The sequence below is a fragment of the Myotis nattereri genome, assembly GCF_964212035.1.
Source record: "Myotis nattereri genome assembly, chromosome: 10".
Lineage (NCBI taxonomy): Eukaryota > Metazoa > Chordata > Mammalia > Chiroptera > Vespertilionidae > Myotis > Myotis nattereri.
The window spans coordinates 10,154,459-10,226,337 of record NC_138085.1 but is presented as its reverse complement, the minus strand read 5'-3'; the positions used below and the strand labels follow the sequence as shown (position 1 = coordinate 10,226,337).

The 71,879-nt window shown below is 52.2% G+C and overlaps 1 protein-coding gene across 1 annotated transcript; it reads right to left on the bottom strand.

Moving 5' to 3' along the window:
• Window positions 1-14,771: 14,771 nt before the first annotated feature.
• Window positions 14,772-64,221, bottom strand: LOC308526380 (uncharacterized protein; the record flags this gene model as incomplete). Its single annotated transcript, XM_081101509.1, has 8 exons — window positions 14,772-15,029; window positions 18,114-18,289; window positions 20,224-20,310; window positions 22,278-22,402; window positions 23,669-23,867; window positions 26,025-26,215; window positions 51,656-51,737; window positions 64,085-64,221. 8 exons carry the CDS (start codon window positions 64,219-64,221, stop codon window positions 14,935-14,937), a joined length of 1,092 nt encoding a protein of 363 aa, XP_080957635.1. The 3' UTR covers window positions 14,772-14,934.
• Window positions 64,222-71,879: the final 7,658 nt, after the last annotated feature.

The window sequence follows — 71,879 nt, the reverse complement described above, 5'->3', positions numbered from 1 at the left end:
CACCCTCCATGGAGGGTCGCCTTTCGTCCCTGCCCTGTACCTTCCATGGAGGATTCCCTTTGCTCCTGGCCCTGTCCCCTCCATGGAGGGTCCCCTCTCCTCCCTGCCTGTCCCTCCATGGAGGGTTCCTAGTCCCCACTGCCCTGCATCCTCCATAGAAGGTCGCTTCTCCCTATCATGTCCCCTCCATGGCGGGTCCCCTCTCCTCCCTACCCTCTCCCTTCCATGGAGGGTCTTATCTCCTCCCTTCCTTTCCCCTCCATGGAGGGTCCCCTCTCCTCCCTTCCTTTCCCCTCAATGGAGGGTTCTCTTTCCCCCCTTCCTTTCCCATCCATGGAGGGTCCCCTCTCCTCCCTGCCCTCTCCCCTCCATTGAGGGTCTCCTCTCCTCCCTGCCTGTCCCCTCCATGGAGGGTCCCCTTTCCTCCATGCCCTCTCCCCTCCATGGAGGGTCCCTTCTCCTCCCTTCCTTTCCCCTCCATGGAGGGTCCTCTCTCCTCCCTTTCCTGCCCCCTCCATGGAGGTTTCACTGCCTCCCCTACCCTGCCCCCTCCATGGAAGGACCCGTTCCCCCTGCCCTGCCCCATCCATGCAGGGTCTTCTGTTTCCCTGCCTGGTCCCATCACTCACAGGCTCTGCGAGGCATGTGCTCTGGTCCCCAGTGTTCATCTGTCCTGCCTCCAGGCCTTGTCCACTGTCTGCACCTGAAGCACATCTCACCGTCTTCATCTGCCCAAATCCTCCCGGGCTCTCAGGACACATGTCAAATATCATTTCAAATGTCAAATCACCGAGTGATCTTTAAAAAATATAAATCAGATCCCCCTATTCTCGTGCCTAAAAGCCTTCCTGCTGTGACAGCAATTTCAACCCACACTAGGGCCCTCTATGTCTCCCCCCCCCCCGCCCCCGCTCTCTGCTGTTCCCATCCAGCCTGGCTGTCCTTGCCCTGGGGCACTGCCTCTCCTTTTGGGGTGGCTTCCCCAGGTCTCCATGGGGACAGCTCTGTCTCAACAGCCATGTCTCAGTTTAAACATGTTGGGGAGCCCTTTCCTGAGCCTGCTAGGGAGTCACTCTGCTCTGAAGCCCCCATGTAGCCCTATGGTATATCACCTGGCAGTAGGTCACAATACTAACAGAGGTCAGAATGCTAAGACAGGTCATAGAGGTAACCTAGCCACCATGCCAGGTCAGCCATGTGGGCCAACCTCTCAAGTTTTCTGGTGGTGTTGTTGTTAAAAATCAGTGAATAAACATTTATTGACCCCAACATACCAAAGGCCGTCTACAGAAACCACAGGAGGTGTGGCTCTCCTGGGTCCTGGCCCTCAGTAGCCAGGTGTTCTTCAAAGTGAAAACTGGGTGGGAGGGTGGGTCAGAGAAGCCAGGGAGGGACTCCACTTGAGTTGCTGGCTTTGAGGCTGGAGGAAGGGATCAAAGGCCAAGATTTTTGGGAGCCCCAGGAAGCTGGGAGTGGCTTTGGCAGGGACACAGAAGGGAACTGTGCCATAAGGAATGGATTCTGCCACCTCCCCATGAGCAGGCCCCCGAGGCCTCCTGGGAGGAGGGCAACCCAATGAACCACCTCAGGTTTCTGACCCACAGCACCTGGGACCCCACACTTTGTCCTGTGAACCACTGCGTTTAAGGTCATAGGTCAGGGCACCAATAGAAATCTTTTGTGTCCCTGTGGCTCCCTAGTCATATAAGCTAAGTCTGTTTTCTTCATGACTCTTCCTATCTTCTGAAATAAAGTGTGGCCTTGGTTCTTGTTCACCTGTCTGTCTCTCAGGCCCTCTCAGCACCTGAAAGGTGACCTGTGAAGGCCCCGCCCCCAAGACCCAGGTAGACAGCACACACTTGCTGAATGATTTCCTGAGCAAAGAGCTCTTTTTTGATTTCCTTTATTTTATATTTGTAATAAACCTGATTCATTAACATGTACATACATATGATATCTTAATCCTTTTTAGGACATCCCACATAGATTCATGAATTTTCAAAATATCTTAATTTTTTGGTCAAAACCCGTGTCTCAATTTCTTGTTCAGAAATGCAGTAGCTGCTTTATGACCTGCCTTGGGGAGGAGAGGGCTCTGACTGAAGACCAGGTTCACGCCAGGATGTGGCTCCTGTTCCTGGTCCTTCGCAGGCCAGCCCTTTGGCCTCTGGTGGCCAGTTTACCCATGATGCACCTTTACACCTCATCTTCTGTTCACCAGCCTGGTGTTGCTTCCTGAGTTGGGCACAAGGTGCAATATACAGATCCTGTCACATAGAACTCACACCTACAACCTGTATGTTCTTGTTGACCAATGTCACACTAGTGGATTTCATAGATAAAAATATTCTTTAAAAAATCACATATTAGTTATTTTGCAGATTGAAACTGGTTCAGGGAGATGAAGTGACTGGTCTGAGGTTCCCCAATATTCCCACTGCTCATGATTCTGAATGCCCAGCACTTTCTTCTCTTTCTCCCATTAGAGTTCAAAGGCCCTGCCTTTTAGAAATCTAAAGAAGCTGAAAAAACAGTAGGAAGCTTCAAACCTCCTTTAGAAAGCAAACTTTAAGTCGGCAGAGTGGAACATCTTCTCTGTCAGTGTTTCTTTGCTTCTTTCTTCATTCATTTGCCAAATGTATGTTTTACAGACATTTCTAGAACTGACCTTTTCAGTACTGGATCTCCCTCTCAGAAGGTGCCTAGGCCTGTGCTAGGACCAAAGAGCCCCCAGTGCTGAGTGGGAATTCAGCAATGACTTTTGAAGGTTTCTTTTTAAGAAATATATACAAATTCTGATTTTACTTTAATCACTAGATACAGTGGAGCCTTGACTTACTAGTTTAGTTCATTCTGAGACCAAGCTCGTTAAGGAGCTCGTTAAGGTGCTCCTTAACTGAAATTACTCTGTCAACTCAATGCAAAAAATCAGCCAAGAGACAGCTGGTATCTCAAAAAACTCCTTAGTGGGGACACTTGTAAGTCAAGGCCCCAGTGTACTAGGAAGGGTTCTCTCCTCACAAGAGCCTTTATGCTATTTTCATAAGACACTTGCTCAGTGTCTGGTGAAAGGAAGCTCAGCTTATTTCACAGAAACACAACAGCTAAAACCACAGCACGATTTTCATAATAAGAAATTTCCTTTGCACATTGTAGCGAGGAAGACACACCTTTAAGAAGAAATGTCAGATAGAGTTACAGTTTTGCATGAATAAAGATAAGTCGGGCTCAAAGTTGCAAATATATTCAGTATGTTAAATGTGCAGAAGAAATATAGCTTATTTACTTGTTTCTAAATGAATTTGCTCTTGAGTCCCCCACCAAAGGATAGAGAGGAGAGGAGCAAAAGAAAATATTTAGCCCAGTTTAATATCTGAGTTCAGCCTCATGAAGGGAATCCTGTCTTTAAATGAACCCAGTGCCTTTCCCATTGGTGTTATATGGGATGGGAGGCGGAGCTATTTTGTTTTTCTGGCAACAGGGGCAGAGTCTTTGTATCTCCTATTGTCTCTCAGGGAGTAGCTAGCCTGGGTCCCTGCCTGGGGTCCTACTCCAGGTTTCCTTCTGGAGTTCTACTCAGCCAGAGAGTGAGGACATGCATCATCCCTCCTGGGGGCTCCCAGTCTGCCCAGATAATCCCAGGGGAGCAGTCCTCAGCCCTCCAATTCTAACCCCAGTGTCTGTGTGTCCCCCTCTCCCCTCTGAGAGTCCTGGCTGCAGAGGAGGGGACAGGAGGCATCTGCAGTTCCCTGTCCTCAATCTCTTCATTTGTTCCCACAGTTACCTGAGCTCAGAAGGCTTTGCTTCTCCTTCCTATCCATACAGACCTTCCCTGATGGAAAATTTGAGAACATTGGAAATCAGGGCAGGTAAATGCTTTTCAAGCACATGCAAGTGTATACAAAGTATTTGAGAAAATTAATTTCGAAATTCCACATTTCTTTTAGGTGCTGTTTTCACATTTGGTCTGCCTGAGGAGTCATCTGTGATTATTTTTTTTTTTTCCATCTCACCTTTCACAGTCTCTTCTCTCATTTTAGTAAAGAAAACCATGCCTTCCCCACCTCCTCCCAGAAATCTTACCTTTGCCCCTGGGTGTGACACTCTCAAGCCCTCTGAACTATGAGTGCGTGCCAACTAATCGCACTGCATGAAGCAAACCCTATCTGAGAAGGAATTCTTAGGGTGATCTGAAGGCCGCAGGAAAAACAAAAGCAGAGACTTCAGAGGTAGTTGGAGCCTCGGTCACCTCCAGCTACACAAATGTTAAACACAGCCTGACACCTGGCCAGACAGTGTAAAATCTCACAGTGCTCAAAATGGTTGATAAAAGGGAAAAATGGATTATTTTTTTGTTAAATAAACATCAGCATAATAAGAACTAAACAAACCTAGTTTTCTTCCATAATTCAGGCACTTTACATGTATTGTTCTAATCCCAAAATGGTCCCCATGTGCCTCCCATTTTAGAAAGCAGAGAACTGAAGTCAGAGGACTGAAGACAGGAGGCCAGAATTGGTGGGGCTCCAAATCCAGCCAAGTCGGCTTCCCCAGAGCAAGCTGCCTCCTGTGTCCAAGGTTTCCTCATCCTACTGATGGAGAGTTTGAGCTTCCGTCCATAACACACATACTGGTGTCTTCATGAATTTCAACCAATTTCCAAAAGTACCAGTGGGTAAAGAATTTTTACGGTTAAGGACTAGCAATAGGGACACAGAGGAGACTCTCATTCAGAACAATTGGAGCATAGAAAATGTTTACAGATCTGCTTCCGAATAAATGAATGAATGTCACACTGGGCTCAACGTTTAGACAGGTGCAGCTACAGAGAGAATCCAGAGACCACTCCGCTGCTCTGTAGACATGGGAGCATCCTACGAATGACACTTGCCTTGACACCTGCCTTGGTGACAAGAATTATGCAGACGGCTTGAGCGGATATACAAAACATTTTATACATCGAAAAAATCTTTAGTTGTGTTTTTTTTAAGTGAATTACTGAATCTTCTGAAACTTATTTTGGCTTTTGCAAAAGTTCAAAAAATTCCACATTCTTTTTATAGTTTCTTCTTTTATTCATTTTTCCCCCGATATTGGAAAAAGATAAAAAATAAAGCCATGTTCAAAGAACATAAAATCCGCCATAATTTCACATCCCACAGTTAACAGATAATAGTATGATCTTTTTCCTTTGTTTCTTTTACATATATATATATATATATATATATATATATATATATCTTATAAAATTGCAAAATTTGGAATTATATATTCAAATGTGTATATACATATATTTATGAAAATATAAGTACACATACTTTTTGCTTCCTCTTGTTCTTAAAATTATGCCATAAACCTTCCTGCACATTCTAAGAAAGGACTATTTTAATGGCTTTGTAATATTCCAGCATATGTTTAAATCACAATTCAGAGAACCCAAATTCTATCGCTGGACATTTAAGTTTTTTCCACTTGTTCAGCATTATGAATAATAGGAAGAATCAGCACTTTCTAAAACTTTCTCCATTTTTTAAATGAAAGGAAATTAATTTTAAAATCACTAGAAAATCTGTGAGAATAGAAATGTTTTATTTTGCATTGCTCAGCAGTGTAGCCAGCAGCCACATATGGCTATTGAGTTCTTGATAGGTGGTTAGTGCCACTTAGGAGTGTGATTTCTCCTTTTACTTCATTTTAAATTAGCCTCATGTGGGTAATGACTACCTTATTGGTCAAAGCAGAACTTGAGAGCACCGAATCCTAAGCACTAGACCACCACAGACTGTGGTACATATAATGAACAACATAAACTGATGAACAAAAACAGATCCAGAGACAGAGAAACATCTATCAGACCACCAACCTCAGAGGGAATGTAGGGGAGGGTGGGGGTAAGAGGGAGAGATCAACCAAAGGACTTATTTGCATGCATATAGGCCTAACCAATGGACACAGACAACAGGGAGGTGAGGGCATGAGTGGGAAGGATGGGGAGGGTAATGTGGGGATAAGAACACATTTGTAATAACTTAATCAATAAATAAATCTCAGAAAAACAAACAAACAAACAGAAACCAACAAAGCAGAACTTGACACTTGAGAGCTCAATGCACTGCTTTGAGAATTTGCTTGTATGCAGGAATACCCCCATCTTGTGGTCTTTTAGAATATTGCTTCTGAAATATTGGGAACTTAGGTGTATTAGCAAGTATGAGCAAGTATTTTTTCTTATAACTTCAGAAGGTTCATAAACCATAAGAGTCATCTGGTAGATTATGTAAAGTATCTGGAAGTTTAAAGACTGGCATGGCTAAAAGCACACAGGGCAAATGAATTGCAGAGGACAGTAAATATTTAGAAAAACACTAAGAATAGAGTCACTCTTTTGATTGGGACACAGGGAGGACTTTAAACAGAGGGACCTTGTTATCTTCCAAGTCCAACAATATTACTATTTGCAGATAAGGCTTCATATGGTTATTCCTAGAATTAGTATAATTGGGAAATGATCACATTTAGGCATCAAGGATATCTTTTACCAAGAATGGCGAAATGTGAAGAGTTCCTGGAAGTTGGTTCATCCTTGAAATACCCTTGAAACAGATTTCATTGGAGATTTATCCCTAAAGCACACCCCTTTGGGGCATTTTACCAAATATCCAGGATGCTACTTTAATATCCAGGTTTCAGAGCAGACCGTGACTTCCTAGTTCATTAGTTGATGCTCAATCACTGAGCAAGACTAGCTAGGCATATTTTGTTGATTTTAAAGTGTGCAATATGCGACATTTAAAATCATTTGAAATCCAAATACAGTGCTAATAATAACGCACACGGCCTTCATCTACTCTGTGTAGGACAAGGGTCCGCAAACTTCCTGTGTCAAGGGTTTGGTAGTAAATGGTTTGGGCTCTGTAGACAATACCATCTTGGTCATAACTACTCAACTCTGCCATTGTAACATGCAAGTAGCCAATGACAATGTGTAAATGATTGTGCATGACTGCTCCCAGTAAAACGGTAATTATGGACACCAAACAGTAATTATGGACACCAAAATGTTAATTTCATATTATGTTTATGTATCAAAAATATTCTTTTCATTGTTTTCTAACATTTAAAAAGTGAATAAAAATGATTCTTATCTCATGTGACATATATAAACAGGCAATAGTCCAGATTTCACCCGCTGACTATAACTTCCTGACACCTGGTACACAGACAATATAATGACATACCCTCCTTTATAACATCTACAAAAAAATTATTTCCTTCTTTAATATAAAATATTTAATAAAATAAGTCAAAAATTAAAAGCTCAGATATTGTACATGATGATGACCAAACCAGTGACCTAATGGAAAATTCTGGCTCTGTACAGTGACTTGGTCAGAATGCAGAAGTGTCCTGTGTTGAAGTTATTCTGCAGGGACAGACTGTCAGTAGGCAATGCTGGGTGGAGGAACTAACCCACACTACTGAGCACAGCAGGATGGCAGCAAGGAGCCCAGGGTGGCCTCCTGGTGCTGACCAGAGGCGCCACCAGGTGGCGCTGCAGCGGCAAACCATCCTGGCAGGCCAGCCTGGCAGATGTGGCCACAGGTGCCCACATGGGTGAGGGGGACAAGCCTGGGGTACCGCGAGTCACAGGAACCGCTGGGCTTCCTGGCTCCTGCTACTGCCTCATCCGGGTCCGCCAGGGTCCCGCGGGCGGAGGAGCCGTTGGAGGCCGAGCCCAGCTGGTGTGGAGCCGCCCCCGCTGCCAGACCAAGTGCATCTGCCTGGAGTCCAGGCCACCATCCTGCAGGCGCTCCTCTCCCGCATGTGGGCTGGATCCACTTGCTCATCTGAGGGAGGAGCTGGAGCGGAAACTGGTGAGGGGCAGCAATGGGCCAGACCACCTTCCTCAATGTCACCAAGGTGAGTGCCCTCCTGCGCACCTGCCCAGCGACTCCCGCCTAAAAGCCTTGTCGACCCCCCTTCCCACCCCCCCGCAACTGTGTGCGGGTTCCAGCCTATCTGGCACCTCCCAGGTGCTGGGACTTGGAGTGTCCCATGTGGTAGTGGCTGTTGTGGGCGGGAAGGGCTCATTCCAAGGGTGAACTTGGGATTGTCAGGTATTTAAAACGCTTGGAAGATTGGGGTTTCCCTGGGCCTTGCTCTGTCGGGGCCACCAAGGTGTCACTTTCCTGAAGGGTGGGACTCGGAGAGCCCCAGGGTCCTGGGAGAAAGCAGGAGAGTGGAGAGGCTCCATCAGGTCGCCACCTGGGACCAAGAGCCCCCGTGAGAGACCAAGAGCCCCCTGTGGGCTCCTTCCCTGAGCTGGGCTGGTCCCCTGTCCTTCTGGGGCAGGTTGCATGTGCTCCCTGGACCTGGAGGAGTGGTGGCTGCTGAGCTGAAAGGAGGCAGCTGGGGACAGAGTTCCAGCCAGACCCCAGCAGGGCCCCCTGTCTATTAAGCCAGGCAGTGTGGGGTCCTGCTTCTCCAGGGCTTGTGTCTCAAGCCAGGGGACAAGACAGATCTGTAGTCCCCAGAAAGTTAACTACCTGGTCAAATAGGGTTTGTGTGTGTGTGTGTGTGTGTGTGTGTGTGTGGGTGGGTGTGTGGTGGGGGGGGTGGGGGGGTGAGAAGCAGAGGAGCCAGCCTCTCCTTTGGGGGAGCCAGTGAGAAGCGCCTCCAGTCCAGTGGTTGGCACTGGGGACCCAGGCCGTGAAGGAGCTAGGGCAGATGGTGTGGCTGTCTGTTTCTCTGACTGCCTCCCCCCCCCCCACCGAGTCCTCAGAACCCCCGCCTTCAGGTGACTCCTGTTTGCTGGCCTGTGGCCTGTGGGTCCCAAGCAGCTGGGCTGAGGCCATGATGGCCCCTGTGTTCACGGACGTGCACCAGAAGGCAGCTGTGTGGGAGGGGGGGGGCGGTATTCGGTGGCCTGGCTCTGCCCAGAGACAGGCTCTGGGGAGGCAGGGCTGCTGCAGGGCGCACTGGGTGGGCCTCGGGCTCAGCATGTCTCAAGTTGGGCTTCGCATACCGCCCTGCCTTCAGCAGCTTCCCCCGCAGGGGCTGACAGAGCTGGAGGGCATCCTCCCTTTGCTCCTGGAGGGTGTAGCTGGTGTGGAGGCTGAGGGAGGGAGGTTCACAAAGGTAGGTCAGCGGGGTGGATGCCAGAGGTGCCAGGGGGCTGAGAAGTTGTGGGAGGCAGGCAGACCAGTTGGCCAGGCCCTGCCAAGACCCAGGGACAGGGGTGTCGGGGGGACCTGGGATGAGAACAGTCAGCTAAGAGGGGTGGGCACATTCCAGATCCATTCCAGACCCAGGTTCAGGGGAGCGATCACCTGTGGGAAGTAGAGAGAGAGGAGGGGTCCAGCCCGCACCCCAGGTTTTGGCTTCTGTGATTGACAGCTGGTGGCCTTGGATAAGCAGGGAGCCCAGAGGAGTCAGGGACAGTGGAGAAGCCTGCAGCCCAGGCAGGGGGTCTAAGGCAGCGACCTCAGGCCTGAAGCTCAGGAGCGGTCAGTGCTGGGGAGCAGGTGGCTCAGCCCTGCAGAGGGGCAGGGAGGGGGCTGCCTCCACGGTGGAACCCGGGAGCGAGCACACAGGGAACTCCAATGAGTGTTTGTGGAAAGGATGAGGGGGGACCCAGGGACCGGCCAGTGTGCGCCCTGAAGAGCTGTCCCAGAGGGGAGAGAATCAGGGGACAGAGGCTGAGAGCACCCAGGGGTGACCGGTCAGGTTCAGACCCTGCAACAGCCAATGGCAGAGGGGAGGCGGCCTGCAGGGGTCCACACGCTCAGTTTGGCTCCCATCTTTGGGGAGGGCAGCTCGCAGAGGGGGCGGCTCCCCCAGGGGCAGGGCCTTGGAAAGAAGGGGAAAGGAGGCCACAGGAAGCACCTTACAGAAGAGGCTGGTGTGGGAGGATGGACACGCAGGCGGCAGCTGGACGGGCCGCCATGAGGTCAGGTCTGGGGGGATCTTCACCTGCCATCCTCCTCCCTCCTCGGCCTCTTCCTAGTTGAGTGGCCTTGGAAAACCCAAGGATCATTTTAAGCTGAGCTCCTGCTGTGATAGAAATCCCAAATCAAAATGGGATTCCACTTAGAGGGACTTAAAATACACCAAGGCCTGGGAAGAGCGGCTGCCTGGGAAACAGGAAACCTGGCTTCCCCTTCTCTGGCCTCCTGGCCGAGGGAGGTCTGCATTCCAGGGGCCCAGGACCCGGGGGTGGACGCGGGGAGCCCGGAGCCCGGGCATCGCTGCCAGTGACGAGCGGTGAGGAAATCCAGGACTCAATTCTACTCCAACTCATTTTATTACAAACCCATCCTTGTGTTCCACAATCAATGGCTAATCAGTACAGGTCACAGCACTCGGAGACAGAACACTTTTACACTCCCAGTTCTTTGTCAGCATATTGAAGCCAAAGGAAAACCTCTTTATAGAGCCCGGGTCCCCAGGCCAAGCCCATCCCAGGAGAGCACCTTAGGAAACCGGAAACCATGTGTCAGGAAACCGGCCATATACATACTAGAGGTGTGACTCCCAAAGAGAAAGATTGATGCCAACTGATGTCAATATAGGCTGTCCCCCAAAAAGGTAAAAAGAGGTAGGGCTGCTGATGGAAAATGAGTCCCAATTGGAGGTAAATAGGGGCTCTCCCCCAAAAAGTTAGAGGTTGGGCTGCTGATGGACAATGAGTCCCCACTGGATGTAAATACGGGCTGTCCCCCAAAAAAGTAAAGTGTGTTGGCCTGCTGATGGAAAATGAGTCCCCATTGGTTGTAAATATGGGCTGTCCCCCAAAAAGGTAAAGAGAGGTTGGGCTGCTGATGGACAATGAGTCCCCATTGAATGTAAATACAGGCTGTCCCCCAAAACAGGTACAAAGAGGTCAGACAACTGATGGAAAATTCTCTCTATTGAAGGTACATGTAGTATCCCCCCAAAATGTAGACACATTAACAGCTGATAACGCACTTAATTTTCACTTCTTTTCAGTTTGAACAGATTTGAAGAAATCAGTGAAGACGGTAGGATTTGAACGAAGACCATGTCTCCGCAGGACTTTTTATGGGGACACAGAACAGATAAAGTTGAGGGGACCCAACACTCAGCAGTCGAGGAATCAAGGGCAGCTATTGAGAGAGATGCGTACAGACACCGAACCGAAGGAACGATTCTTGATGTGTGCGGCTCCGTGGCTGCGTCAGTTCTGGTCCAGGCGCTGCTGCTGCTGAAGCAATGGAACCGCAAACACCGAGAATCGCTGCGTTCGGTGTTTCTGCGCATCCTCTGTCCACAGCGGCCCTGGATGCCTGGACTGGGGCCCGTTCGGGACCAGACACTTCATCCTGGATGTGTCCCCATCACAAAGTCCAGAGGACACATCTTCTTGGTTCCAAGCTGAGTCTGGCTTCACCCATTACATCAAATCCGCTCACCCTGAAAGGAGGGAAAACTGGGTTCTCAGCTGTTAAAGTGCGTGTACATTTGGTGGACAGCCAGCCTGTGGTACATCCATTTGGGGGACACCTCAAAACACATATATTCCATGAGTGCCTACACGGGTATGGAATGTAGTAAATTGGGTTTCTATCCCGGGGAGTGACTCAGAAACAAAGACTCAAAGTGTCATCCTCGATGGTGGACACCGGGGGCTACAGCCGCGTTAGCGACCAGGCTGCACCCGCCTCTCGCACACGCTCCCCTCTGCACACTGTGGCCTCTGCTGGGAGGGGGCGGGCAGGGCTTCTCTGCGCCAGGCGGAGCAGAGCCCATGATGGTAGAAAAGTGAACCTGGGGGCAGGTCCGGGGCCCAGGAGCAGGTCCGGGGCCCAGGAGCCAGCTGGAGAGAGGCACAGGCTGAGGCCACCTGCCTGGACGGCCCCGGGCTCAGGAGTGTGGGGCCCAGGCCTGGCTCGGCAATGCTCTGGGGTAATAGTGAGCCCGACTCCAAGGTTCACCCAGGGCTGCGAGGTCTTGGTCTTCTGGCCGGTCTGGGCTTCCCTGTTCCAAAGTCACTCCCGGCCCCTCAGGCCGATGGGAGAGGGGGCCCTGGTGGTCAGAAGGGGTGTCAGGAGTTTGAAGGCTCAGGAGCTGCGGGTCCAAAAGACCAGTCGCCCATGGCCACGCTCATCATCTGAGCTCCACCTGCTGGTCCCACGCAGCTGTGGCGACGCCCGCCTGCTCTCTAAGTTGTTCCCTTGACTGACATTCTCAGGGTTCCGTTGGTGTGGGAGCCACATTGGGTGACTTGCGTGGGCTCTTGGCAGGGAGCCCCTCTCTGTGGTCCTGCCCTGGACCCGTCGGGCTCTGAGAAGCTGACACTGCCAGGACAGGGGCCACGGTGGCCACTTGCCCTGAACGTCCGGGGCTGAGGCCTCGTCCTGGCAGCCGGGGCTGCAGTCACTGTGTGGTGCTGGGGCTGGAGCTGCTGCGGCCGCCACCTCCCGTGGCCATGGCGGGGCCGTGGCGGAGGCTGCAGGGGAGCCAGCCTCTCTTCCTTTGGGGGAGCCAGTGAGAAGCGCCTCCTGTCCAGTGGTTGGCACTGGGGACCCTGGCGGTGAAGGAGCTGGGGCAGAGGATGTGGCTGGCTGTATCTGCCCCTCGAGTCCTCAGAACCCCCGCCTTCAGGTGACTCCTGTTTGCCGGCCTGTGGCCTGCGGTCCCAAGCAGCTGGGCTGAGGCTAGGCTGACCGCCCTATTTAGGGACAGGCACCAGCGGGCAGCTGTGTGGGAGGTGGGGGGGCAAGGGGGGAATGGGGTGGCCTGGCTCTGCCCAGAGAAAGGCTCTGGGGAGGCAGGGCTGCCTCAGGGCGCACTGGGTGGGCCTCCGGCTCAGCAGGTCTCCAGTTGGGCTTCACATACCGCCCGGCCTTCAGCAGCTTCCCCCGCAGGGGCTGACAGTCCTTCTGCGGGCACAGAGCTGGAGGGCATCCTCCCTTTGCTACTGGCAGGTGCGCCTGCCTGTCCCCCGGTGGTCAGGAGATGAAGGTGTTTCTGAGCAGGTACCTTGGCAGGTCATCGGGCACCTGGGAGTGTCCTACAGAGAAGAGAGGAAGGATGGAGAGGACTGAGTGAGGGCAGGAGGGTTCTCGGAGAGCCCTCCCCTCCCAGGGCCGCCCCTCACAGGCCACATGGCCAGGACCAAAGTTTCCGCTCCTGCTCAGCCTGTTCACAGCCTAGCGTCACCCCAGCTCCCGCAGCGCCTTTGGTCGGGACGCCAGGCCTGGGTGCTGGGTCAGCAGAGGCATCTGAGTGGTCAAGGCTGCCTCCGTGGAGGGCCCCTCCCTTAAGTATCGGGTCCCCAGGGCCTGGGGCAGAGAAGGACAGTGAGAAATGGGGCTGCAACACCCCATGCCAAGGGGGGGCGACCACACCGAGGCCTAGCAGCAGAGGCAGCGGGGCCCACGGAGCCCAGGGACAGAGGTGGGGCTGCGCCTCACGGGCTGTGGTCTGATTGGGAGGCCCTGGCCGCAGACCTGAGTGGAGGCCTCCAGTCTACCCATCGCTCACAGGGCGGGCTCTGAGCAGCTGGGAGAACTTGGGGGACCAACTCACGAGGCTGCACCAAATGTTGGCACAAGGCCAAAACATAACTCCTGGGCACACCTGCTGTGAGACACTGTGTCCTCAGATCCCTGATTTCAAAGCACCCTGACCCAAGTCTGCCTAGGACCACTCCACTCCACACCTGTGGTCCGGGCCCTCATGGTCCCGGAGGGCACCCTTAGGATTTGAGAACCAAGTTGGTTACCACCCGAACAACCCTCTGTTTAAGAAGTCCTCCTCTCGCCTGACTGGTTTGGCTCAGTGGATAGGACGTCGGCCTGCAGACTGAAAGGTCCCGGGTTCGATTCCAGTCAAGGGCATGTACTTTGGTTGCGGACACATCCCCAGTGGGGGGTGTGCAGGAGGCAGCTGATCGATGTTTCTCTCTCATCGATGTTTCTAACTCTCTATTCCTCTCCCTTCCTCTCTGTAAAAAATCAATAAAATATATTAAAAAAAAAAAAAAGAAGAAGTCCTCCTCTCTGCATGGTGACTTTGACTGCACCATGAGTTTACCTGGTATTTTGTGCTTTCTGCAATCTCTGAATTTTCTACCATGAACGTATACTCTTGTCAATGCTAAACAGAATCCCAATTTAAAAAAAAAAAACACATGAGGGCAAAACCCCGAAAAGACCTGCAACTACCTCATCGTGGGACAGGCAATGGGCTCTCCAATCCCAGTGGCACAGGTGTGCGGTGGAGCTCCAGGAACACGAGGACAGGCTGTTTGCACAGCGTCGGGCTCCAGGCAGCCGGGGGCTGTGGGCCCAGAGCCACACCCACTGTGGGGATTGCGGGCACCTCCTCACTCTCCCAGGACCTGCCCCCCTGCCCCTCAGCCACTCAATGTCACACCCACCATGAAGTCTGAAGCACCCAAATCTTACCACTTGACATCAGGCCTCCACTGCGTGGCGTCACCTGGAGGAGCAGAGCGGCGGACACAGCCAAGCCAGAGAGACCTCGGGTTTCCAACTGCGCCCACGAGAGACAGGCCGAGGGAGGACCAGGCCGTGCCAGCCCAGGAGTTACAGCCGGTGCAAGAGGCCAAGTAGGGGACACATCAAGCCACTAAGTCAGGGTGATGGTGACTCCTGCTTTGGCGTGGCCTTGTTGTCATGGCAACTGAGGTTTCCATTAGGGTCAGGATTTTTCTGCTTCCAAGCGAACTGGTTTTCTTTGGGCTTTTGTTGTTGTTGTTGTTGTTGGAGTTTTTTTGTTCTTTTAAAAGAAACTTAAAAAATTTTCAGAAATAAAGGGTATATGTTCAAGACAGGGATAAAGGGAAAGGATTATAAATCTTCGTGGTCGGAAAAAAGGGAGAGGCAAGTTAGGGAGGAGAGGGTGGGTGCATTAAATGCAGCATTTCATGACGTTAGACCAAGTTGGTTACCACCCGAACAACCCTCTGGCCACTGGAGGCTTGTCTTTGACCGCAACATGCTTCTTTATCCTCCAAAAGGCACTCTTGCGTTGTTCCGTCGCTAAATCGTCATCCCGGATAACCAAGGGAGGAAGGATCAAAACACAGAAAACAGCAAGTAAATGAACTGAATAATGGACAAATGACGCTACATTGGCCAAATGTACTTGGGAAGTCAGAATCCAGTCCAGCCCGGGAGAGACGGCAACATTCCCCCCAGCACAACCAGCATCAGGGCCCGGTGGACCCTTTCTGCTCGGACTCCAGTCAAGTGTTGGAGTGGCAGCTGGAGCCAGGGCTCCACGTAGCACGAGAGGAGCATTCTGTACTGCTCAAGGAGTGGATGTCTTAGACTGCTTTTCCATTTCCATGGGTTACATTATTAAGCAAGGGTGTTTATTGATGTAGGGGGCAGCTTTCCTTACTCATCCGCTTTTTTGTCCAATGTGTTTTTATTGATTTTCAGAGAGGGGGAGGGAGAGGGAGATAGAAACATCAATGATGAGAAAGATGGATCGGCTGTGTTCTGCATGCCCATACTAGTGTGCCCTGACCGGGAATCAGAAGGTGATCTCCTGGTTCATGGGACGATGCTCATCCAACTGAGCCACACCAGCTGCGCTTACTCATCCATTTTAATGACAGGCTCCCTGACATCCTGTCTCACACACAACTAACTCCTGCTCCCCTGCAAACACTTAGTGGCATGCTTCTGGCCTGCTGCATGCAGTGAAACAGTCCACCTGGACTCCTCAGTCATAATACTTCTTTTTAAAAAGTCCTCACGGGAGGATTTCTTTCCATTGGTCTTTAGAGAGAGAGTGGATGGGAGGACGTAGGTGAAGGGAGGGAGAGAGCAGGAGAGGGAAACATCGATGGGAGAGAGATACATCCACTGGTTGCCTCTCTCACAAACCCCAACCGCGGCCAGGATCAACCTTGCAACCGAGGTATGTGCACTTGACTGGAAATCTAAGTTGCGCCCCTTCGGTCCTTCGATGCTCTAACCACTGAGACAAACAGGCAGGCTCACTAAGAATTCTGGTACCTCTCACAGCCTCTGATGGCAGGATGACTTTGCACATAATGAAAATACCTACCTCTATCTGATACCAAAACACCCTCAAACTCAAGCATTCTTCCACTGTAGATGGCGCCGCATCCTCTCCTCTTGGTTTAGCCCTCACAGCCTTTAAGTTCTAGTCTTATGAGAGCAGACAATTGGTCTAGTGACTTCCTCAACACGTCAATCCATGGACAGAAGGGATTTCTCCAGTCCTGATGGAGGATTCAAGTGCACAGCTGCACCTCTGCTATTTCTTCCCCCGCAGCGCCACCTGCTGACACAGCTCACACCACAGAGAAGGGACCCACTCCTCAGTGCTGGGGCCCCAAGTTGGTTGAGCATCTTCAGGGACCAAAGCAGCTTGAAGGGCAGGCAGTGCTCACAGCGGTTAAGAGTTCGGGCCCCGGAACCTGTCAGATGCGGGTTCGGGTCCCAGCTCCAACACTGATTCTCTGGGCCAGTGCTGACCCTGGTCAAGCATTCCTGAGCTCCCCTCCCAGCTCTGAACGGGGGACAGGAATGGAGCCGACCTCCCACGGCAGCTAGACCTCAAGACGACGGACAAAGTGGGTCAACTACCGAAAGGCTGCTGAGCCCAGAAAGCCCCCTCGCACGGCTGCCGTTACTAACTGCAGCCCCTGACCTGCTCACTCAGGGATCCAAACCACAGTGGGGATCTGTCAAGCAGTTTTTTCTCAGAAGATTTTGCTGACTCAATTGGGCTGATTATAGCTCACTCATCAACTTAGCCAATCACACAAGTGGACGTGATACATGTCCAAAAGTGTGAGGAGCCAGTAGGAAAACCCCAGGCCAAAGAACCCTCTGGAGAAAACCCATGCTAACAAGGCAGTAAGCTTCATGATCATTTACCTGCACGTGAGCGTTTCCCCGACTTCACCTCCTGTGAGACCGGGAACGCAAGCAGCAGCCCCCAGACAGTGTGTCTGCGTGCGCACACTTCATTTCTGCATCTCGAGTGACACAGCAGGACTTGCAGTGGCGACTGCCACCCGGAATGGCTGCTGCACCCGTCACAGCCACAGGGCGCCTTGTCACAGCCCCGGGTCCTGTCAGGTCCTGTCACCCCAGCCCCTGGGAGCCCACGAGTCTCGGGCCTGGCCCCGTCTTCAGAAAGTCCTAGTGTCCTTCATTAAATTGTTAACTTTCTCAGGGGGCATGTTTGGCAGGTTTATCGGCAAATAATCAATAAAATTATATTTCAAAGTGAATGTGAAAACTAAACCACCTTTCAGTCAATGGCTTTGTTTAATTGGTTCTAAGAGGAATCCCCCCACCCCCCCTCAACCTTCCATCTCTGAAATCAGGGTGCAGCTTGGAGCATCCCTCCCAGTCACTGTCAGCTGGTGGCGATTCTGACAAAACCCTCACTGCCACCACCCGATCACTTTCTTTCTATGAGCACAAAATCGGGCAGCTGACAGCTGACAGCCTCTTAGATCCAAGGAAACCCCAGCAGCTCATGCGGCTACAAATCCACTGTGGACCCACCCAATGGCTCACTCCCATCACAGCCCTCAATGAGCAGGTCCAGCGCCCCCTGGTGGGAGGACTCAGGGCCAGGTCAGGTGGGAGAAGAGAACCACCCCTGCTTTTCAGAGCAACAGCAAGAGCAGAGCCCGAGCCTGGCTGAAAGCCTGGCAGATGTCCACGACGGGTTACATGGGGGCTCCCCCGACAGAAATGGCTAATCCGAGGCCTGGCAGAGACAAGGAGCCCCAAACACATCCTCTCCTGAGCGTGTCTCCGCGGTAACTGTCTGGAGATCTGCTCTGGATATCCGAGGACCCACCACAGTGTACGTGATGGGGAGGCTCCTCATGCTGAAGGAACTAAATGGTTCTGGATGAAACTGCCGCCACAGTGACATGGGCTTACATGTTCTACCTGGGTGTTCACACACCTGAGGGGGCAGACGGGGGCGTGTGGAGCCCCCTTCAGGCTCCAAGCACACGTGTGCGCACCCAGCTCGCATCTCTTCGGTTCTGCCCTGACCTCGAGGAAGGCCTGAGATTCTCCCCTTCACTGCCCTCCTGCAGCCAGGCCAGCCCCTCCTACCTTTTGCTGGGGGCCCACTGCGGGCGTCTCCCTTCTCCTCCCAGTATGAGCACGATGGGGTGGCCTCCTGGGGCCCAGGACGGCCATCTGCGGGTGACTTGGCTTGTCCTCGAGAGCGGTCTCTCTGGCGTTGGAACAATTTGAGGAAGGCTCTGGCTCGACTCCAGCGCTTTTTCCTATTAGGAGTAGAGGGTTAGGACACTGCCAACCCCCACTGCCCCTCCAGCCGGGGAAGCGGCCCTTCCCTTGGGGTTCAGCACCAGGTTCCCCACGAATCTGCATCGCCAGCACCAGGATCATCGCATGTAGCCTCAGGGCGTGGGGCATCATTGGCAGTTCATTCGCACAGACCCAGGGACGGGAGAAGCGTTCCTTGTGGCAGAAACCCGCACTAGCCTCTCAGGAAACATAACCTCACATGCAGCCTCCACTCTGCGTCACCGGGAGGCACCGGGAGAGGTGCTGTGCTCATCTAGGTGTGCTGGCAATTGTGCACCCCAGGGCCATGTCAGGGAGAGTCAGGGCCTCCTCATTTCCCGCTGGAGCTCCCAATAGGTGAGACAGGCGGGCAGACTTAGCCCCTTCCGGGCACTGAGGAATCTGGGTGAGGGGGGAACAGGGTGGGCCCAGTGGGCCATGTGGATGAAAAAGAGTGGACACTGGCTGGTGTTCCCCAGGGGTTAGAGCAGTGGCCCAAGCACTGAAGGGTCAGGGTTTGATTCTGGGTCAAGGGAGTGTACCTGGGTTGCAGTTTTATCCCTGGGCCCACTGGGGGCGTGTGCTGGATGGCAACCAATCAATGTGTCTCTCATATTGATGTCTCTCTCATTGATGTCTCTCTCTCTTCCACCCAACCCTTTGTTCCCCTCTACTCTCTCCAGAAATCAATGAAAAAAAAATCCTCAGGTGAGGATTGAGCAAAATTAGAATAGCCCTAGCCGGCTGGGCTCAGTGGGTAGAGCATCACTCTATGGACTGAAGGGTTCTGGGCTCCATTCTGGTCAAGGGCACATACCCGGGTTACAGACTCAATTCCCGGTGGGGGGTGTGCTGGAAGCAGCCAATTAATGATTCTCTTTCATCACTGATGTTTCTCTCTCTCACCCTCAGCCTTCTTCTCTGAATTCAGTTAAAATATACTAATATATATACATATATATATATATGTGTGTGTGTGTATATATATATATATATATATATATATATATGTGTGTATATATATATATATATATATATATATATATATATATAGTAAAATAAAAACGAATCAATGAAAACAGTGAACTTAAAGGGTCATACAGTGCAGCTAACCAGAAATGGAGGCATTCTAATGTCACAAGAAGAACCGCAGCTGGTTCTAATCCTGGCTCTGCCACAGAGCGACACTGTGCTGACTCAACTCGAGTACTTTCCTCATCGAGGCCTCAATATCCCCGCCAACACAAGGGACAGGAGGAGGGTGGGAAATTATGTGGTTTTGTGATGTCAACCGAGAGCCCTTGCAGGATTCATGGTGATTTGCCCTCAAGGCTGGGCTGGGGCAGGACAATCTGAAGGCCTAGCTCCTGGGGCTCAGGCCCAGACACAGGGGAAGGCCTGCTGGACGGAAGCCCGCAGCCTCGGGGACCGAGCCGCCCACCACCGGGGCTGCTGCTCTGCAGAAGGGAACATGTTTGAGAACCACCCTGGCGTCCAGAGACTCCAGAGGAATGTAGGGAAGACCAAGAGGTTCCTGTGACTGAAGACCATGGGTGCTGGCCCAGGTGTCCGGCCCACGCTTCCTTCCCAAAACAGAAACATGGCTTTCTAGGTCCTGAAACCTGGAGACACAGCCTGATAGTCCTGCTCCAGTGGCTCTAATCCAGACGCTCTGCCCCTTCAACCGGACATGGCAGCTGGCATTCGCCACCCTCAGAGGATAACCCCGAGGAAGGCCGGAAAGAAACTCTCAGTTCTTTCAGAGCTGGGAGGGAGGTGCGCTCAGGGGACCTGCCCTAGAGGGGAAGGTGCGGGCTCCACACACTGGGCACTGCTCCACATGGCATTCCCCACTCGTGAAAGAGCAGCTTCCTGTTCTGAGTTGAAGTTCCTGCTGCTGAAATCAACTCACTTCCTAGGAGCAGGACACTGAGCCTCCTTTGGAGCCCCAATTCTCTCATCTTCCGCCTCTCCTGTAGGCATAGTCTGCCGGGTGTCCCTGGAAACAGAGGAGAAAGAAAGAACAGTCTGGTTTTATATAAAACGTGTCAATGGACTCATCGGCCCTAGCTGGGACCTGGCCCAGAAGGGCCGGCATTTTCCGGGGACTCGGACATCACGGTGCTCATGACCGTCAAGCTCGCCGAGGGGGGAAGATGGGGAGGGGAGCTTGTGGCTTGGGTCCGGGAACCCTAACACGTGAGGAGACCTGCTGTAGCACCAAGGAGCAGGCTGGACCACATCTCAGGAGAGCAAGCCCCGAACCATGTGCAACTCAGGATGGCAAACCCATGGGCCTTGTCGGCAGAGACCCTGGCTTCCTTGCTTGAACATGAGTCCCCTGGATCGAGGCAGCAGCTCAGGCTCCTTTGGCCATGAGGCTGCCGAGGTCCCACCTGAGACGCGGGCTTTTCTGAGACTTCACCTTGAAGTGAGCAGCTGTGAAAAGTGATGAATCGCAAACCGCTGGGCCCAGGACCACCGACCCTGACCTGCTCCCAGCGGCCTTGGCTCGGCATCTGTTCTTGTAGTCTGTGTTCCTCTCTTCCCTCAGCCGTGCTGCTGGGCCTTATGCTAGAGCACTTTCCTTTCTGGCTCTGACCGACCCCCACCACTAGGCGCACAAATTCACACAAGACAGGCCCCCAACCCGCCCCGGGCTGGGACGACTCCACTCGGGGCAGCTCAGGAAGCCTGCCCACTCCCTGGCCTCCTGCACACACTGTCTAATGCAAAACCTTCATCAGATCATCCCCCTGGGTACCAGGCCCCGATGCTTCTAGTTGGCACCTACCCAACCTCTGCTGGTCATTGGGACCCGCTGCGCTGTAGAGAGCCAACTCAGGCCACGGTCATTTCCACCCCAAACTACAGTGTGGCTTTCCCTGTAAACCATCCTGGGTAGGTGGCGAGCCAGGGGTAGACGAGCAGAAGAACCCGGGAGAAAAGTGAAGCAGCACCGTGACCCCGCGGGGCTGGGTCAGTGCCCCTGTGGCCACTGTGACCGTGTCCCTCTGTCCCTCCTGGCCCGCCACTCCCCATCACAAGGAAGGACAGTCCCACAGCTCAGCACTGAGGGGTGAAAAGCACCCTGGACCCACCAGATGCATCTTGAGTCACTTGACTTCCAACCCCAAGGTTTCCAGCACCAAGCCTCTTCCTCCTGCCTCCTCTCTGGCAGCTCCCTCGGCCCTTAGACCAGCCTCCCGTAAACACTCACTCCCAGGGAATCTGACTCCTTAGCAAGGCATGGAGGCCTTCCCCATCTGAGTGCCCCCTGCTCCAGCCTTCCCTCCTCCCACTGCCTGCACCTTCCCTGCACCCCGACCACCCGTGCTCCACCTTCACGTCCCCCCAAATCCCGCCCCCCGGCTAGCCCTGTCTCCATCCGGGTCAGCTGCAGAACCCCAACTCCCACACCACGCTTCCTTCTCCGCCTCCTTGGAGCTCCTCAATATCTGTCTGCTGGGCACACAGCTCTGCTCACACGCCATCACCCCTGCCTGTGTGTGGCCACCAGGTCACTGGTTCTGTGCACCTCGCAGGGCCCCCTGCCACAGCCAGGTCCGTGTCTTGTCAGCAGAGGGAGGACAACCCTCTCTCCAGCCCCTCAAGCGGAAATCAGACAGAGAACGGGCTCAATCCGCGACCTGGATGGCTTCCCTAGGTACCTCTCTTTGCCTCTGTCATCATTTTTAAACTGAGCTTAATTCCAAAAGCAGATTAAGAAGGGGCTGGCAGTGGGCCATGTCGTTGAAGCCAGCAAAATCCAACCACCGCTCCTTACAGAATTCTAGAGCCATTCCGGGGAGAGGAGAGCAGGCTGCACTGGGAAGATGGTCTGTTCCCTTGCCCTGGGGACACCAGTTCGCCGGCGGGCTCTCTGCCCAGAACGTGGAGGCCTGGGCGTGGAGCTGGAAGCCCGCAGCCCTGTGCGGACAGGTGTCGGTCACCCCTCCCCCTTACACGTTCTCAGTGCAGTGCTGGTCCCATGCGTCCAGGAGGCTCTGGTTCAGCTCTTTCAAGGTGTCTATCTCCCTCCTCAGGCGACACTTCTCCTCTTGCCAGTCCTTCTCCGCAAGGGTGAGCGACTGAAACACAGATCAACAATGTCCTCAACACCACGGGCCCCTGTGACTCCACTGCTGGGAAACTGCTCCCAAAAGGAGAAAAGGGCCACGTGCATGAACATGGCCATTTCGGCATGAGCTTCACCAGTCGCAAGGACCAACACAGCCAATGACATGGGGATGGCCGAGTGCACCGGCCAGTCGCGCAGCCCTGCCCACGTGTGGCCACTGAGCACGGAAAACACAGCCAGTCTGAGCAGAGAGGCGCCATCAGTGCAAAATGTACGAGAGGCTCTGAGGACTTGACAGCCATTTTTAAAAGGAATGTAAAGTATCTCATTAGGAAGCAGCCCAAAGGGTGTGGCTCAGGTGGTGGAGTGGCCCCCCACACACCAGGAGTTCACAAAAGAGATGCCTGGTCAAGGAACACGCCCAGGATGAGGGATTGATCCTCAGTAGGGGGCGTGCAGGAGGCAGCCCATCAGAGGTTCTCTCTCCTCATTGAAGTTCCCATCCCTCTCTCCCTCTCCCTTCCTCTCTCTGACATCAGAAAAATAAATGCCGGGCTGGATAGGAATTCGGGGCTGAGGTTGCTCAACTCTCCACCCAGAACATCATCGGGCTGGAGTGGCGGGAAAGCCCAAGCTTTGGCTTCAAACAAACTGAGTTCAGACCCAACCTCAGAGGATGAGGATGGGCGCCAGCTCACAAAAGCATTGTGAGAATTCAGTGAGATGACACGGGGAGCACAGAGCAAAGAGCTCAGCCGCGAGGACAGAATGAAAACAGCACTTAGCTGCTTCCATGCACGCCCCCCACCCCCCCGGCCCTGCGAAAAGGAAAGGTCAGGCCCTAACCAGTTTAGCACAGTGGAGAGAGCAGCGGACTGGGAACTAAAGGTCCCAGGTTCGAATCCGGTCAAGGACACATGCCCAAGTTGTGGCTGGCACCCCGCGGGGGTGGTGCAGGAGGCAGCGGAACCACGATTCTTTGTCCTCATAGATGTTTCCATCTCTCTCTCCGTCTCCCTTGTTCTCTCAAATCAAGAAAAATAGCTTTAAAAATACAAAAGCAGAGGTTGGTGAGAGGTCTTTTCTAACACATCCCCTCCAGCCAAGGTGCTTGTCCCCGTTAAATGCCTCTGGCTTCCTCTCGGCCTCTGGGTGACATTCCCACACAGTCTTTGGGCACAGATGCCAATGAGGACCCACTCGGACCTGGCTGAGCCCCAGGCTGTCAGCCCCGGGCTCAGGCCCGGTCCTGAGGCCCACCAGCCCCCGGCCTCACCTCACACTGCATGCTCAGCTTGTAGAGCAAGATTTCCTTGGGCAGTTGCTCCGCCTTCAGGTCTTGGTACTCGGGCTGCCAGTTGGCCTGCCAGATCCGCATCTTCTGCTGCACCTGCTCCAGGGTGGCCTGCAGCTCCTGGCAGTGGGAGCGTAGCTCCTCCTGCTCCGCCTGAAGCAGCTCAGTCCAGGAAGTGAGCCTGCGGGTGGAGAGCCACACGGCCCAGGGCTCAGGAGCACTCCCAGCCTCTGTCCCATGTACACCTCAATCACACCCCCATCCTCTCTGGGCCTCAGGTTTTCCCCTGTGGAAATGAGGGCTGAGCACATTCAGAGGTTCTTAAACTGTGTCCGTTGGGGTTCTATGCGGCCACCCCGGCTGCCACACTCTGGGCTGGGACACAGGACAGGCAGGCTCGGACACAATTCAACAGAGCAGCCTGTGAAAAATCCTTCCCAGGGAAGGCTTTGCATGTCTGCCTCCTTGGAAAAAGGGTTCTTCGACTGAAACACTTTTGAAAAACTTGGAATCAGATCATCTTTGCTCTGAAACTCTGCCTTTGCCCAGCTCTTCTCCCGAATTTCAAGTCCCTTTCTGATCCCAACTCCTGACACAAATAAGAGATTCAGGAGCATTATGTAAAGCCACTGACATCATCATCATCATTATCATCGGCATAATTACCCGACTGGCTTTCCAGGAGTAAGGGTTCTACCTGAAATCTCAATGACCAGAGGCTCATGGACTCCATGTGAACACAGATGGGCCCTGTGAGGCCCACACAGTCTCCGTGATTTAATTTAAAGTAATTAGTTATTCAATATTTCTAAAAATGTTCCATTTCACATCAACATTCAGCTACCGAGATTCTGGGAGGGTGGGGAGAAAGCATCAAGAAAAGGCCCTGGCAGGGGCAGCTCAGCAGTGATAGCATCAGCCTGTGTCCGGAATGGTCACGGGTTGGATTCCCAGTGGCATGTCCCTGGGCTGTGGGATTGCTCCCCGGCATAGAGGGGTGTGTGCTGTAGGCATCCAATAGATGTGTCTCTCCCATCGCTTTTTCTCTCTCCCTCCCTCCCTCCCTCCCTCCCTCCCTCCCTCCCTACCTCCCTCTCTCTCAGAAGGGCAATGGAAAAAGTATCCTGGGATGAGGATTAAATAATAAGAAGAATAAAAAAGTAGAAACAAAACGATGGCCTGGCAGCCCGGGTCCGCCCCGCAGCTGACCGCCTTCAGAGGGTGTGTATTCTCCACGAGGGCCTGCCCTGCCGCTGACACTCCCTCCCCACCTGCTGGACCTGCCTGGCCCTGCAGGCACCTGACTTTGTAGCCCCAAACATATTAAAACAAGGCTGTGCGAAGGAAGGCTTCACGTGGTCAGGCCACTGGGCTGAGACAAGACCTGGATTTGAGTCCTGACTGGGCCACTACACTCAGGACTGGCCCGAACAAGTTATTGAATCTCTCTGAGCCTCTTTCCTCATCTGTTTGAAAAGAAGGATAAAAACGCAGTCAATTCTCAGGATTCGCGGTATAATGTCCTAGGGAGCCCCCGCGAGCACTGAGCAGTGTAGACTGCAACTGTCCCCACCAGTTCCTGTGAGTCTCTGGCCACATTTCTGTCAACCAATCAAGACATAAGGACGCTTTGTGCCATATGCTCACTGGGACAGCCAACAGCACCAGACCTCGGGCCTGAACGACCCTCATGTGCCACTCGGATATTTTCCCTGAGGCCCAGCGCAGCGTGCACTTGGGACACTAGACAGCACTGCAGCACTCCACCTGGGGGCCGTTTCAAACAGCGAAATCGCCACCAAAAAGCAAGAGAAGAGGACTCCATGGCACTCCATGGACCACAGAAAGGACGCTCGTGTGGAGTATGAGAGCTGAAACAGGCAGGAGTCAGAGGCCTTGTTCAACCGCAGCTGCAAATGTGCACATCAGGCGATCCCAGGATCTCGCCCTATGGACAGGCCCCTGACAGGACATGGGGACCGATGGGGGGTGACAAGTGTATCTCAACGAGGAGGTGAGTTCGCCAACAGGGAACGCGGGAATGACGGGGAGCAAGCATATGTCCTTCTGGAATGGCTGGTGAGAGAGGATGAAGATGCCCGTGCCCGACACAGTCATCCCCATCATCCATGTGGGAGGGGCGGTCACCCACACCTGGACGATGCTCCATCCCAGCCACCAGCTGGAGGCCCTTCCCTCCTGACCATCAGCTGTGACCGTGACAGGGCAGGTGAAAGGGCACCATTTCCAGGGGACTCCCCTGAGCTGAGCGCAGCGGGAGCTGAGGGAGCTGGTGTGACTGAAGGCGGCAGATGCTGCTGCAGGGGCGGGCGGGTACCTGTCGTTCTCCTGCCGCAGCCTCTCCTCCTCTCCGTGGTTCTCTCTGGCGGCGGCCAGGGCCTTGGCCTCCTGCTCCTGCTTCAGGGCCTCCTGGGCTTCGGGCCCCTGCTTCTCCTGCTGCCCCGGCTCCTCCAGCTCCCTCTCCTCGGCCCCCTGTTGGTTCTGGGGGCCCAGAATGGAAGGATCCTCCTGCCGAGGGAAAAGGTGAGGATGCCTCACTGGGTGCAGGCCCCGGGGAGTAACAGACCTCGTATCCCTGCACCCCCACACGCAGTGAGGGGCCAAGAGCAGGGCAAGTGCAGACCCCAAAAGAGCAGGGACCCTCGGGGCAGGCAGCACCCGCCGTGCTGAGTGCGGCTCTCCCAGCACTGAAGGAACTGCGCTGGCCGGGCCCACATGGCGCTACGGGAGCCCTGCGCCCTCTCCACACTCGGGACGTTTAGGGGCACAGGATGCCCGCTCTCTGGATCAGCTCCTTGGCTGCCCTCTGTGACCACATGTAAAAGCCTATTTTTTTAAAAGGACATAGAGATCAACCAAAGGACTTTTATGCCAGCATATAGGCCTAACCAATGGACACGGACAACACGGGGCTGAGAGCATGAGTTCCCTCCCCCCACCAATAGGGGGCAATGTGGGGATATGGACACATATGTAATAACTTAATCGACTGTGGTGGCTGGTAAGCAAGGAGGCATGGAGGAGTGCGCTTGCCTCTGGGGCTTGGACTCTTCGCGGGGATGTGGGTGTCCTCAGGAGCGCTAGGGCCCGGCTGAGATGGCAAAGGCCCAGGGTAAGCGGTGTCCTCAGAAGAGCCAGGGCCCGGCTGAGAAGGCAGCGGCCGAGGGCAAGCGGGCCCCAGCAGAAAAGCACCTGGAGGCGGACGCCGCAGCGGGGTGCTGGGTGGGGAGTGGAAGAATCGCAATCCCCAGGCTGCCCCTGCACTGCTCGCTGCAGGACCTGCGGGTGGAGATGCTGGTGGTTATCTGTGCCTCGCTCCCCGTCACCGACCTGGCCAGCCTGGCCCAGGTCTGCACCAAATTCCGCCGCAATCTGCACATCGACAACATCTGGAGACGGAGCTGCAGGGAGGAGTTTGGCGTTTGTGAAACCTTGCAGAATCTGGAGGCAGTAGGCACGTCTTACCGAGAAGTCTATGCGAAGCTGTTCCACCCAGACAGACACATTTTGGGTTTGTGGGGGCGAGATATTGAGCTCTATAAAACACTGCTGTATGTAGCGGTGGACGGCTTAGGCATTACTGGTTGGACGTACAGGCCTGGTCTTAACACCCATGTGGACGGCCCACTGCAATTCAAGCCCGCGTTCCGAATCCGCCTGACTGAGCGGAAATCAGCCATGGTGGAGTGCATGGAAGGCCGCCACCCCAGGCCCCACAGCCGCCACCTGCAGATTCGGAAGGACAGGCTCACCAGCCAGTGCCAGAAGAGAGACTACCGAAGGGATTCACCCACGCGACTTAGGGAGGAATTCGGGACGGCGGGCGCTGATATGGAATGTCACAGTGCGGCATCACTGCCGGACCTACCACCGCCTCTACCTCCCGCCCAGCCACCCGGACCACCTCATCAGGCCAGGCCTCTTCCAAGGCAAATGCGATCGGATCGCTTGGGCCTCACGATTTTCATGCTCAGCTTCCACGGGAAGTGTGCCAGGCTCACGCACAGCACAGGAATCGCATTCCACATGTTAGAGATCCACCTTACGCGCTGCATCCAGCTGCGAGATGGCGAGATCTTCTGCGACTTCCACGAGCTCTCCCGCGTGGTCCGGGAGATGGAGGAGCAGGTGCTCCAGGAGCAGCAGCAGCAACAAGAAGACGGGACCGAGGAAAGCGAGGGCCATGGCTGGCAGAGCCCCGTCCAGCCCAGCATAGGGGAGTCCGGGGCTGCAGCTGCAGAGGAGCAGCCTGTCCCGTTTGTTCTGCCTGTGGGCGTGAGCCCAAGGGACCAGAACTACCCCTGGACCTGCAGGATGTGTTTCTATGGCATGGAAACTGTTCCCGTATGTCCCTCACACTGGCACTACCCTAGAGTCGTCATCCTGTTCGATGAGAACCACTTGGGGTTCATCGATCTGGAGGAGAAATCCTTCATCCTGTTTGGCAGAGTCCAGAACACCTTCCAGAATGTGGAGGCAGCATCCCTGCAGGCCTTCCTGGGGATGCTCAAGAACATTCACCCCCGACCACGTTTACCACCCGAGAGGATATCTGATGTTTAGAGAGAGTGGGGGAGAGAGGGAAAGAAAGAAAGAATCGATGTGAGAGAAACACATCAGTTGGTTGCCTCCTGCCCAAGCCCGGAACAGGGCCAGGCTAGGTAGGGGCCAGCAATCGAGGTTGAAATAAACCTTAAACCAGTGGTTCTCAACCTTCTTAATGCTGCGACCCTTTAATACAGTGCCTCATGTTTCGGTGACCCCCAATTTCTTTGTTACAAATTGAACATAATAAAAGCATAGTGATTAATCACACACAAAAAAATAATAACTTAATCAATAAAAATATTTTAAAAATAAAAGAAAAAGAAAAAGTACATAGCACAGCAGTCAGGATACAGAATATCTGAACAACACTAGCAGCCAACTGACCCTGATATTTACGGAACAACCATCGAATGGGCACAGCCAGCAGCACCGCCCTCCTCCTCCCCTCAGTCCTGTCAACCACCACCAAGATGGCCAGTGTCCCAGGGAGGCAACACCTGCCCCCGCGGACAGCAGTGGCTGAGAATTGCTGGTCTGAGCTGCAGCTGAGCAAGGGAATATGGTCACCCAGGAATCACTGATCAATGACCAGGACACGGCTGTGATCCGGAGGCTCCCTCGGGCAGGCGGGGGCGCCAGGGGGACATGCGCTCTGGAGGGCCTACCTGCGTGGCCCTGGAGGGCCTCACGGTGTTGGCGATGTTAGACTGGAGTTCTCCCTCCAGCTCTTCCTTTTGGCTGTTGGCCTTGTCCTGGGTGAGTTGGGTCCCCAACTCTTCCAGCTGCAGAGCCAAAGACCCAGCCCGTGCCACAGTCAGGTCACAGAGTGAACTTGGCTTGAGAGCAAACCCCAAACCTGTCACCCCACGGGACACCTGGCCACTGGCTTGCCCGTCTATTCCGGACACCGCCCACTTTACCTCTTTCCGGAGCTGCTGGTTCTCCTCCTGCCTCGTCTTTACTGTGCCCCGGAGGGCATGGGTATTCTCCTCCAAATCAGTGATCCGCGTGCAGGCTGAAGAGCAAAGTGGAGTCAGAGCCCAGCTTCCAGGGCCTCCACTTCCCCTCTCTGACTCTGGCCCCGAGAGGACCATCCCCCCAGACGGCCACCCCCCCACCCCGAGGCCAAGGTGTGAGGGCCGGGGATGGTCAGCTGGGTGTCGTACACAAGGTGCTGCCGCTGTTGTTTGTGGCCCCTGTGCTGGCTCAGCTGGGGGCCGGTAGGGGAGCCATCCAGACCTTAAGAAGAAGGCAGGTGACCATGGAGAGGCCAAAGCAGAAGTTCCAGAAGGTGGAACTGCTGGAACCACTTTTTACCGAGTTCTAACCTGACTGTCTATTCAAGGATTTCAGAGACTCACAGAGACGGCAAAGACATGGCATGGTCCGGGCCAGCCGTCAGAGTGGGGGGGGGGGGGTCTGGGTGGCTCAGCTGGGGAGTGGGAGGCACGGTAATTGACCAGTATGCCTGCGGGGGGTAGCAGATCTGGGGCGCGTGTGTCGAGGACTTGCCACCCGTGGGTGAGGTCCTTCGGGAGGAGAGGTCATTGAGCAGTCTCTGCCCAGGGAGACAGAGTGCAGACTGCACCCATCTGCCCGAGGAGGACATGAATGGAGGAAACCAGCCCAGGCCTCTGTTATAATGCAGGTGAGTGAGCACTGGGGAAGCTCCTGCCATCCAGAGCTTTCAATCCCCCACGGACAGATCTAAGACAGCCTCTGGGGTCAGCGTGCTGTCATCTGGAAGCTCCCGGGACTGTCCACACGGGCGCTGAGAAATCTGAATCTACTTACTTGTAGTTCATGTCCTGACTTTGAGGCTGCCAGGCCCCTCATGTTCCCCTTGGGGAGAATGGCAATGAAACGGTCCCAAATGGCCCCTGAATCACACCGTACTGACTTGGGCTGAGGGTGGGCTGACCCAGGAGATTCAGAGCCAAGGGCTCAGCTCCCTGGGTGAGGGAGAAGCCACAGCCAGGCTGGCTCTCCGGCGCCAGGGGCTGCTGCCTACCTTCTATCAGCTGCTCCAGGTCCCAGCTCAGGTGGGCGGGCTGGTTCCTCCTCTGGACCTGTTCAGCCTCGAGGGCCATGATGTCCCCCAGCAGCTCCTCAAGGAACTGCTGGGGGATGTGTCCACGATCCTAGTGCAGGAAGAGGGGTGGGTTGAGGATGCGCACCATGGAACCCGCTGGCCTGCCCCGCCCCAGGGCAGCTACCCTCATTCCCCAGGATGAAGGGCCTCCATGCACCTGCTCACTTCCTAGAGCACAGCTGCACAGAAGGGACTCCAGCACAGGGTCCTGCTGGGAGACCTACAGCCACTAAAAGACATGCTGACCCAGTGGTAGGTGATGAAGACCCATGAGGCCTCTGTGGTGTCTGAGCAAAGTGACACACAGCACAGGGCTGTAAAGCAGGTGACAGGAGGACGGGCGGCTCTCAGGCCCCTTAGCTGGTTTACCATGTCTTGGAAAGGCCGTTGGGACTCCCAAATCACAGCTCGACCCACATCCTAGTTGCCAGCAGAGACCCTTATTGCCAGTCACCCACCTACATCCATCCTTACAGAAAGCAACACAGCAGTCAGGCCCTATCCGTTTTTTTTGTTTTGTTTTGTTTTTTTAACATCCTATAGAATAAAAGGCTAATATGCTAAGTGTCCGGTCATCCATTCAACCAATGAAAGCATAATACATGAATGCTATGCTAAGGCCACTCAACAGCTTGCTATGACGTTCACTGACCACTGGGGGGCAGACGCTGCAACTGGCAGGTTGGCTTGCTGCTGGGGTCTGGCTGATTGGGGCTGAACTAGAAAGGCCTGACATGCCCTGGGGCCCTCCCAGGGTCCCTCCCCACTAGCCAACCTCCTGTGTCCCTCCCCGCCCTCATCATATACCAGTGGAGTCCCACTGCCTCGCCTATGCCCTCTCGCAATCTGGGACTCCTCAGGGGCTGTCAGAGAGCCAGTTTCAGCCGAATTCCGGTAGGCCAGGCCAAGGGATCCCAATTGGTAGAAGGGAAGCCGTGGACCTGCCGCCAGCGGACACGGTTCTGGTCAAAGCCTGGCAGCGGGAAGGGTTTGCTCACATACTCAGGAGTCACCTGGACACCGTCTCTCTGCCCATCCCCGGCCCTGCGCCAGGTGCCCTCTGTCCTTGCACAGTCACTCCTCACAAGAGCCCTGAGGGGGAGGCAGGGACAGTCCCTTCTCACACAGGAATAGGCTCTGCACTCACCGACTCTTTGACCACCGACTCTTCTTACTCCAACTCTTCACACCAACTCTTCACACACTGACAATTCGCACCGACTCCGCACCACCAACTCCGCACCACCAACTCCGCACCCACCAACTCCTCACCCTCCAACTCCACGCCCACCGACTCCACGCCCACCGACCTCGCACCTAACATTCCACTGTCTCCATGGCTCCCCAACCAAACTGCTCTAGGCCAAGCATTCTAAACGGCTCTGCCAGAGGCTCATGCCCCATGCCAACTGCTTTAGGAATACGCCAAAATTAGGACACTCTCCCCATCAAGATTAAGATCTATCTGGCACATAAAATATAAAGAAACATAAAGGTTATGTTTATAGATCCTATACCATTATCAATGGAAATTAACCACTTCATTCTGATATGTCTGTCTATGTTTCAAAAAATTATTTTTTCCCATCAGCCACATTACAGAAATTTGATTCGTTCCTTTCAGGGAACTACACAGTCATTTTATTTTGTGAAGTCTTACCTACAGAGCCCAGCTTGGAAATTCTCACCATCGACTGTCAATAGTTCATACGAAAGACCCCTCAAGTCCACCAGTCAATTGCCTAAAAAACAATTTGACAGACCACTCACTAATGTGTAGTTTATAAGGAAAATGAACAAAGTAAAGCTATATATTTGAGAAATATTTTATATACATATATATTTTTAAAAATATATATTTTATTGATTTTTTACAGAGAGGAAGGGAGAGGGATAGAGAGTTAGAATCATTGATGAGAGACAAGCATTGATCAGCTGCCTCCTGCACACTCCCCACTGGGGATGTGCCCACAACCAAGGTACATGCTCTTGACCAGAATCAAACCTGGGTCCCTTCAATCCCCAGGTCAGCCCTCTATCCAGTGAGCCAAACTGGCTAGGGCTATACTTTATATATTTTTAAAAAATATATCTTTATTGAGTTCCGAGGGGAAAGGAGAGATAGCGAGAGAGAAACATCAATGATGAGAGAGAAGCATTGATCAATTGCCTCCTGCACGCCCCATAATGGGGATCAAGCCCCCAACCAGGGCATATGCCCTGACTGGGTATCTAATGGTGACCTCCTGGTCGTAGTGATACACTCAATCACTGAGCCATGCCGGCCGGACTGGAAAATATTTTAACAAAAGGACTTTGTACATAGCTTTCAGTGCAAGGAGTACTAAATTAGCACATGCAAGAAAGACATTTAGAGAACAAATATACAGGCACCCTCAGAACAGAATTTAAACATTTAGGCTGCCAATCAATTATTTCTAAACTAGTAATGGTTTACTTGGGTGAATTAAAAAACTCATTCTTAATTTAAGACAAATTTAAATTGTTTAAAGTAGATGAAATCTTTGGACTTAGATTGGGGGTGGGGGGAGAGTACTGATTAGCATTTCGATTCATTATCCAGCTCCAATGACTGTTATAAAATTACTGAAAGTGAATCTGGACAAGCAATGGGTCCGAGCTGCTGGTCACTCCTTGAGCCAATGAAGCAGAGACAGGGTTGAGATCATTTATTCCATGAATGCAGCAGAAGGAGAGAGCATTAGGTCACCCACAGACGTCTGCTATACCCCCAGTCCCCCACCCCCAATAAGCCAGCTGCTTATCTTGGGTAGAAGGACAAAGATCCCACGGGAAAGCAGACATTTCAGGCCTGGGAAAGTAGGAAGGTATAGTGGTTACAGGTTACAGGCAACTCGGGCTGGGTGTTGGCAGAGGCCGGGTGGCTCCGGGACCATATTACAGGCAACGAGGTTGCTGATCTAGGCCTTTCTCAGAAAGGAGGGTGGCCTGCATTCCTTTGTTAGCTCCCATGTCCCAGGGCGGACAACTCTCCACCAGATCAGAACGTGCTTTCCCTCATTAGAACAGAACAATCATGGTTAACAGAGCACCATTCATATTCCTTGTAATCATAGCGAGTCCCCAGCAGTCTATTCCTGCCCCGAACAAAATAACAAAACTGAAAAAAATCCCACCTAAAGGGGTTACTTTTTCATAACTATCTCAATCAATTCCTCGTACAGAAGCTATTCCATAAATCTAACCGCCTTCATTTGTGGGCAGCATGATGAGATTTCAATTAGTGTCCAATGAAATGTGATCCAACCTGGAAACAAATTTATAGATTCAGTGACCTGAAGTGAGAACACAGCAGATAACATATACTTTAAGGAACCTTGCGATAATGAAAATTATTTATCATTATGCAAATCAAGATTTCAAGAACAGTTGAATTGATGAGCTTATGCCAAAGGGATATAAACTGGATGATTAAAAATTTCAAACTCTCTGCTCCCCGTTTTCAGGGCCAACATTTTAGAGAAACGATGCAAAATTTATGAACCTAGTGCTATTTTTAAGGAAAATACATAAGAATGACACAGAAAACAGGATGAGGCCGACTGAAACCACAAAAGAGTGAGCACAAGCCTGGCACAGTGATGAGCACATTGCACACATTGCATCTCATTCACTCAACTCAAAGTCATCAAGGTGTTCCATGAACTCCCATGGACTGAGCTGTATTTTGGACCACAGATATGCACAAAGGTTAGGAGTCACAGAAAGTTTTCTTTCCTAAAAATTGGTCCACGACCTGGCCGGTGTGGATCAGTTTGCTGGAGCCTCATTCTCTACATGGAAAGGCTGTGGGTTCAATTCCCGGTCAGGGCTCATACCTAGGTTGGGCGTTCAGTCTCCAGTGGGAGTGTGTATGAGAGGCAACCAATTGATGCTTTTCTCTCACATCAATGATTCTCTCTCTCAAATCAATAAGCACATCCTTGCCATAGGATTTAAAGAAAAAGTGGGTTCCATTAGGCAGTGGAAAGTCATTCTCAAATTTTCAGTTATCAATTCTTAGCAACTTCTCCAATAGTTTCAAAGAATACCTTGAAGCTAACTAAACCAGCAATACCATTCTTTTCTTTATACAAGCAGGTTTACCGGCACCCGAGCCTTGTCGGCCTGGTTCAGTGGTTGAGTGTCAACCTATGAACCAGAACCAGGCAGTTATGGTTGGCTTCCAGGTTGGGGCCCATGTCCCAGTTGTGGCCTCCATCCCCAATGCGGGGTGTCCAGGAGAGAGCCAATCAATGGTTCTCATCATTGGCGTTTCTCTTTCGTGCTCCGTCTCCAGTTTTCTGTGAAGTCAATAAAAGTATATATAAAATAAGTATTCTCCTCAGAAAAATGAATAAAGAAGTAAGGGTAGAGGACGCCCTGACTGGAGATGGCAGTGGGTCTCTGTTGTGGCCCCACGTAAACATACCTGGGGAGGTTACATAGACAAGCCCCTCTCCTGCTGGGCTAACGCCTCCGGTCCTGGTGGGCCCTCTTCCAAAGTGATCAGAAGGTCTATGGTGATTCTGCTGCACAGCCGAGTCCAGCACCACCGGCTAAGTGTGGGGGATGCTGATCTCACAGGGACACGCTGCACACGGGCCCCTCACAGGGTCTCACCGCAGAAACACAGCTGCCATTCGCTCCCTCACAACTCTTGCTGACCAGGCCGGGCACCCGACTCGCGGCTCCAACTACCTCCCAGCCTTCCACAGTGGGTCCACGTCCACAGGGAACTCACTTCCCCTCTCAGCAATTTCCTCAGTTTCTCCACAGGCTCAGGCTCACAGCCCGGAATCCTCTGCACGCCACTGTTCTTCAGAACCAACATCGTTTCTAGCACACAGCGAACCTTAAAAACATAAAGAAAAGAAAGATGCCGAAACCGGTTTGGCTCAGTGGATAGAGCGTCGGCCTGCGGACTGAAGGGTCCCAGGTTCGATTCCGGTCAAGGGCATGTACCTGGGTTGCAGGCGTATCCGCAGTGGGAGATGTGCAGGAGGCAGCTGATCGATGTTTCTCTCTCATCGATGTTTCTAACTCTCTATCTCTCTCCCTTTCTCTCTGTAAAAAATCAATAAAATATATTAAAAAAAAAAAAAAAGAAAAGAAAAGAAAGAGAGAGCCATCCATTTCAAATGGTCATCACTTCAACTTGGGAAGAAACAAACCAACTCTGCACGTGGCCACCACTGCTGATAAACCCTATGGTCGCAGGCAGACCATACCCACTCCAGCCTCTGCAGCCTTTTAACATGACCCGGCACCGGACTCCTGCCAGACCTCCACCGGGGCCTGGACCACTACCCACAGAGCTCCCCTTCCCTCTCCTGCTCCCCTCAACCCCCCTCCTCCCACTGGTTCTCCCCCCTCCCTGCACTCCTCCCTCCTGGCCCTGGGCTCTGAGCCACCCCTCCTCTCCACGACATTGGCCATTCCTTCCCCACCCCTGGCCTGTACACTCTTTAACTTTTCAACTGGAAAGAATGTCACACTGAGAGAAAAGTCGCAAGCACAATTCAGAGACCTCCCAGAGAGCCCTGTCTGAGATTTCTCCAAGTATTCACTTTTCAGTGAGAGCACACAGCATCACACCCACCCATGCACAGTGTCCACTGCGTATGTTAAGGGCTGTGCGTCCTCAGAGGGCTCAGACCACAGCACATCCCAGTGAGCATTTCCGGTTTCAGGATGGTCCCGTCCTCCCTTCTGAGCCTGTGTCTCCTGCATGTAGTGCTGTCCACTAAAGGCCCAGCTGAGAACATGCGCTGACCCCGCCTTCCCTCCCACCCATTCTCCGCCTGGTCAGTTCCAACTCCCACACCCTCTCCCACACCCACGTCCACTACCACAGAGCTAATCCTCCCACCACCATCTCTGACCCCTGAAGGGGGTCTTCCTGCCTGACCACCTTTGTCTTCTACGTTGTAGCCAGGGTGACCGTTAGCACGAACCCTTCCCAGTCCATTTTCCCACTCAGAACCCTCCAGGTGCCTCCAGGATCAACGCCCAAGTCCTTGCAACGGCCTCTGCCCTGCTCCCCTGTGGCACCCTCCCCTGCTCCTCGCACATCCCTCAGGGCTCCCCTGAACTCCCCTATCTCTTATCTGCACAAAAGGAAAAGAGGCAGGAGCTCTGCTCAGCCCTGTGTTCTACAAGGGGAAACTGAGGCTTGGAAGACTCAGGTTACATTGCTGTCCACTGCTGAGCCAGAAGTCCAGGTCGCTGACACCTGAGCCCCGAGCCACACGGCCTTCCTCAGTGAACATTTGTTGAACAGATGAGTGTGAATTAAATCGATTCTTAACTCACAAAAGACCCGAGTTTTAGTAAAGGAATAAGGTTTGCTCACACACTCATGATAAAAACATCTTCATCCTAGGAACAAACGATAACAGATGGCTAGGGCATGGCACACAGCATTTCCCCACTTATTTCACCTGCTGCTCAGCATCTGCACACTTAGGCACTTAGGAGGCAGGTCGAGGGACCCACCGTCCCTGGTCTGGTCCTGGAACGTGCTGCCTGCCCCGCTGGCTTTGCCCTGGTCTCTCTGATCATTGCCAGGGACATAGCATCGTGTTTTCTCAATGAAAATCCCCATTTCTCAGCCTGAACAGGATAAGTTCCTTATCTTTCTCTGTGAAAGTTCCAGTCAGTTTTTCCAACATGTAGGAGATGCGGAGAGACTGTAGCAGGTGGAAGTCATACAAAAGGGCAAGGATGGTGAGCCGGCTGCCACCCTCTGTGCCTCCGCTTCCCTTTCTATAGACGTCATGGAACTTCCTCAGCGCGGCCTCCTGAGAGGGAGCTCCGACCTGCAGGAGTGAAGCAGACCCAGCGTCATCGCACACACCTGACCATTGTGGCAGCGTGCTCCTCTCAGGGACCCTTCTTGTCAGCCAGCTGAGGCGTTTATGCTGAAAGAGTCAGTCCTTTTAAAACCAGCGCAACAACGCACACCTGGTAGGACACTCACGGCCACGGGACATACCCTGTAAGACCAGGTCTGCGTGTGCAGGGTTGGCACAGAGCCACGCGGACTGCTGGCTGCAGCCCAGAGCAACGGCCACAGCACTGGGACCTTCCTGTGAGCCACCCTCTCACCTTCTAAGTCCAGGGGGACCGCCTCAGCCAGCAGCTGTCTAGCTCTTGGAAACAGAGCACCGCACATCTGTCTGCAGCGCTGCACATCCCACAGCCCTCATTCTGGAGCGCAGCTGAGCCTGGAGGAGGAGGTGGGAGCAGCACCAGGTGGGGGCGTGGAGCCCTGTGGAAGGGGCAGTCGGAAGGGAGGCCTGCCAGATGCAGTCCTGTGGGATCTGGGAAGGAAGACCCAGAGACCCAGCAGCCGTGACCGGCCACAAAGCCACTAGATGGAAAAGATCAAACTCTGAGGAACAGGGGCTGGAAGAGGAACCCTGGGGGAGGGGGGTAGAGCAGGTTATGGGGAGCGCCTTCAATTGTGGGTGCTGGTGAGCTTGGCCCGACAGGTCAGAGTGTCGTAAACACGTGTCACTGCTGAAGGAAAACACTAAATGCTAGAAGCCTCCAGGAGGGGCGCAGATGTGCAGGAGGGAACCATGACTTCACAGAGGCCAGCGCCCATAGACAGGGGCTACTCCTAATTGAATAAATAATACATTTAACCTGTAAACTCCCAATTGGAGCCTTTTCACTAAACATCAACCTGGAGAGCAAGCCATGACCACGACATTATGTTCAAATAGAACTTAAAAAAGAGAAATTAGCCAAGCCGGCATGACTCAGGGGTGGAGCGTCGACCTAGGAAGCAGAATGTTGCGGTTCAATTCCTGGTCAGGGCACACGCCCAGTTCAATCCCCACTGTGGGGCGTGCAGGAGGCAGGTGGTCAATGATTCTCTCTCATCATTGATGTTTCTATCTCTCCCTCTCCCTTTTTCTCCTAAGTCAACAGAAATTGACTTTTAAAAAGAGAAATTAGAATTCTGCAGATATAAAAATTATGTATACAATGGAATGTTTGAATGGTTGAATGTTTTCAACACACTAATGGAATTACTTAACTACATCAAATTTTCTCAAAGTTTGAATTTATTTGAAGTCTTTAAAATAAAGTATAGCAATATCTTGACCCATGCAGCTCCTAGGCCAATGGAAACTAAGGAGAAAAGAAACAAACGGGACTCCATCAAAAGATAAAGCACATCAACCAAAAGAACAAGAAAGCCCACTGCATGGGAGAACACACTTGCCAATGTTATCTCCAATAAGGGTTAATTCTCCAAAATTTACAGAGAACTCCTACAACTTAACAAAAGGAAGGTAAACAATCCAATCGAAAAATGGGCAAAGGACCTAAATAGATATTTTCCGAAAGAGGACACACAGATGCTAGCGAGGAGAAGCCTTAAGAGAAGATTGAAGAGTAACCCAGCCTGTAAAAACTTTAGCATAGAATTGGCTATTGGAAGCTGAGAGTCACTTTGGCTCAGTTATCAACCTACTTTGCACTGGATTCAGCAATTGCCTTGTAATTACCCACCTACTAGAGAAATTGTGCCTGGTACATGTGCCTTGTTGTGTTGTATTATGTGCCCTGAAATCAACGCAGCAAACCCAAGCAACAGCAGCCTCCTGATCACCACACCCTCTGAGGATCAGCAGCTGTATGTGAATCTCCCCCCACCAGCCAGAAGAGCCTCCAAAGCTGTGAACAGCACCCACCAGAGGAGCTGCTGCCAACTGTGAAACAGCTGCTACCGCAACCGCCCAAGGAGCAACCACAGCCCAAGGAGCGACTGCCACCCAGGGAGCATCCACTGTATGACTCAATGTCTCGATATGGCAGTGAGATCAAACATGGGTAGACAGAGAAACCCCCAAAGGAAAGAAAAGGAGGACTCGCCAGAAAAGCAGCTAAGTGAAACCCAGGCATGCAGCATGACAGAAAAAGATTTCAGACTAAGGGTCCTAGAGTGCATAAACCAGACGGAGGAAAAAATCAACAACATATACAAGAAGCAAGAAGAAACAGATGAAAAAATCAACAACTTAAGTAAGACCCAAGAAGAAATGAAGAGTGATATAGCTGCAATAAAAAAACACCATTGAAAGTATCAACAGTAGACTAGCAGAAGCGGAGGACCGAATTAGTGAATTAGAAGACAAGGAAGCAAAACACACCCAAACTATACTGCACTTGGAGAAATCAATTAAAAGACAGGAGGTGAGCCTAAGGGAGCTTTGGGGCAACATGAAACGAAACAACATACGAAAAATAGGGGTGCCAGAACAACAGAAAGAGGAACAAGGATTAGAAAACCTATTCGAAGAAATCATATCAGAAATCTTCCCTGAGGTGGGGAAGAAAAAAGTCACACAAGCACAGAGAGTCCCAAACAAGGTGAAGCCGAAAAGACCCACACCAAGACACATCATAATTACCATGGCAAATGTTCAGGACAAAGAGAGAATCTTACAGGCTGCAAGAGAGAGACGGAAAGTGACATACAAGGTCTCTCCCATTAGATTATCAAATGATTTCTCAACAGAAACACAGCAGGCCAGAAAAGAATGGACGGAATTTTACAAACTTATTCAAAGCAAAGGACTGAATCCAAGAATACTCTATCCAGCAAGGCTACCATTCAAAATTGAAGGGGAAATAAGAAGCTTCACAGGCAAAAAAAGGCTAAGGGAGTTTATCACCACCAAGCCAGCAATGCAAGAAATGCTCAAGGGACTGTTGTAAAAAGAAGAAACAAAAAGCTCAGAAAGAAAAGAGCCACACACAAAAAAAGAAATGGCTACAAACAAATAGCTCTCAATAATAACTTTAAACCTAAATGGATGAAATGCTCCAACCAAAAGACATCGAGTGGCTGAATGGATAAAAACTATGACCCATACATTTGCTGTCTACCAGAGACCCACCTCATTAGAACGGACTCACACAGACTGAAAGTGAAGGGATGGAAAAATATCTTTCAAGCAATAGGAAAGGAAAAGAAAGCTGGGGTAGCAATACTTATATCAGACAAAATAGACCTCAAAGTGAAGGCCATAACAAGAGATAAGGAAGGCCACTGCATAATACTTAAAGGGATCAATACAACAAGAAGATATAACCCTGGTAAAGATATATGCACCCAATGCAGGAGCACCCAAATACATAAAAAAAACTCCTGGAAGATATCAAAGGAGAGATCGACAACAATACAATCATAATAGGGGACTTTAATACAACACTGACATCACTGGATAAATCCTCTAGACAAACACTCAGCAAAGAAATAGCAATTCTAAATGACTCACCAGATCAGATGGACTTAATTGACATCTTCAGAACGCTTCACCCCAAAGCCACGGAATATACATTCGACTCAAGTGCTCATAAGACGCATTCAAAAATAGACCACATATTGTGTCACAAAGTCTCCCCAAATTCAAGAAGATTGAAATCATACCAAGCATCATCTAAGACCACGACAGCATAATATTAGAAATAAACTACAATAAAAACAACCGAAAATACTCAAACACTTGGAAGCTGAATAGCATGTTATTAAATATTGATTGGGTTACCAATGAGATCAAAGAAGAAATTAAAAACATCCTGGAAACTAATGACAATGAAAACACAACAATCCAAAACCTATGGGACGCAATGAAAGCAGGCCTGAGAGGGAAGTTTATAGCTCTACAGGCCTATCTCAAAAAACAAGAAAAAATGGTAGTAAATCATCTATCTCTACAACTCAAAGAATTAGAAAGAGAGCAACAAGAAAACCCCAGAGTGAGCAGAAGGAAGGAGATAATAAAGATTAGAGCAGAAATAAATGACATAGAGACCAAAACAAACAAACAAACAAACAAAAAAACACAAACAATACAGAAAATCAATGAAACCAAGAGCTGGTTCTTTGAAAGGATAAACAAGATTGACAAACCTCTAGACAGGCTCACCAAGAAACAAATAGAGAGGACCCAAATAAAGAAAATCAGAAACGATAGAGGCAAAATAACAACAGACCCCACAGAAATACAAATGATTGTTAAAAAACACTATGGACAGCTTAACTCCAACAAACTAGACAACCTGGAGGAAATGGACACATTCCTAGAAAAATACAACATTCCAACACTCAATCAGGAAGAATCTAAAAATCTCAATAGGCCAATAACTATGAAAGAAATTGAAGCAGTCATCAAAACACTTCCAGCAAACAAAAGCCTAGGACCAGACGGCTTCACAGGGGAGTTTTGCCAAACATTCAAGGAAGAACTAAAACCTATCCTCCTCAGACTACTACAAAAAATTCAAGAGGAAGGAACACTTGCAATCTCATTCTATGAAGCCAGCATCACTCTAATACCAAAACCAGGTAAAGACAACACAATGAAAGAGAATTACAGGCCAATATCCCTCATGAACATAGATGCCAAAATCCTCAACCAAATATTGGCACATCGGATCCAGCAGTACATCAGAAAGATCATACACCATGACCAAGTAGGATTTATCCCAGGGATGCAAGGATGGTACAATATCCGCAAATCAATAAACGTGATACGTCACATAAACAAACTGAAACAAAAAAATCATATGGTCATATCAATTGATGCAGAAAAAGCATTTGACAAAATCCAACACCCATTTTTGATAAAAACTCTCAGCAAGATGGGAGTAGAAGGATCATACCTCAACATAATAAAAGCCATATATGACAGGCCCACAGCCAACATCATACTCAATGGACAAAAACTAACACCATTTCCCCTAAGGACAGGATCAAGACAGGGATGCCCACTCTCACCACTCCTGTTCAACATAGTACTGGAAGTATTAGCCATTGCAATTAGACAAGAAGAAGAAATAAAAGGCATCCAAATTGGAAAAGAGGAAGTAAAAATGTCCTTACTTGCACACGACATGATATTATACATACAAAACCCTAGAGACTCCATCAAAAAACTACTAGACTTAATACACGAATTTTGCAATGTAGCAGGATACAAAATTAACCCCCAAGAAATCTGAGGCATTTCTATACACCAACAGTGATCTTTCAGAAAGAGAAACTAAAAAAAAAAACAATCCCATTTACCATCGCACCAAAAAAATTGAGCTACCTAGGAATAAACTTAACTAAAGAGGTAAAAGACCTCTACTCAGAAAACTTCAGGACGTTGAAAAAAGAGATAGAGGAAGACATAAACAGATGGAAGAACATACCATGTTCATGGATTGGTAGAATCAACATCATTAAAATGTCCATACCACCCAAAGCAATCTATAAATTCAACGCACTTCCCATTAGAATACCAACGACATACTTCACAGATCTAGAACGAACTCTCCACAAATTCATCTGGAATAAAAAAAGACCCCAAATAGCTGCAGCAATCCTGAGAAAGAACAAAGTAGGTGGGATATCAATACCAGATATCAAGTTGTATTACAAAGCCACTGTTCTCAAAACTGCCTGGTACTGGCACAAAAACAGGCATATAGATCAATGGAATAGAACAGAGAGCCCAGAAATCGGCCCGAACCAATATGCTCAATTAATATTTGCCAAAGGCGGCAAAAACATACAACGGAGTCAAGATAGTCTCTTCAATAAATGGTGTTGGGAAAATTGGACAGATATATGCAAGAAAATGAAACTAGACCACCAACTTACACCAAACACAAAAATAAACTCAAAATGGATAAAGGACTTAAATGTACGATGGGAAACCATAAAAATTCTAGAAGAATCCAAAGGCAATAAAATCTCAGACATATGCCGAAGCAATTTCTTCACTGATACAGCTCCTAGGGCACTTGAAACTAAAGAGAAAATGAACAAATGGGACTCATATCAAAATAAAAAGCTTCTGCACAGCAAAAGAAACCATCAACAAAACAACGAGAAAACCCACTGCATGGGAAAACATATTTGCCAATGTCATATCTGATAAGGGCCTAATCTCCAAAATTTATAGGGAACTCATACAACTTAACAAAAGGAAGATAAACAATCCAATCAAAAAATGGGCCTTTGCCCATCTAAATAGACACCTTTCAAAAGAGGACATTCAGAAAGCCAAGAGACATATGAAAACATGCTCAAAGTCACTAATCATCTGAGAGATGCAAATCAAAACAACAATGAGGTACCATCTCACACCTGTCAGACTCGCTATCATCCACAATTCAACAAACGACAAGTGCTGGAGAGGATGTGGAGAAAAAGGAACACTTGTGCACTGCTGGTGTGAATGCAGACTGGTGCAGCCACTATGGAAGACAGTATGCAGTTTCCTCAAAAAACTAAAAATGGAACTTCCACTTGACCCTGTGATCCCTCTTCTAGGAATATATCCCAAGAAACCAGAAACACCAATCAGAAAGGATATATGTACCCCTCTGTTCATAGCATCACAATTCATCATAGCTAAGATCTGGAAACAGCCTAAGTGCCCATCAGTAGATGAATGGATTAGAAAACTGTGGTACATCTACACGATGGAATACTATGCTGCTGTAAAAAAGAAGGAACTCTTACCATTTGCAGCGGCATGGATGGAACTGGAGAGCATTATGCTAAGTGAAATAAGCCAGTCAATGAAGGAAAAGTACCACATGATCTCACTCATTCATGGATAATAGAGACCATTATAATCTTTTGAACAATAATAGATACAGAGGCAGAGCTGCCTCAAACAGATTGTCAAACTGCAGCGGGAAGGCCGGAAAGGGTTGGGGGGCAGGAGGGAATGGGGTAAGAGATCAACCGAAGGACTTGTATGCACGCATATAAGCATAACCAATGGACATAAGACACTGGGGGGTAAGGGAGGGCGGGGGATTGTCAAGGGCGGGTTGAAAAAAAAGGACACATATGTTATACCATTTCTAATACTTTAAGCAATAAAACTTAAAAAAATAAAAAAAAAACCTGTTAAAAAAAAAAGAAAGAAAGAGGACACATAGAAGGCCAAGAGACATATGAAAACATAGTCAAAGTCACTAAACATCCAAGAGATGGCTTCACAGCGGAGTTTTACCGAACATTCAAAGAAGAACTAACACCTACTAGTATACTCCTCAGACTGTTTCAGAAAATCCACCAATAATGAACTCACACAGAGAGAAACTAATACAACAATCCCATTTACCCCTGCCCCCCAAAAATTAAGATACCTAGGAATAAACTTAACTCATGAGGTAAATCACCTGTACTCGGAAAACTACAGGATGTTGAAAAAAGAGATAGAGGAAGACATAAATAAATGGAAGGATATACCGTGTTCATGGATTGGTAGAATCAACATCATTAAAATTGTCCACACCACTGGTAGCAATCTATAGGTTCAATGAAAATCCCATTAAGAAACAAACGGAACATTTCACAGACCTACAACAAACTATTCAAAAATTCCTATGGAATTTAAAAAGACCCCAAATAGCCACAGCAATCCTGAGACAGAACAACAAGGTTGGAGGGCTAACAATACCAAATATTAAGCCATATTACAAAGCCTCAGTTCTCAACACTGCCTGGTACTGGCACAAGAACAGACGTGTAGACTAATGAAATCAAACAGAGAATCCAGAAATCAACCCAGGCCATTAAACTCAATTCATATTTGACAAAAGAGACAACAATATACAATGGAGTCAAGATAGTCTCTTCAATAAATGGTGTTGGGAAAATTGGATGGATACAAGCAAAAAAAAAGAAAGAGAGAAACTAGACCACCAACTTACACCAAACACAAAAATAAACTCAAAATGGATAAAGGATTTAAACATAAGGCGGGAAACCATAACAATCTTAGAAGAATCCATAGGCAGCAAATATCAGACATATGTCCATAGGCAGATGAATCCATAGGCAGCAAAGTATCAGACAATCATCATCAGAGAGATGCAAATCAAAACGACAAGGACATACCATCTCACACCTGTCAGAATGGTTATCATCAACAAATCAACAAACACAAGTGCTGGCGAGGATGGGGACAAAAAGGAACCCTCTTGCACTGCTGTGGGAATGCAGACTGGTGCAACCACTGTGGAAGACAGTGTGGAGTTTCCTCAAAAAATTAAAAATGGAACTCCCATTGGACCCAGTAATCCCACTTCTAGGACTATATCCCAAGAAATCAGAAACACCAATCAGAAAGGACATATGCACCCCTCTGTTCATAGCAGCACAATGTACAAGAGCTAAGATTTGGAAACAGCCTAAGTGCCGCACTTAGCAGATGAGTGGATTAGAAAACCGTGGTACGTCTATACAATGGAATACTACGCTGCCGTAAAAGAGAAGGAACTTTTACCATTTGCAACAGCACGGATGGACCTAGGGAGCATTATGCTAAGCAAAATAAGCCAGTCAGAGAAAGACAAATATCATGTGAGCTCACTCGTTTGTGCAATATAATGAAAAACGTAAACGGATGAACACAAAATAGAGCCAGAACAAAAACTATTTTAGAATATAATAGAAGCAATCCTGTTATTTGAAGATTTTTCATATTTCCTACAACTTTTGTGATATACTATGTTAGTATAGTTTTGGTAATATTATTATATTTTAAATCTTTTTTCCTACAAATATTAACGTTTATTACATGGAATATTTTGTTTAAAAGTCTTTCTTGAAATATGAATGTTCATTGCACATAACATCTTTACTAATAAAAGGTTAATATGTTAATTAGACCAGGAGACCTTCTAGATCTGAGGTCCTCAAACATTTTTAACCGGAGTCCAGTTCACTGTCCCTCAGACATTCCACACATGCGCACTGCGGGCACGGGACGAGTTGGCTGCTAAGCAGGACAGGCAGTGGCGGCAAACCACCCGCGGGCCAGATAAATGTTTTCGGCGGGCTGCATGTGGCCCGCGGGCCGTAGTTTGAGGACCCCTGTTCTAGATGTCCTTTGGGGAAAAGCCATGGTAGTGGGGCCGAGGCAGAGGCAGTCAGGGGTGATTAGGCCAGGAGGAGAGGGCACTTGGGAGCAAGCAGGCCATCAGGGGGGTCAGATGGGGGGCAAGCAGGCCAGCAGGAAAGGCAGACGGAGGGGAGCAGGCCGGTAATTGTGGGCAATTGGGGGTGAGCAGGCCAGCATTGGGGGCCAGTTGTGGGTGAGCAGACCGGCAGTGGGGGGCAGTTGAGGGTAAGACAGATGGCTGGGGGCTGCTTAGGGTACACAGGCCTGCAGGCAGAGTGGTTAGGGGCAATCAGGCAGGTGAGTAGTTAGGAGCCAGAGGTCCTGGATGGTGAGAGGGATGTTTGATTGCTAGTTTAGGCCTGATCCCAGAAATCATGCCCAAACCAGCAGTCAGACCACCCCTAATGGGTCCCAGATTGGAGAGGGTGCAGGCAAGGCTGATGGACACCGCACCACCCCCACACACGAATTTTGGGCACCGGGCCCCTAGTCTATATACACTGAGTGGCCAGATTATTATGACAACACCATCAGTATTTCGTTGGGCCACCTTTTGCCTTCAGTACTGCGGTGAATTATCTCGGCATGGCTCCCCAAGATGTTAAAAGGTGATATGAGTAATCTGACACCATGCCTGATGAATAGCACTGTCCAGTTCTGTGAGATTTGAGGGTTGTGGAACCAGCTGCCTTATGGCTCTTTGAACTTCGTCCCACAAATGCTCAATTGGATTGAGATCTGGTGATTGTGGGGGCCACATAAGCAAGGTAAAGTCTCCCTCATGTTGTTGAAACTACTCCTGCACCATACGAGCACCATCATGGCACACTGTCTTGTTGGAAGACGCCATTGGGATACGCCATCAACAAGACAGGATGAACTTAGGTATGTTGTGCTATTCAGATGTTGTTCCATGCAAATTAAAGGGCCTAAATCATGCCAAGGAAAACATGCCCCAAACCATAACACTGCCCCCACCAGCTTGAAGGGCTGTACTCATGCATGTGGGGTGCATGCTTTCATGTTGTTTCCACCAAATCCTCACTCTGCCATCTGCTGATGCAACTGGAAACATGATTCATCTGACCACATGACTTTTTTCCAATGCTCAACTTGTCCAATTCTTGTGTTCCTGTGCAAATTGGAGATGTTTTATCTTGGTAACTGCAGACAGCAAAGGCGTTCGACCAGGCCTTCAGCTTCCATATCCCAAACAATGCAGTGTATGGCTTATTTGCCTACACACATCAGGTGGTCATAATAATCTAGCCACTCAGTGTATATAAAGTCCTAAGCTATCCTTGGACCAGTGCTATGATGCACATTGACCACCAGGAGTCAGACACTCAAAGCTCAGGCATGGAAACATGGAACAGACAGATGAACCTCAGAGGGAAGGAGGAAGGGGGAAGGTGAGAAGAGATGCACCAAAGATCTTATATGCACACTAGAGGCCCCCGGTTGGGTCCCTCAGCCTACCTGCAGGGATCGGGTTGAAACCAGCAGTGCGACTTGCCCTGAGGGGTCCTGGACTGTGAGAGGGCCCAGGCCAGGACGAGGGACTCCGCTGGTGCACGAATCCGTGCACCCGGCCTCTAGTTCTTTTTAAAAAGTTTTTCTTGAAATATTAATGTTTATTGCACATAACATCTAAATATATAAAAGCCTAAGTTGGACCAGTGCTATGATAAGCAGTGAGCACCAGGGGGCAGAGGCTCAATGCACAGGCATGGAACCATGGAACAGCTTGATGAATCTCAGAGGGAAGGGGTTGGGGGAGGGCGGGAAGAGATTCACCAAAAATCTTATATGCATACTAGAGGCCCCCGTGGGGGTTCCTCCTCTGGCCTGTGGGGCTCAGACATGTCCTGAGGGGTTCCGGATGGTGAGAGGGACAAGGGACCCCACTGGTGCACAAATCTGGGCACCAGGCCTCTAGTTATAGGTCAAATTGTTTTTCTTGAAATCTTGTTTACTGCATGTTGTTGTGCCCAGATTTCAAGGTTCCCAAAATGCCCACCAGGGAGCCAGCGAGTCCAATGCAAAAGCAAAGAGTCCTTCATTTCGAACTAGTTCGGCTAATCAACCACACTCACCAATGCAACGGTAAGCCCCAGTGGCCGAGAGAGAGCAAGGCCTGATGGGATTGTGGGTTTTATAGAAAGGGCAGGGGAGGGGACTGTGGGCCACGCCCATTGGCCAGGCGCGAGTCGGGTCTTGTTACACAGGATGTGGTCATCTCTATGGCGCGCACGTCCCTTGATTGACATTGGTTAGTTCAAAGAAAGCCCGGGCGTGGCCAGTAGGGGCCTGGGCTTCTGGGAAGAAGGCACTCTCCTGAGCACATGGCGGCCGCCCCAAAAATGGAGGACCCAGGGCAAGATGGAGGCCGCAGTCCTAGCCCCCCCCCAGGGCGAGCTGAGCCCGGGCTCCAGGGGCCAGTCCGGTTGCCGGGGGTCCAGCACATCGACCAGTTCCAGCCCAGACAGGAAGTCCACATCGTCCGTCTCGTTCCTGGGGGCGCTGGCGATCGCCTCCTCCTCCATCTCCTCAGGCGAGGGCATGTGCCCCACCCCGCCGCCACTGCTGCCACATGGGTCTGGTCCGGGGGCTGCGGGCGGGTGGCGGCCTGCGCCGGGCTCCCTCTGTGGGCTGGGGAGTCGGTGCCCGAGGCCGCCAGCAGCGTGGTCAGGCTGTGCCTCATTGGGCCCGGCAGCCGGCCCACATAGGCCCCGCAACGAATCGCCCTTTCAGTTACCTTTTAGGATAAAAGGGCAACGAGGAACCTGTTAGTGTGCGAGGCCTGCTCGGAGGTTGTGGGTTTCCATCTCGAGAGAAGGAGCGCCAGGGGCCTATCCAAGGGGAGCTGTCCGGGGGCCTGCCCGCGGGGAGCTGTCTGGCGGCCTGTTTGTGGGGAGCTGGTCCTAGGTCAGCTTTCACAGCCAAGATGGCCAAGGACTCAGCAAACCTCAGCCGCTGCCCACTCCTGTCCTGGTAAATAACGTTTTATTGGAACATGCCTTCCACTTGCGTCTGTCCGTCTACCACTGCTTTCTCTCCACGGCAGTGAAGCGAAGTCGCGGACACGGAGGCGGAGTGGCCCGCCAGCCTGAACAGCCACCCGCCCCTCAAGAGACACCTGTGCCGGCGCCTCCGCACAGGACACGCTCTCGGTGGCGAGTTCCAGCGTCTGCTCCTCTCAGTACGAGAGCTGCACGATTGAAAGCTCAACGTCCCCAAAGTGTAAAAACTGAGAAGCCCCCGAGCGCATCAGCCGCCTCCCACTGGAGGGAACCCCTGAACCTGTGCTCAGTTCCTGGCTGTTGGCCTCCGTCTAATCCAGTGGTTCTCAGCCTGCTGGCCCTTTAAACACAGCTCCTCATGTTGGGACCCAACCATGACATTATTTCCGTTGCTACTTCATAACTGTCATGTCACTCTGTTATGAATCGTCATGTAAATATCTGATCTGCAGGATGGTCTCAGGCGACCCCTGTGAAAGGGTCGTTCGACCGCCAAATCGGTCGCGACCCACAGGTTGAGAACCACTAGTCTAATGGCTTCATATCCACCAACTCCTGTGAAACTGCACTTGGTTCTCCGTAAGTTGGAGCGTCGGGGAAGGTGGATTTGTCTCCTTGCCATGACCGAGTGATGGATCGGCGTCCGCCCCGACGCCCTCCCAACCCCGTCACACTTCCATGCGGGTCAGCTGACTGCTTCTCCAAAACTGCTACCAGGTTCTCAGCATCAGGGACACTTCAGTGACAGCTCAAATAGTTTGTCACCCACATACTCCTGTTTCTTTAAATCAATTCGAGGCAGTGGAATGAATACGCAACCAGGAAAGAGGTTTCCCTGAGCGGAAACAGGCCTGGCTTCATCTCCGGGACCTCCAGTGCACACTCACCGCTCACCGCTCACCGCTCACCGAAAGGCCCGCTTCTGTGCCGTTTTAGGAAAAGGGTCTTTAAGTGCAGCTTGAGCCCGTCAGCTTCAAGATGCAGAAGGAGATGGCGACTTGAAGGCAGCAACCGAGACACGTGACCATCAAAACGGGGGGCAGGGGGCAGACTTCCTGCAAGGGGGGGAGGCGCAGTATGATCTATTGAAATAAAGGGCTTAGACAACATGGGCTGGAGAGGGGGCAGACGTGGGTGGTCCTCTTACCCCGTCCTCCCCTCAGTGCTCGGCCAGCTGACAGAGCCGGACAGTGGCAGAGCTGACCCGCGGGAACTCAGTGGGCAGCCTGGACCGAACCCCAGTACCCCCGCCTCCCTCGTCCTGCCCCCCTACCCTCCCCTCCCGTCTCACTCAGGACCTCTCACCAGGCCCTCCCACCCCCGGCCTCACTCAGGACCTCTCACCAGGCCCTCCCACCCCCGGCCTCACTCAGGACCTCTCACCAGGCCCTCCCACCGCCCCGCCTCACTCAGGGCCTCTCACCAGGCCCTCCCACCCCCGGCCTCACTCAGGACCTCTCACCAGGCCCTCCCACCGCCCCGCCTCACTCAGGACCTCTCACCAGGCCCTCCCACCACCCCGCCTCACTCAGGGCCTCTCACCAGGCCCCTGCCCCTAGGTGCCCTCAAACAGCTTGTGCTGCCAGTTGGAGTAGGAACCATGAGGGCGTTGGGTGCAGAGCCCAGAGGTGCACCACCCTGGGACCCTGCCCCCGAGGCTGCTCCAGGCTGGGGGCCGAGCCCAACTGTGACCGCAGATCTACCTTCTTCACCAAACCCGCCGGAGAAAGGAGCCAGCATTCCAGTGCCAGTGCCACAGCCAGCAGTGCCAGTGCCCCGTGAGCAGCGCCAGGCCTCCCTCGCCGGCCTCACCATGAGCTTTATCTGCAGTCACGCCCACAGGAACGGGGGACCAGGCCCAGGACAGTGTACATGGAAACCAAAGCAAACGCGGTTCCATTCCTCACCCGAGGGCATTTTTTTCATTGACGTTTACGGAGAGTAGAAGGGAGGGGGAGGAGAGTGGGAAGAGACACAGAGAGAGAAACATTGATGTGAGAGAGACGCATCGATTGCTTGCCTCCCAGGTGCGCTCCGACCCGGCCAGGGAGCGAACCTGAAACCCACGTACGTGCCCTTGACCAGGAATCGACCCTGAGACCCTTCGGTTGGTGGGCCGACACTCTAACCACTGAGACCACGTCCAGGGCCGATTCCAGTTTTAAGAGGATCCTCTATTAGGAAAGAAACCGATGTTGTCCACGTGCAGAAACCCTGCTGTGCTATCCACATGCCACTCAGGCACGCAGACCAGGGGGAGATATGTTCAGGCTACAAGGCGTCACCTCCATCCCAGGAGCACGCAGCCGCAAAAGCGCTTGCTTACCAGCTGCTGGCCTTTGGGGCCCCAGCCTGCATACTGCAGCTTCGCGTAGCTCACCTCCGGCGGGTCTAGGCTCTGAGGGTCCCTGGAAAACATGACAGAGAGCAAAATGGTGGGAAGGAACGGAGAGTTAAGTGCTGTACTTTGTTCTGCACTGAGCCTCACTCCCCCCCCCACACACACACACACCATGTCACGCTCTCCAGGAGCCATCTCATCGGGACCAGGGCCCCCAGGCGTGTGAAGTGGACTCAGGTCCTCATGCTGAGCCCCAATAGCAAATATTCCCTGGGAGCGAGCCTGCGGAGGAGTCTATGAACCGATTTTTAAAAATATTCAGAACCGCCTGGGCGGGGGATGGGGGGCGGCGCAGGCGGCACTGCTCTCAGCCCAAGACTTGGTTCATTGTCATTTAATGGACTGAAATCCTCATGGGTGTGTTCATGCATGAGAGAGAGAGAGAGAGAGAGAGAGAGAGAGAGAGAGGATGCATTCATTTATTTTGGTGTTAGTTCATGCTCTCGCCCCATGTTTCTGTCTTTCTCTTCATTTACTCATGTGTTTTAAAGAGTCCAGTCCAGGCTCCGTATGAATCATGTCAGGGAAGAGACCGACTGGTAAAAAATGACTAAGGACAAATACAATGATCTGGACTTAACTCCATCCCAAAGCAATCACACAGTCCCTTCTGACTTTGAGTATCTGAGCAAGAAGCAAGCAGCATCCATCATGCTGACTTTTGCAGAGTACATTAGTGAATGGAAGTTTTTTAAAAATATATTTTATTGATTTTTCTGCTGAGAGGAAGGGAGAGGGATAGAGAGTTAGAAACATGGATGAGAGAGAAACATCAATCAGCTGCCTCCCACACACCCCGTACTGGGAATGTGCCCGCAACCAAGGTACATGCCCTTGACCGGAATTGAACCCGGCACCCCTGAGTCCACAGCCGACACTCTATCCACTGAGCAAAACCGGCCGGGTCGTGAATGGAAGTTTACTCGCTCCTCTTCCTGAGCTGGGCAAAGGGTTGAAAGCTTCCAGACAAAAGGCGCCTTTGGAAAGAGAAAAGCCAAGGACTGCTTTCCTGGCTCCTAACCCTTCAGGCTAAAAACATTTTAAAAATTAGCATTTCAGTGTCCAATAATACATGTTTTCAGAATCTTCCTCATGGTGGATAACATAAACATATAAAAGACCCTCACAGTCATAGCAGAGTGTCTGACACATTGTAGATGCTCATACAGATTAACTGGATAATGAATACAGTGAGTGGAACCTCCGTTCGGGAACCTGCTTCATTCTGGAAGGCTGTTCTAGACCCGAATCCTGCTTTCCTTTAGAAATAATGTAAATTGAATGAATGCCTTATAGACCTCTAAGTGACCCCCTGTTTGAATGTTTCTCCTATACAACACATGTCTAATATACAGTTTAATCTATAAATAAAGACCTTAAAAACAAAAAGGACATGAAATGTAAATGAGGATTTGACAAAAAGGAAACGAAATGTACAGTAAAAAAAGAAAATCTACACTAATAAAAGACAAACATGCAAATTGACCATACCTTTTCTACACCTTAAGCTATGCCCACCAACCAATCAGAGCGACTATATGCAAATTAACCCAACCAAGATGGCGGCCGGCAGCCATGGCGCTGGAGCAAGCAGGAGGCTTGGTTGCCCCAATGATGGAGGAAGGCAAGCTTCCTGCGGCCAGCTCTGAGCTCCACTCAAAGCAACAAAGTTTCAATTATAGAAGGTAAATAAATCCCAGAATAAAAAAAAAAAAAAAAAGAAAAAAAGGAGATGCTGGGAGCTTCTGTTGCCTGCGGGCTTGGCCAGCCTAGAAACGGCCATCAGCCCCTCCACTAGGCTGGCCAGGCACCCCGTGGGGACACCCACCCTAAAGGGGGTGTGACCAGCCTGCAAACAGCCATCAGCCCCTCACTCAGGCTGGCCAGGCACCCCAGCAGGACCCCCACCCTGATCTGGGACACCCTTCAGGGCAAACCAGCCAGCCCCCACCCATGCACCAGGCCTCTATCCTCTATAATGAAAGGGTAATATGCAAACTGACCCTAACAGCAGAACGACTGGGAATCACTGTTCACTATGACACACACTGACCACCGGGGGGCAGACACTCAATGCAGGAGCTGCCCTCTGGTCGTCAGGGCGCTCCCACATGGGGAACTCTGCTCAGCCACAAGCCAGGCTGATGGCTACCAGCACAGCGGTGGTGGTGGGTGCCTCTCGCCTCCTCAGCAGTGCTAAGGATGTCCGACTGCAGCTTAGGCCTGCTCTCCGCTGGCAAGTGGACATCCCCCGAGGGCTGCCGGGCTGCCAGAGGGATGTCTGACTACCAGCTCGGGCCCAATCCCCCAGGGAGCGGGCCTAAGCCAGCAGGTGGACATCCTCCAAGGGGTCCCAGACTGCAAGAGCGCATAGGCTGGGCTGAGGGACCCCCGCAAGTGCACAAACTTTTGTGCACTGGGCCTCGAGTGTAATAATAATGAGCAGCAACAAAAGCAAAAAACAGGAAAATTTTCACAGCACAATTTCCTGAGATGTTAGCAACGTGAGGTTTAGCAATAAACTGACACACACTCACGCATTCTCTCCCTTGTTTGTTGCCTGAGAGATGCGTGACTGATCATACAGGGATCAGCATGAAAGGGTGTGGGTGAAAAGCAGATTGTTTGAGATGGAGACGTTTGAGAGCCAACATTCCACTATAGAAGGACAGATGGATGGATGGATATATCGGGTACAGTTTAGTCACCAATGGATGGTTGGTTAGGGTCAGTACAACCTTAAACTCATATAACATTGAAAGATTTGTATTATTATTTTAATATATATTTTAAATTGAACAGTAATAATCTTTTAAAAAATGTTTTTACCAATTTCAGAGAGAGGAAGCAGGAGGGAGAGAAGGATAGAAATGTCAAGGATGAGAGAGAATCATTGATCAGGTGTCTCCTGTACACCCCTTACAGGGGATCAAGCCCCAACCTGAGCATATGCCCTGACTGGGAATCAAACCATGACCTCCTGGGTCATGGGTCGAGGCTCAACCACGGAGCCAGGCTGGCCAGGCCACGGTTAAATTCCTGAGGGCAGGGTCCTCGCTGGCATGAACCCTTCGCCTGGCCAACATTGGGGCTGGTTAGTCGGCGCTGTCTGTGTCTGTGGGTTCAGAAGCTCTGCCTGTGAAGAAGGACTTGGGTACAGAAGTCCTGCCGTGGAGACTGTGGGGTTGACTCGTCCTGAAACATATGTGATGGATCCCACACCCAACTCACAGAGGCACTTCCACATACATGGTCCCACACATACGTCCTCAATAAAGTCAGGGAGATTTTTTTAAAAAATAGGGGACGCGTCGTGTCTTCCATCAGTGCACCCCGTGTCTACACCAGTGCACTGCCCAGGGAGCCCCTGCTGGAGGGGCCCTGGGATTGCTGCGGGGGTGCGGGGGGAGGAGTGGTGCAAGTTTCCAAGGAACGTTAGCAAACCTACCATTTGTGCGATTTTATGGTTTCAGAGAATTTTCATAAACAAGGCGATTTCCTCATGGATTTTGTATGGGAAAAGGTTTTGTAAGGATGACTCACAATTCTGAAGCAGTAACATAAGAGAGTGACACATTTGAGGACATAAACATTTTTTGAAAAATTGCAGGACAAGACATGCAATGTTGAGCTGAAGGACACAGAGTGTTGGGGGAAGATGAAAAGTTCTGACACTGAATGGGGTGGGGCTGCCCACCTCTGGGAACACACTACAGACACTGAGCTGTGCAGTCTCAATGGTTGAATCCCAGGGGGTGGAATTCTATTTCAATGAAGCCAGGACAGAGAGGAAGAGAAGGTCCCTCACGGTGCCCCCACACCTGCTCGCGCTCTCCGTAGCTTCTGCCCTGTCCCTCCAGGCCCTGGTGTGTAAGGGCGGATGTCTGGTCGACATGATAAACACCTGTATGTAGCAAGCTCTCAGGGGAAAGCACCCAGAGCCATTCTGAGGATGAGAGGGGTGGCCTTGGACCCAGACGCAGGCTGGGGTCCCAACGACCTCGCTCCCAAGCTGTGTGGTCTTGGGGACTCACTAAACCTTTCTGAGCCTCCGCTTCCTTCTCTGGAACTTGGGGTCAGTCCGCTTGGGTTATTGCGAAGTTATGTTTTGTTCTTAAATGTGTGTGTGTGTGTGTGTGTGTGTGTGTGTGTGTGTGTGTGTGTGGTTAGTTCATAGAGGAAGGGTGAGGGAGAGAGATAGAAACATCAATGATGAGCCCAAACCAGTTTGGGTCAGTGGATAGAGCGTCGGCCTGCGGACTGAGAGGTCCCAGGTTCGATTCCAGTCAAGGGCATGTACCTTGGTTGCGGGAACATCCCCAGTAGGAGGTGTGCAGGAGGCAGCTGATCGATGTTTCTCTCTCATTGATGTTTCTAACTCTCTCTCTCTCTCTCCCATTCTCTCTGTAAAAAATCAATAAAATATATTTTTAAAAAAGAAACATCTATGATGAGAGACAATCATTGATTGGCTGCTTCCTGCACACCCCCTACTGGGGACGGAGTCCACAATCCAGGCATGTGCCCTGATCGGGAATTGAACCATTACCTCCTGGTTTGTAGATTGATGCTCAACCGCTGAGCCACACTGGCCGGGCATGTCAGGAGTGTTAAACGAGGAGATGAATGTAACAGCCCAGCCAGCCCCTGGGTCCTGGCGTGAGTCCAGAAGGGTCACTGCTCTGATGTCACTGCTACTGATGATGACGGGGCCAGGGAGAGAGAAGAGCCAGGGATCTAATTCATTTGTTCAAGTTTTCTCCAAAGTTAGATGGTCTGTAGTCTGAAGCACCTGTGATCCAGAAACCAGGCGATCTGCAGTTGGATGTGCAGTGGGATGGCCGAGGGAGTCAGTCCCCGGGGCTGTGCCCGAGGGCCCCCGAGCTGGCGCCTGGAGGCAGGCCGCCTGCATTTTGATGAGTGCATCTGTTTACTTCCTGTAGGTTTCACCTGACACCCCGCACATTCATCAGCCTGAAGAGAGCAGGTGCCAGCGACCAGCCCTGGTGGAGGCGTGTGAACAGGCTTGGGGTCTGGCCCTCTGTCACACCCTGCCCCTCGGCTGCGTGTCTCACCCCATTCCACTCCATGGAGGTGTGTCCACGCCCTGTTCTCTCCAATACTTTCGAATGAGATGCCTATTGTGTGTGGATTTCTCTTAAGAGCTTAAATAGCTCGGTCAAGTCTTAGAATAAGTTGAGCTTCTTAACTAATGTCTCCTCAAGTTTGCAACGTTTGGCAATGAACTAAACCACAGGCAGCCGGCGGCCTGTTAACATTTCAGTGGAAGAAGCACCTAATGAAAGGATGGTGCTCGACCCGCAGGGCCTCCCCGTTCAATGACCGGCTTCACTGCGAACGCTCACGGGTCCCCAGGCCCCACTTGCTGTCACTCGCCAGCGTTGGCACAGACGGGCAGCCACGCTTCCTGTCCATTCCGGCTATGCGTGCTTAAACCACTTGATTTCTGTCTCTTAGAGGCAGCCATCACCAATTTGCTCTTTTCTATTCAGGCATCTCTTCCAAGGAGGGTTGGGAAAGCAGCCCGCAGGGATATTCGAGGGGAAACGGTAGACAGTTTGGTGATAGGCAGTGAGAAATCAGACCATTTAAACACGGGCCCCACGGACCTGACCCGTGAACTCTGAGTAGCTCTCACATGTGAGCTCGTGGGAAGCGGAGGGAGGAGGACTGCCCTCCGCATGTGAACACGGCTGTCCTCACTGAATGTGACCTTCCAGCAGGCCCACGCCTGAACTTCAGGACAGAGTGTGGTTTAGTTAACAGTGCATATTTAATAGGCCCCTGTCCTCAAAGCGTACATGGCAGAGAGAAGGCCCAGCCAAGCCTTGGCCCGCACACATGAACGTGCATTATTTGTGGTCCCAAATGCTTTTTGAAAACCTGGCATTCCTCATCTCAATGGAACTCATTTCCTTGGAACCAGGAAGCTTTCTGGCGGCGCCCCTGAGTAGGAAGTGCGAGGGCCTCTGTGCGGGGCTGAGGCACAGGCGGGAAACTCACCCTTGGGATCCAGCCGCCACCTTGTCACCAGGGAGTCCGGCCCCAGGTGGAGGCTGCATAGTGTGTTTAAGCCACAGGCCCAGCCAGTTCTCAGCTGACGGCCAGGCGTGTCAGGCCTGGCCTCCACGCTGCCCAGCGGATGCCCAGGAGGAGAGATGACCCAGCCTGTTGCCCCATGCGAACTGCAGATTTATGCACACCATTATAAAGCACTGAACCTGGGGCAATTGAGTACATCAGCGTGAGTACAGGGCGAATATGGAGAAAGTGTAAGCTGTTTGGGACCAAGTGACCTTCACCGTGTCACGTGGTGCAGACACACAGCTGTGTCAGGGAATGAGCCCCTCTCTGTTCTCCAAGCCATTCTAAGTGCAGAGCACAGGAGGGAAAGCGAGATCCACCTCCCCAAGTGTTCTTCCCATGTGGTGAGCGCAGTGGCTGAGGGAACTGGGGCATCATAGCCTCCTTCTGAGATGCCTCCACTCGCCATGGACACCTCTTCCTCCCCCCTTCATGCAGCCCCCGGCCCCGTGTTATCTCCATCCTACTCTCTGTACCCCTCTTTCTCTCATCTTTTCTACCTACACATTAGATGCAGACACGCTGGTCTGGCACAGCTACCCAGGGCATTGGCCAACGCACCAGACATTTCTCCCCAGGAAAAGGACTGATGGGACAGAGGAGGGAGGAGATAGAGGCTGACGGGATAGAGGAGGAAGGGGACAGAGACTGATGTGACATTGGAAGAAGGATGGGACAGAGGCTGTTGGGACAGAGGAGGGAAGTGACAGAGGCTGATGGGACAGAGGAGAGAGGAGACATAAGCTGATGGGACAGAGGAGAGAGGAGACATAGGTTGATGGGACAGAGGAGGAAGGGGAGAGTGGCTGATGGCAGAGAGGAGGGAAGGGACAGAGGCTGATGGGACAGAGGAGAGAGGAGACATAGGCTGATGGGACAGAGGAGGAAGGGGAGAGTGGCTGATGGGAGAGAGGAGGGAAGGGACAGAGGCTGATAGGACAGAGGAGGGAGGGACCAGTGGCTGATGGGATAGAGGAGAAAGGAGACAGAGGCTGATGGGACTGAGGCTGATTTCATAGAGGCGAGAGGGGACAGAGGCTGATGGGAGAGAAAGGTGTGCACAGAGGCTGATGAAACAGAGGCTGATGGGACAGATGCTGATGGGACAGAGGAGAGAGGGGACAGAGGCTGTTCTACAGAAGATGGAGCTGAGAATGGAGGGAGGGGACAGAGGAGGCAGGGGACAGAGGAGGGAGGAGAGGCTGATGGGACAGAGGAGGGAGGAGACAGAGCTGAATGGAGAGAGGTTTATGGGACAGAGGAGGGAGCAGATAGAGGCTGACCTGACAGAGGAGGAAGGATGGGACAGAGGCTGATGGGACAGAGGAGGAAGGGGACAGAGACTGATGGGACAGAGGAGGAAGGATGGGACAGAGGCTGATGGGACAGAGGAGGAAGGGGACAGAGACTGATGGGACAGAGGGAAGTGACAGAGGCTGATGGGGCAGAGGAGGAAGGATGGGACAGAGGCTGATGGGACAGAGGGAAGTGACAGAGGCTGATGGGACAGAGGAGGAAGGGGTCAGAGACTGATGGGACAGAGGAGGAAGGGGTCAGAGACTGATGGGACAGAGGAGGAAGGATGGGACAGAGGCTGATGGGACAGAGGGAAGTGACAGAGGCTGATGGGACAGAGGAGGGAGTGGACAGCGGCTGATGGGACAGAGGATGGAGGAGAAAGAGACTGAATGGACAGAGGCTGATGGGACAGAGGAGGGAGGGAACAGAGGCTGATGGGAAAGAGGGGGGAGGAGAGAGAGGCTGATGGGACATAGGCAGACGGGAAAGAGTTGGAGAGAGAGGACAGAGGCTGATGGGACAGAGGAGGAGGGAGGAGACAGAGGCTGACTGGACAGAGGAGGGAGGGCACAGAGGTTGATAGGACAGAGAAGGAGGTAGGGGATAGAGGCTGATGGGAAAGAGGAGTTAGTAGACAGAGGATGATGGGACAGAGGAAGAGAGGGTACAGAGCTGATGGGACAGAGGCTGATGGGACAGAGAGCGAGGGAGATTAAAGAGGCTGATGGGACAGAGGAGAGGGGAGGGGACAGAGTATGAAGGGACAGAGTAGGGAGGAGAAAGACTGAATGGAGAAATGCTGATGGGACAGAGGAGGAAGGGGACAGAGGCTGATGAGACTGAGGTTGAGGGCACAGAGAAGAGAGGGGACAGAGGCTGATGGTACAGTGAAAGGTGTGAACAGAGCCTGATGAAACAGAGGCTGATGGGACAGGTACAGATGGGACAGAGGATAGAGGGGACAGAGGCTAATGGGACAGTGGAGTGAGGAGACAGAAGCAGATGGGACAGAAGTGGGAGGGGACAGAGGCTAATGGGACTGTGGAGTGAGGAGACAGAAGCAGATGGGACAGAAGTGGGAGGGGACAGAGGCTGATGGGACTGTGGAGGGAGGGAATAGAGGCTGATGGGACAGAGGAGGGAAGAAAGAGAGGTTGATGGGACAGAGGAGGGAGGAGTCACTGGCTGATGGGACAGAGGAGTGAGGGGGTAGAGGATGATGGGACAGAGGAGAGAGGAGGCATAGGCTGTTGAGACAGAGGAGGAAGGGGACAGTGGCTGATGGGACAGAAGAAAAAGGGGAGAGAGGCCGATGGGAGAGAAAGGTGTGCTCAGAGGCTGATGAAACAGAGGCTGATGGGACAGTGGAGGGAGTGGACAGAAGGTGATGGGATAGAGGAGGGAGTAGAAAGGGACTTAATGGACATAGGCTGATGGGAAAGAGGTGGAGAGAGGGGACAGAGGCTGATGGGACAGAAGAGGAGGGAAGAGACAGAGGCTGATGGGACAGAGGGGGGAGGAGACAGAGGCTGATGGGACAGAGGAGGGAGGGGTCAGAGGCTGAAGGGACAGAGTAGGGAGGCGTCAGAGGCTGAAGGGACTGAGGAGGGAGGGGACAGAGGCTGATGGGACAGAGGCTTATGGGACAGAGGAGGGAGGGGTCAGAGCCTGAAGGGACAGAGGAGGGAGGGGACAGAGGCTGATGGGACAGAGGCTGATGGGACAGAGGAGGGAGGGGTCAGAGGCTGAAGGGACAGAGTAGGGAGGGGACAGAGGCTGATGGGACAGAGGCGGGAGGGGTCAGAGGCTGATGGGACAGAGACTGATGAAAGCGAGGCTGATGGGACTGAGGTTGGTGGGACAGAGAAGGGAGGTAACAGAGACTGATGGGACAGAGGATGGAGGAAACAGAGGAGGGAGGGGAAAGAGGAGCTAGGGGACAGAGGAGGGAGGGGACAGAGGCTGATGGGACAGAGGAAGGAGGGGACAGGTCCAGTAGCTCCACTGAACCCTCAGCCACCCAGGCGGTGCTGCCCAAGGAACTTAATGGGGGAAAAGTTGAAACAATTTGCTGGAATCACACAGCTGGTACCTGGGAGCAGTGGACTACGGAAAATACTAGAAGTGAAGATATGTTTTTCGGTTTCTTCTCCTCTCTGTTTTCTCTGCTTCCCTCTGTCCACCTCGACCCCAGTGCCGCTTGTGATGTCAGAGACCGTGGCTGCCGAGCGGAAAATGGTCCTGGAGAGCTGACGTACTGCCCCACGCCCAGTGCTGCTGTTGTTACTGGGATAAAAGACAGCAGATGCTTCTGTCTGTGGCTGGAGGCGCTTAAGTGGGATGTCTTCAAGAGGCTATTTTTGGGGGTGGGCAGCCCAAGGCCTTCCGTGGTGCCCAGCTGGTGCGACCCGTGCGGACCCACCGGCAGGACCAAGGGCGTGCGGATGGCTCCCTGAAAAGCCGCCTGGGACTCAAGGGCAACTCGGCCACACGCCCATCAGGAGGCAGGTCCCTTGTCGTTCCCTGAGGTGAAGGACAGCAATGCCAACAGAGACAGCAGCGTGGCGGGCAGACTACCTCAGTCCTCAAACTGTGGTTGTGGTGGGGCTTCGAGCAGCTTAGCCGAGACCCGGTTTCTCTGTCTCTGTCTCTGACCTCTGTCTGTGTGTCCTTCCTCCTCTCTCTGCCCCTCGCTCTGTCTCTTTGTGTGTCTTCCTCTGACTCCCTGTGTTGGTCTGTTTCTCTCTCTGTTGCAGCACACACACACACACACACACACACACACATACTCACACACACACTGACTCTCACACACACACACACTCACACACACACACACTCACTCTCACACACACACACTCTCTCACACACACACACACACACTCACACACAAACACTCACACACACTCTCACTCACACACACACTCACACACACACTCACACACACTCACACACACACTCACTCTCACACACACACACACTTAGTCGCACACACACACACTCTCTCACACACACACACACTCACACACACACTCTCTCTCACACACACACACTCTCACACACACACACACTCAGTCGCACACACACACACACACTCTCACACACACACACGCACACTCACACACACACACACTCACTCGCACACACACACACTCCCACACACTCAACACACACACACACTCGCACACACACTCGCACACACACTCGCACACACTCTCACACACACACACTCATTCACACACACACTCTCTCACACTCACACACTCTCTCTCACACACACGCACACACACACTCACTCGCACACACACACACTCACACACAAACACACTCTCGAACACACACACACACTCAACACACACACACACTCTCTCTCATACACACACACACTCTCACACACACTCACTCACACACACACACTCTGAACACACACACACTCTCACAAACACTCTCACACACACACTCTCACACACACACACACTCACTCTCTCACACACACACTCACTCTCACACACACACACACACACTCACTCACTCACACACACACACACACACACACACACACACTCGCACGCACACGCCCTCCCTGTCGCTGGCTAAGCATCCTGTTTCAGTGTTACCTTTGTGGGGAGGTCTCGGTGCAGAACAATCAGCTCCCCATCCTGGCACCACCGAGTTAGGGTCCACACAGGAGTTACTCTGGGAAGGTCACGCCCGCCTCCCAGACAGTCCCTGCTCCCTAGTTTCAATTCCCCTTCCAGCGTTCTTTCCCCTTAGAGATGATTCCTCCTGAATCGGAACAATGCTGCAATGAAACAAAAGTCCTTCTATGAAACCCACCAAGAGAGCCGCCCCTCCCCCCCGCCCCGTCCTGGAGGCTCATGCAGAGGAACCCCCAGGGACAGCAGCCTGCCTCCCCTTATGCCTGCAAACTCAGGCTCCAGCGCTCCACACCCCCTCACTCCTGGCTTCCCTGTCTTCGAGTGGCACCACCACACACAGGGTGCCAGGGCCCCTGGAGAGTCCACGGACTGTAACTTGGCTCAGGAGTAAAGGATTTTGGGGTGGCGTGGCCACGAACTGGGTCTGTTCTTGTGTGAGTCCCAGAGACTCATGATCCCCCCACCCACCGGAGACTCCGGAACGTGGAGGTGGGAGGGCAGGACAGGGCATGGAAGGGGGGCCGCGTGCCCACCTCCGAGCCCTGGCGGATGGGCAGGAGGCCCAGGATGTTTGCAGCCTTCCTGGGTGTGTCACACCCCAGGGATGTGATGACTGGGGGGTGTGTTGGGGGGACAGCCACAGACTTTGTCTTCACTTTCTCCTAGTTGCACTGTGAGCCCTGAGATGGGAGAGCTGTGTCCGGCCACGCCTCCCGGCCTCCCAGCCTCCCCCTGCCACAGGCCGGAGCTGGGGGAGCCGGGACACGTGCTGCCCCTCTGGAAGGGGACACTTAAGGCGCCAGCTCTTGGGGCAGCTGGGGTATGCTGGCTCGGTGTTCTAATTTCCGTGTTCTCCACCTTCATCCAGATCCCGATGCTGCCCAGTGTCTGGACTGTGCTGCGCGGCCACGCACGGGTCTGAGGAGGCGACACGGTGTGTGTAGGAGCTGCACGCGGGCGGGCCCGGCCTTTGGGGAGCAGGAACTTACTTGAGACGAGATTTAGAATCCCGTGAGCACTGTAAACGTCACAGGATGCCTGACTCAGAGGCAAGGCCAAAGGAACCCAACCTTCAGTCCTCCTGGCATCAGCACCTTTGCCTGCGCAAACTTTTGGATCCTTCTTCCTGTCTAAGGCGGCCGTTCGATTGGCCATTGCTCCTATCAATCAAAGTCGACCCGCACACATTTCCCACTACGATTGGCCTCGGCACCTTTACCCCGCCTCCAGGCAGACACTCACTTTCACTGGTTTGGGCAAAATGGCACCGCTGCCAGTAAGGATGACTGACCTTGATGGTACCAGGCTCTGACCTGAGCCGCCCTGTCCGGCGGAGATAGCTCCATCTTTCGCCAAGCTGGGTCCTCTCCGGAGAGCCCCGTAGCGGACAGGCGCCAATACCAGCCAGCGAGCCGCTCCGGATGCCATCCCGGCACCCGGACCCCAGCGCCTGGCCTGGTGACGCCCTCACAAAGAACGCTGCCCCAAGCCTCGCGAGGCTTTTGGAGCGGACAAGAGGCCCAGCCTCACAGTCGCGCAGTGCACCTAGTTCCCCCACCCCTCCTTTTAGAAGAATCCTCACGCAGGGATATTTTTCCCATTGAATTTTTTTTAGAGAGAGTGGAAGGGAAGGAGGGAGCGGGATGAGAGAGAGAGAACCTCAGTGAGAGAGACACAGGGATTGGTTGCCTCCCAAATGGAACCCGACCAGGGCAGGGGATTGAACCTGCAACCCCAGGATGTGTCCTTGACTGGGAAGTGAACCTGACACCCTGCAGGGCACAGGCCACCACTCTAACCACTGAGCCACCGGCCAGGGCACCCTTTTTTTTCTTCCCTAAACGGAGTGTCTGGAAATGAAACGTTAAGTCACAGGATAGAAACAAACAATCTTTGCCTTTTACCTCCCTGTTACTAACAGAAAGCAGGCCTCCCTGGGCTCCCAGCCTCAGGAATCTCAGCATGGCGTCCAGAACTGCCCAGGGAATGACACTGAGTCGATGAGGCGGCCACGTCAGCTGGGATTACAGTGAGATATTGGGGGTGCCGCTGTCCCACCAGCGCAATGCTGTGTCCATGCCTTGAAGAAGTCTCCTTCCAATGGCTTTGCTAAGCAAAAGCGTCACTTGAACTGCAAAGCAATGGGCTTTGTATTTTATCAGGAAGACGAGGGAGTTGGTGTAATCTCCTGGGTGTGGACTTTGAAGGCGATCAGGCCCGGAGCACGAGGATCGAGCAGCCAGCACGCCCGGCCCTTCCCCTTCGGGCCCTTTGGGGTGTTAGGACACTGACCGCTCTGGCACTCGGGGCGCCGCTCACAGAACGTGTAGCCACAGGGGATGCCTGTCAGTGTCCCTTTCATTCCACCGACACCCTCCTGAGGGGCCAAGGACCATGTGGCAATAGAATCCCAAGACTGATTCTCCTGAGGCCCAGAAGGCACCCCGGAAACCGGAACCCTGGGGCTTTCACAGAAGATGTCACGGAAATGGTAAATGTACTTACGAAGGGTATTGACCCCGCTGGTCATCACACACATGCAAATTAAAGCCGGCAAATGTGTGCCTGGAGGTGTGAGCACAGGGGTAATGTAAGTGGACTTAAAAAGTACTAGTGCCCTGGCGGGTGTGGCTCAGTGGTTAGAGCGTTGGCCGGAGCACAGAAGAGTCTAGGTTCCATTCCAGGTCAAGAGCATGTACTCTGGGTTACAGAATTGATCCCCAGCCCTGGTTGGGGCATGTCCGGGAGGCAACCAATTTCTGTGTCTCTCTCACATCGATGTTTCTCTCTCCCTCTTCCCTTACCCTTCCATTCTCTCTAAAATCAATGGACAAAATATCCTCTCACATCGATGTTTTTCTCTCCCTCTTCCCTTACCCTTCCATTCTCTCTAAAATCAATGGACAAAATATTCTCGGGTGCGGATTAACATAAAAATAAAAAATAGAAATAATAAGGTTAGGATGTTACAAAATTATTATATATAACTAGAGGCCCAATGCACAAAATTTGTGCAAGAGTAGGCCTTCCTTCCCCCGGCTGCGGGCACTGGCTTCCCTCTGGTACCTGGGACCCAGGCTTCCTTCACAGCCCTGGCTTCATCAGGAAGGTCGCCCGGAAGATTGTCTGGAAGGACGTCTGGTCTAATGAGCATATTACACTTTTCTTATTACAGATAGTATTCAGATGATATAATATGCATCTGAAACAAAAAAAAATAGTTCAGGAATCCCCTCCTGCTCCGCCCCAACCCCCACACCCAGCCCCGCCTCTCCCCGGCTCCCTCCTCGGCTCTGACCTAAATTAAAAAAAAAAAAATAGTTCAGTGTAAAATGAAAAGACATGCTTAGGTCACCCCTGGGGAAGGGGACCTCAGCTAAGAGGCTGTCCCTGAGCATGAGTCCTCCCCTCCCCGCCTCGTGGGCAGCCTCCCGGGAGGAGCACTGTGTTTTCCCCGGGGCTCAGAGTCTTATGGGGGCTCTGACCACTGCTTTCTGGAGGCGGCAGAGAACTCAGAGGGAAGTATCCGGGCCAGCGCTGCCACTCCTTTTGGGGTGCCAGTCCCGAGAAAGACGAGGGAGGCAGATAATTACACCAGGCCGCCCAGGAGGCCGCCAGCCTGTAGGTGCTGCAAGGAAAAGCTTCCTATGGGCGGCCTGGAGCACAAGCACCGTCATTCACAACAACACTTTGTTTGCAGGGCGTTTAAGACATTTTCCCAAGACTTCTCATAGAGGAGAGCGCATTTGGTCCTGAGATAAGCTGTTCGGCCTTTTCAAGGACGGGGCTGAGCTCAGACACACTCAGCGCAGAGCAGGCGGGGCCACAGCTTCGGTTCCCATAGCATCGCTAGGGTGTGACCTGGGGAGAATTACTCCCATTTTTCTGAACTTTAATTTTCTCACTGCTGAATGGAGACACGGAGAACAGAAAAGGACAATATATTCGGAACGCCTAGCTTGGTGAGGGCCGCGTGGGGAGCCCTGCCTGCAGGGTGTTTGTTATCTGTTATTCTGTCCCGTGGACGCGGCGAGTGGTGACGACGCCCTGACTGGAACCCAGCACCTGCTGGTTCAGGCCTTTTCCTCTGTACAGGTTTGGTTGGAGAAAATAACAGCACAGCCCACCGATGCTGCAGAGAACATCTGTGGACGTGGGCACGGCCCCCCTCTGCCCCTCCGCCCCCCCACCCTCGCACCCAGGGCTGGAAGATGAAGAGGACACACAGCTTCGTGGCACCCTGACCTCAGCTGAGGGCGTGAACCCCAGGGCCACCTAAGCCGGCACCTGCCATTGGCGCCTGTTGATCGAACAGGGTACAACCGCCTCTGGGAAGCGTCGGTTTCCCTGGAAATGTTCTAGTCTCTGGCAGTTTTGTGTGTCACACAGTCCTTTGTTCTGGGCCTGGTGATTAAAAATGGACTCTCACGGGTTCCTGGCTGTGTGACGTTGGAACAGTGACCCCCAGGCTGCGAGGTTAACGGCCACTTCCTTTTTCTTATTCTGTGCCTTTTAGTGGGAAGATTTTGAAATCAACTAACCTGGTAACACGATGACCCAGGAAATTTGAAAGACAGAATGGGCCACACAAATCCCCGCATGAGCCTGTCCCAGGGCAACTGGGCTTACAGAGAGGAGCAGGGACTGCTCACGATCAGAGGACCTTTCAATGACTCGCTTCCCGGTAAGAGCTGCAGCTCTCAGCTGGTTTAAAGACACATGAGCTGTCAGCGATGCAGGGACTCAGGTTAATTAAATAACCCATGGACATGCAATCACAATTTTTTTAGATCGGGGAGTTTACCGGAATTTCACGGAGCCTGCACGTGAACACGATATGGTGGGTGTTGTGCCCAGATTTCAAGGTTCCCAAATGGCCCACCAAGGAGCCAGCGAGTCCAATGCAAAAGCAAAGTGTCTTTCATTTCGTACCTGTTCGGCTCCCCAACCACACTCACAGATGCAACAGTAAGCCCCAGTGGCCGAGAGAGAGCGAGGCCTGATGGGATTGTGGGTTTTATAGTAAAAACCTTTTATGCATACTAGAGGCCCCCGTGGGGGTCCCTCCTCTGGCCTGTGGGGCTCGGACATGTCCTGAGGGGTCCCAGATGGTGAAAGGGACAAGGGACCCCACTGGTGCACAAATCGGGGCACCAGGCCTCTAGTTATAGGTCCAATTGTTTTTCTTGAAATCTTGTTGACTGCATGTAACATATTTTAAATCGTTTTTCAAGAAAAAGAGAAAGAAAATGCCAAAGAAATAAAAAATGAAAATAAATAAAATAGAGCTTAGTAGAGCCTTACAAACGAGCAATAGCATTCATGTGTTGGACTTACTGGAGCACCTGCAGTGATTCCGAGGGGACGTGCACACAGCTCTGCAGGCCTGCTGTCTGATGGATCCAGGAGCTGAGAGCAGCTCGGGGGCGGCCCACAGGCTCGGGACAGACCCTGGGCCCCACGAGGACGCCCCTGTCGCCACAGGCCTGGAGCTGAAGGCCGTCCCTGAGTGCGTCATGGCCGGTGTCCGTCCTGCCGCGGGGAAGGCTTCAGCGCCAAGTGCACAGTGACCACCTGGGCCGCGTTCCGTGGACGCTGGAACGGCAGCGGGAGGTCGGGGTCCATGGCTCTCACTCCGCATCGGGACCTTCTGTCTGAGCTGAACCCTGGGGCTGAGGAGGTTGCGGGTCCGACACCGCAGGCCTTGGGCCCGGGAAGCCCTGGAGCAGAGCCCTGAGCGGGGCCACACAGAGCAGGGCCGTGGCCGGGTCCAGCACCCTCTGCAGGGAGGAGGGTGGCCTGGCCGGTGAGGGGGCGTCTTCCTCAGACACAAACCCCGACTAGGAAGGCGCCTCCCTCCTGGAGCCACTGGTGCGGGCAGAGCGGGGGTCGCTGCCCGGAGGACCTGGGGCCTGAGCAGGGCGGTCCTCAGCCCGCGCCCCAGGGCCCCGCGGCCCCCACTCGCCATCTTCCCTGCAGAAGCCTCCAGGTGCCCTGGCCGCGCGCTGCCAGCAGCCACACAGGTCCGACAGTGCCCACACCTCCAAGCTGTTGGCTCCACAGGCTCCAAGCTGACTTCCGGGAGGGGCGGGACTTCCGCGCAGTGGGCGGTTCCTGCGAGAGCCCGTTGTGCGCCACCTCGTGGCGGGAGGCGGCAGCACAGGGAAGTGTCAGCAGCCAGGTGCCTCCTGGGGGAGCTCTGTGCTCTGAGCAGGGGCAGCAGGGGCTGCTCTGGCTCCCACAGCAAAGCCCTGCAGGTCCCAGTGCAGACGCCTCCGCCTGCCCCGCCATGGAGGGGCCCTGCTGCTCGCAGGCATCACGTAGGCACACGTGGGCGTAGGGACCTGGAGACCATGCCCACAGGGAATGTGGCCGTGGCCTGGGCGCCTATTGGCCAGAATTGACGGGAAATTTCTACTCAGCTTGCTGTTTCCACTCAACCCTGGGCCTCGTGCCTCCGTGTGCCGTGTGGGGCCTCTTCTGGGGTGTGTTCTGTGCCCCCGGTCCATGCGGATGGGACAGAGTGGCCGTGGCCTTGTTGGGAACAGGGCCTTGGCCGGTGGACTCCAGGACAGAGGGGTCTCAGGGTCTGGGGTGGGTGGGCCTCACTGAGTGACAGGTGTCCTGGTGGAGGGAAATGAGACTCGCTGGTAGAGAGAAGGTCATATGACTTGGGCGCAGAGATGGGTGGGCGGATGGGGCTCCCAGCCCGGGAACCAAGGACAGCTGGCTCCACCCGAAGCTGGGAGAGGTTTTCCCTGCAGCCCAGGAGGACCAGCCTTGCCCTCTCCCTGATCCCGGGGCTGAGAGTCTCACAGGCAGCGTGGAGAGCTCCGGTCCCTGCCCACCTGCCCGGTCACTGCCTCCTGGGCTCCTGGAGAGAAGCCACAGGAGAGGAAGGGGCTCCAGGCTGGGGCTGAGGAGCAGGAGGAGGGGTGCCTGGGGCGCTGGCTCATCCCTGATGCCCTGGGCACCTCCCATCCTGTGACCTGACTTGTGGACCTGGGTTTATATCTGCCCAGAGGGCCTGAGGACCAGGGCGCAGGGCTGTGCGAGGGAGACTCAAGAGCAGGCGTGACAAAGCTCCTCTTAGGTCTGAGCCCACCTCCTCTAGTGCTGCCTGTACTCAGCACCCTCACTACCCCCACCCAAGTCTCTACAGTGTCTCCCTTCTGTCTTACACCCTGGAGCCCATGACTCTTTCTCATGCAATGGTTTCTCCGGTGCTAATTGGGAAGAGGGAGTCAGTCGTCCCCTTTCACAGGAACCAAATGAAGTGAATCGATATATTCCCACGGAGTGCTGACAAGGGCTCTGGCACAGAGGAGCTGCTCAGTGAATGAATGCCAGCGCCCTCCGCAGGCACTCAGGGCAGATGGTGGACAGGAAGTTCTGTTTCTCTGCTCCTGGTGAAAGGCCTGGTCGCAAACATAAGACAGTTCAAGAATGACACGGAGGCTGACAGGCGAGTGCTTGGGACAGGGTGCTGGTGTGCACGCATGTGTGCATGAGAGAGAGAGAGGGAGGGAGGGAGAGAGAGAGAGACAGAGACAGAGAGAGAGAGAGAGAGAGAGAGAGAGAGAGAGAGAGAGTATGTGTGTGTTTGCAGGACATGCAGTGTTTCCTAGGCTGTCATCCTAGAACTAGCTTAGGGAAAATGCATGAATCTATTTTAATGAAAAGGTAAGTGCAAATGTCCAAGCTGCTTCTGTGCCAGCTCACACTCAAATGGAGAGTGAGCGCCTGTTCGCCACACTGCCTCCTTCATTGACTCCTTCCTGGGTTTTCATCTTTGCCCATCTGGTAGGTGGAAGGTCAGCATAGAGAGACCCTGTGAGAAGGGAAGGGATACGGGGGACCCTAGGCTGCAAGGTCACCCAACCCTCTTCTTCAGCTCCCTCCAGCCAGCCACCCAGCCACACCCAGCTGTTTTCCCCCCTGAGCCTGGGGAGAACATTCGGTCAGACCCTTGGAGCCGCCCAGTCTCTTCTCCCATCCTTGTGACCATGGTCCTGCCGCTCCTCCTGCGGGTCCTCTTCAGTGCACGAGCTGGCAGAGGGCTCACTCTCACCCTCGCAGGCCCCTGCCATTCAGCCCACCCTACCAGGCAGTGGCCCTGGCTGAGCTGCAGCAGCCTGTGCTGCTGGTGAGAGCCCATGGGTGTGTCCAGGGGCTTCAGAGGCCACGTGATACACACAGACATGGCTAACAATTAATTTATTTGAACTTGGAATTCAATAAATTATATTAAAAGCAAAGGTGGTAACCCTGGCCGGTGTCGCTCAGGTGGTTGGGCATTGATTGTCCTGTGCTCCCAAAGGTCACCGATTCCATTCCCAGTCAGGATTCAGGCCTAGGTTGCATGTTCAGTCCATGGTAGGGGTGTTGGCAGAGGCAACTGGTCAATGTCTCTCTCTCTCTCTTTCTCTCCCTAATCCTCTTTCTAAAATCAATAAAAACATAATAAGAAAGAAAGGTTATAAATACTCAAAACTTGCCCCTTGGCCTAGTTGGCGTAGCTCAGTGGTTGAGCAGAAACCAATGAAACAGGAGGTCACGGTTCAATTCCCAGTCAAGGGCACATGCCTGGATTGCAGACTTGATCCCCAGTTTCGGGTGTACAGGAGGGAGCCGATATATAATTTTCTCATCATTGATGTTTCTCTTTTCTCTCACTCTCTCTCCCTTCCTTTCTGAAATCAATAAAAATAGATTGAAAAAAAAAAACCAAAACTGTTTACTTGGAATTTTTTCCCTGTTACCCATACTCTTGGGGTTATTCAGACCTATCGTACCTGCGTGGAGGTGATATTATAGAGCAGGGTGGACCATACATCTATTCCCATGTTCGTGGTCGGGACACCATGTCAGCACCCTGAAATCACCTCTGGTGAAAATATTTGCACCCTAGGAATTGGCCAGTGTTACCAAATCGGGACTTGATTTGTTTTCTTCTGTGCCTGTGGTCTCTAGACTTGAGAAAGTGATGCAGGAAATGTTAATCGTGAAGATTAAACCTAAAAGTGTGCCCTGGGTGAATATTATGACACGTAAATCGTCTCTCTGTTTTTTAAAAAGACCTCTGT